The 72,089-nt window shown below is 39.3% G+C and overlaps 1 protein-coding gene across 11 annotated transcripts; it reads left to right on the top strand.

Annotated features, from left to right (window-relative positions):
• The first annotated feature begins 12,936 nt into the window (after positions 1-12,936).
• On the top strand, positions 12,937-64,342 carry CTXN3 (cortexin 3). 11 transcript variants are annotated; one of them, XM_030927824.1, is made up of 6 exons: positions 12,961-13,030; positions 16,530-16,689; positions 23,965-24,456; positions 54,759-55,111; positions 59,064-59,170; positions 63,139-64,342. In XM_030927824.1, exon 6 carries the CDS (start codon positions 63,238-63,240, stop codon positions 63,481-63,483), a length of 246 nt encoding a protein of 81 aa, XP_030783684.1. In that variant the 5' UTR covers positions 12,961-13,030; positions 16,530-16,689; positions 23,965-24,456; positions 54,759-55,111; positions 59,064-59,170; positions 63,139-63,237; the 3' UTR covers positions 63,484-64,342. The 11 variants fall into 11 exon arrangements, with proteins under 11 accessions (XP_030783691.1, XP_030783683.1, XP_030783684.1 ...); XM_030927823.1 differs by lacking the exon at positions 16,530-16,689 and having other exon boundaries at positions 12,938-13,030; XM_030927827.1 differs by lacking the exon at positions 12,961-13,030 and having other exon boundaries at positions 15,244-16,689; positions 55,019-55,111.
• The last annotated feature ends 7,747 nt before the right edge of the window (positions 64,343-72,089 follow it).

The following is a 72,089-nucleotide window of genomic DNA, read 5'->3' as shown; positions in this document are numbered from 1 at the left end:
AATCTGGAGTTGGCATTTGGCAGAGTTTGTGGAGACTTAACTTTAATTAATTGAGTCCTTAGGAATAGAGCTGACAGTTTCCCTTTCACGGATTTTAGAAAGTTGAAATATTTTCCTCCAAGAACTTGATTGTTCTCTAAATCCCCCTTGCCTGTGGAGGAGGCTATCATAAAACAGATGACTTGATTTCTTAGAGAGTCTTTCTCGTCATACAACAAGCACGATGTTATTTGTCCTTGCAGGAAAATGTCGGTCCTAAAAGGTAAGCAAAGGGGTATTCAGTGGTAAAACTGGAAAAAAATAGAAATGTTACAATTGAGCTGTGATCCCTAAACACTCCTCCTCCTCTTCCTCAAAAAACTTCCTGGTGGCTTCCCATCTCACCCCACTGAAATTTAATGCATGATTTAGTCCTGCTGAAGAAATCTCAGCACACACTTGGACAGAACCCGCCTGATCTCAACCTCTCTCCAGAGGTCTGAGCCAACAGCCATCAGCCATCTCTTAATCCATAAAGTAAATGGGGCCTAATGCTGGCAGCAGAGGTCGCAGCAGGAGGCTGGGCTGCACTTGCCCAAGATACAGGCTTGTATGAGCATGCCTGGGGGACAAGTAGATGAGCCTGCCAGGTGCAGTTTCCATGATGACCAGGGCATCTGCTAGGCAAGAAGACGTTCTAAAAGCAGAGTGAGTTATGCTGCATGGATTGCACAAAGTGAGTTCTGAGGAAGCACTGTGTGGATCCATAATTGCCCCCAGAGGTGTTGGGTTGTGTCCAAGGGAGGGAGCTGAAGTGAGATGGCGGATGAAGCTTAAGAGTTCCTGAAGATGAAATGCCAGCGATCCAGGCTTCTGGAGTTGATTTTGATGGATGGCCACTCCTTCAGTGTGGACAGTACTTGCCTTGATGTGACTTTGCTGGGAACTGCCAGCGGCCTTGTCATATGTTAGTGCCCTGGCTAGGTAGGAGCTGCAGGGGCAGCGTTCTGGTGTGTGTCCACAGTGCTGTGCCTCTAGTGAACATTGTCAATGATGGCTGACAATGGGTTACAATTGCGTTTGAAGATCACTGTGACAAGAGACAACTCTACAGTGAGCAGCACTAATAGCTGTAAACACAGAGAAGGACTTCACAAAACATGGGCACGACCTCTCTGAGAATTCCCATTATTAACAAGCTGCATTCCGAAGGGAGAGGTGCTAGAGTTCCTCCTGACCCAATGGAGAATCAGAGAAATCCTGTGCAATGACGTTATTTTATAACTTCTGCTACCCCTGGTTGCTACCCCTACACGCTATAGGAAATCAAACATATGTGTGTTTGGAGGGTGGGTCTCTGCTTTGATTGTTGATGGCAAGCTATGAGATGAGACAGGAAGAGTGCTCACTGAGAACCATTCTGGGTCAGGACATCAAGGGGCCCTGAGGCTGGAAGTTGAAGAGATCCAGTGTGGTTATTGACTTTCCCTCAAAGCCAAGTGAAAGTCAATAGCTACACTGTATCTCTTCAACTTCCTGCTGGGAAAGGAAGTTGGAGTGATTCAGTCAACAGAAAGAGGAAAGGTCAATAACCACTTTGGATCTCTTCTTACTGACAGCCAGGCCAGGCTGTCAGCAGCAGCACTATTCTCTAGATCTGGCCTATCCCCTTGACACTAATGGAGTCATTTTCCAAGGAGAGTGCCCTAATTTAGCCATGGCAGTAAGTGGTGTTTCAGCAGAGGGATGACATTCTAGGCAAAACATGTGTTGGATGCTTGGACACCTCTGACCTAGCCACTTTAGCATCATGAGTAGTCTGGGATGGTGACTGAGTTTGTGTGTAGGGTGGGGAGCTATGTCTCTAGAGAGCTGTATGGCCGACAGCAATCTTAGATGAACAAAATACCACTGCTGTTCACCCCTGAGCGGGGAGCAACTCCTGTCAGGTTAGCACTGGTGGACTGCTGTGGTCTGCTTAGCAGGGAGGGCTACCTTAACACAGCAGTGATAACAGCCACTACCACTGACAAGCATAAACTACTTGACTGATCAGGGAAGATGTCCCACTTTCTCTCCTGAATGGGCTGCTATCAAAACTGACCCCTTTGACAAAGTAAATACCTCTGGGTCTTAGAACTTCTTTTGGGAAGGAAGCCCCCAGGAATGGAAGAAACACTTTCTTCCATGGGTGGATTGATAGCTTCATTTAATTTGAATATTTTAAAAAATAGTGCCTTATTTTGCTTCCCAAGCTGGTAAGGAAGGACAGAACAATTCCATATGACACTGTGCAGATTACTGAGACGCCAGTAAGCGTGTGTTCCTGTTCACTTTCCAATCATCTTTAGTGCTGTCTTTAGTGTCTTGATAGGACTTTGAAAATTTTGAGAAATCAGTAGTTCCTGGTGGTGGCTGTGGTCATGTGAAGATATGGAAGAGCGTGTAAACACAGGATAAACAAGTGAGAGAAAAAAGTTTGAAGCTTGTCTTTATGAATTAATTATAAAGTGCCTGAAGTAGAAGATAGGACTTGGTTTGAAAAATAAATGTCCTGTGGTTTAAATCACTGAGCTGTCTCCATACCATCAGCCTCTAGCAATGATCTCTGAACCCTGTCTTTCTTTTAAGTCCTTGTGAAATAATGAATCCTTCTGGAAGATGACTGGTAGATAAAATATGAAATAAAACATTCACTTCCAGGAAAAATGGAACTAGGCACTGTCAAGTCTCATGAGCTTTGTTCTAAAAGTTTTATTCTTTAGATAATTACAACAGATATCTTCTTAAATTCTGCCACTTATGCAAGACCAAGATTTAGAAATGGGTTGTAGTCTTGCTTTGAGTGTCTGATTGCTAATGCAGATCCATTTAAAAAATGGCTTTATTTTTAACGTACTCTCTTTTGAAACATTGCATAGTCAGGCCTTCCCAAGGTCAAAATAGGTTTTGGTCAGGCAAATTAGATCATGTCCAGCAAGTGTAAGAATAAGCAAAAAAATGCTGTAAAGACTGTTAAGGAAACCATCTTAGTCTACAGATGCTAATCAGTTGGTTGGAAGCTTTGTTCATAGCATCAATGTATCTTTCAATATTATTGCTGCTTACTGGAAAACCAGAGACTTAGAGAATCTCTTAGCCTGACTTTATGATTTTTTTCTGTTGGCAGTTAACTTTGGTTTGTGGCCTGTCTTAGTTCCAGTTATCTGGAAACTGCCTTTGAAATGGAGATTTGTGTGTGGGAGGTTATTGAGGCCCACTCTCAAGAACAACACCGGTAAGGGAGCAAGTGAAGCAAGACTGAGTAGAGGAAGAAGTTGTGTGTGATACAGTTGCAGTTGAGGTTTGAGCTTATCCCACAAGGGGCTCTGGAGCTGTGATGACCTTTCTGTGTTGCCTGCATTAAGGCAAGGAGGCCGGGTCTTGGACTCTTCTATCAACCAGTCATTGGAAGAGGGCTCTCCTAAGGGAGGGTTGTACCTTGGCAAGGCAGCTCCTTTGGCTGAAGGCAACCCCTGGAAAGGGAGACAGCTGTGAGCCCTTAACAGCCCACATTCCTCTCACCTGGTAGAATGAGTTCTGTAGTTCTGACTGGAATGGAGAGAAGTGGAGGGGGCATTACGGTAGTACACTAAAGATCTACAGCAAGTCCCCTTAGTAAAGAAGCCCCTTAATTAAGGTAGACGGTGAAAGTTTGTTACTGTTATCCAATATTGTGTAACATCTCACCTTAAAACACAGTGGCTTAAAACAACTAAAATAATTACTGACCCACTGGTTTCCCTCAGTCAGAAATTCATAAATGGCTTGGCGAGAAGGTTCTGTTTGTACTGCCTTGTGTGAGTGCAGTCAGGTGGTGGCTGAAGCAGCTGGGGACTGGCCAGGCAGCTCTCTCTGCTCATGCAGTCTTGGGGCCTCTCCATTTGGTCTCCTGTGTGGCCTAGTTTGGTCTTTCTCACAGTATGGCAGCCTGGCACGTCTTACATGGAGGCTTAGGGCTCCACTGGTGAGGGTCCCAAGAGAGACTGGAAGCAACTACACAGCATTTTCTAATCTAGCTTCAGAAGTCGTATGGCATTACATCTTCCACATTCTACTTGTGTTGGGGCCACCCAGTTTCAAGGGGAAGGGACATAGATTCCACTTCTTGATGAGAAGTGACAAGATCTATAAGAACATGGGCATTTTTGACAGTACAAAGGCTGTAAAGCTTATATTTTCTGATAGTAACAAATCCCATGAAAAAGAACTAAAAAACAATGGTATAACTAAAATCATTGGCTTCTTTTTAATGATACCATTGTATATATGTGTACCATATATAAGAATACCATGTATAATATATATGTGTACCATATACACACGCATACAAACATACACACACACTCAGTGTTTAAGTTCAGCTCAGACTATTTCATCAATTGTAAGAAACTAGACCTAGTTACCAAACCCAGCATTACTAGCTTCTAATAAGTATGCTATATGAGAGTTTAAGAGACACTAGGTAAACAAAAGTTATTCCTGTTAGAAAAGTCAGTTGAATGAATTCTACACTAGTGTTGGTTCATTCTCAGCCTATATTTTTCATATCATAATGCACAGAGCCAATAGTAAATCCCTTTTTTTGCAGCAGTATTAGGAAAGGAGGCTTTGAACTTCAATTTTAGGCCACAGAAATACTTTCCCTACTCTTACTTACCTGAAGAAATATGGTTACCACCATGGGAATTTTGTACCTTAAGTTCAGTTTCAAAACTGGCAATAATTCAGTAGGCAAATTATGTTAGCTCTGGATTCATTTGGTCAATGCTAATAGGTTTGTCTTTCTGAAGTTTATTTGATGACTCCTAGGAGGAAAACACAACTACCTCTGTGTAATAAAATGTGGGAAACATAAACCAGCCATGATGCCTCAGTGATTTGCTACACTTTTAGCATCCTTGTCATTCAGCCTAATCTCTCTCAATGCCATGCTAAGTGACCAACTTTATCAAACTGGTGGATGAAACTATGAAGGCAAGCACACCATTAGTGTTTGCTTGGATGGAACAAGAAGATTAGTTTTAGATTAGAAATCTATCAAATTATGCTTTCCAAAAAGTCTTCTGGATTGTTTTATTACAATATCTCTTGGTTTAAATAGGAAAGGCTGTTTAGTTTACGATATGTTGCTATGGAGTGTACAATATACAATTTAGATGATAAAAAATGGGACTCCAAATGCTTTTATGATGCAGAACATTTTTTAGCAGTGCTTGGCGATATAATCAATGTTGTTTTCACAACTTAAAGAAGAAAGCATTTGATGGAAAACTGTTGTTACAGAATGACATTGTAATGTACTTTCATCAAAAGTGAACATCTTTAAAAATAACTTTTAAAAGAAGTGATTAAAACCTCAAAGATGTAAAGTTATCTTAAAGTAAATGATGAATATCTGTATATTTTAAGCTATGTGCCAAGTTTGGAGATATTAAAAGCATTTTCATTGTTGAACAAACACTGCATATTTTAATCTCTAAAGAGAAGCTTTTCAACTCTTTATCTCATTGAGGCTAGAGGAACTAGTCAGAAGATAGGTTTGCATATTTATTTGAGCACCTTCAGAACTATTCTCAGTTCAGCCTCCATATGACTGCAAGTTTGGAGCTCTCTGACTAGAGTTGCATTGTTTCTCACAATGCTTAAAACACTGTAACGGGTAAGTCTTGGGAATCTTTTAAATCACTGAATATTATCAGCAGTGCTAATACATGTTTTAGATACTCCCCCTAGTACCCTTAAAGCCAAGATTAGGAGGGAAAATGGAAAAGGACAAAATGAAGGAAGGAGAAAGAAAGAGGAGAGAAAGGGATCTCTACCAGTGATGCCCAGTGATACCCAGGTTCCATTATAAAGTCACACTCAACTGATTCCAGCATCCCTGGTTATCACCAAAGTGTAAGTCCCTCCAAGGACTGTTCTTCCTCCATCCATTACTTGGCTCATGGCTCTTCCGGGGGATCTTATAAGAACACATGATATCTATGGAAAACTTCTAAACCTATATACATAAATCTCTAGACCCAACCTTTTCCCTGAAGTTCAGAACCCCATAGCTGAAAGTTTGCTGGACATCTCCATGAGTGCCACACAGGCAACTCAAATTGAACACATCCAGAAATAAATTCTCCCTGCTGCCCACCTCTTCTTGTCCCTGACATGTTATCTCCAGGATTCCTTGTCTCAACAAATTGACTTTGTCATTGTAACTAGAAATCTGGGAATCATCCTAAAGTATTCCATCTTACCCTACCCCCATCTAATCACCAAGTCCTAATGTTGCCATTTCTTGAACGTATCTCAAGTCTGTCCTCACTGCATTGCTGCAGCCCACATCCGCGATATCTCACACGTGGACTCTGACAACAGCCTCTCCTTGAGCTTCCCGCATCCACTCTTGCTCTGCAATTACTACTGAATGAGTAGCCACCAGGGTGCTCATCTGGAGTAACACTTGAGCCTATCCCTGCTCCCCTAAACCTTCACTAAGACTTTCACTCCTTAGACCTGTGCTGTCCCTAAAGGAGCCATTAGCTCCATGTGGTCACTGGGCACTTGAAATGTGGCCAGCGGAATTGAGATACAGTGTAAGTGTCCATAAAATGTACACCACATTTTGATAATTACATGTTGAAATGATTTTTTTGATATATTGGATTAAATAAGATGTATTCTTACTGTTAATTTCACCTAGTGCTCAATGTAGCTGCTCAAAAATTTAAAATGAACTATACGGGCCGGGCGCGGTGGCTCAAGCCTGTAATCCCAGCACTTTGGGAGGCCGAGACGGGCGGATCACGAGGTCAGGAGATCGAGACCATCCTGGCTAACACGGTGAAACCCCGTCTCTACTAAAAAATACAAAAAACTAGCCGGGCGAGGTGGCGGGCGCCTGTAGTCCCAGCTACTCGGGAGGCTGAGGCAGGAGAATGGCGTAAACCCGGGAGGCGGAGCTTGCAGTGAGCTGAGATCCGGCCACTGCACTCCAGCCCCGGCGACAGAGTGAGACTCCGTCTCAAAAAAAAAAAAAAAAATGAACTATACGTCTTGCATGATCTATCATCAGTGCTAAAGTAGAGTCTCAGCTCCACAGGCTGTGGGCCCCCGGGCACCCCTGTGTGCCGGGGTAAAGGTCCCCATGGTCCCCAGGCTCAGGAAGAACTAAAAGTCTCTATATGTACGTGTCAAATTGACACCAACTGGGAAGTAGCTTAAGAACTCTGTGTGTGTGTGTGTGTGTGTGTGTGTGTGTGTGTGTGTCTATATCCGTGCCTGTAATGTGTGAATTTAAGCTTGGTCACTATCATGCAGGAGATCATTATGAGACTGGTTGGCACGACACTTTTATGCATTTTTATTTTTAATCCTGAAGAAAAAAAAAAAACCCTCAAGGAGCTTGGGTGATGAAGTTAGGGCCATGGGCTGCCAGTTCAGACAACCCAGATCTCTGTCCTCCCAGCTCCACCTTATTTCTGGAGGCACCTTTCCCCAGTTAGCAACAATCTGAGCCCAACATTTCCCCTTTTATATCTGGGGGAGAATTCCTAAGGATTCCTGGGAAATGACCTTGAGTGGTCTCTCAAAAAAAGAAGGCAGGTGGTTCTAGTCTATGTTTTTCAACTCCCATCCTTTGTTCTCCTCTGACTCTCTGAAATTTGTCACTTCTGTCACTTTCCTTTTCAGACAGTGACAGTTCCCTAAAGATTTTTCACTCCACATCCTCTCTTGACCTTTCCCTGAGAGGTTGTTTCTCATTTCGCTGCCAGCTTGCTGTGTGGCCCTTTTTTATTTGCAAGTTTTTAGGGTGAGCACTTTCTTGTGTGAACTCTTTGTACCTCAGGCTGTATTTTACTCTGGGGCTCAGTCTCACTTGTAAAAGAGTAACTTACAGCCAAGATAAGATGAAGTAATAACATCCTAGGTTTTCCTGCAAGCTCTTGAATTCTAGGATTCAAATTTTCCCATTTCAAGTCTTATGCAAATTTGACTTTTCAGGAGCTCTCTTTATGTTTTGTAAGCACTTTCACTGAACCTGAAGAAATATACCTGCTTCCTAGATTATTGCAGAAAGTCAAACTGCAGAGAATATGACTTTTACTTTTCTTCTTAATAGTTTTTTATTGTTGTTGTTGTTACATGAAAGTACAATGTTAATAGAAGGTCAAAATGAAGGGACATTCGTATTTTACCCTTCCTACTTTGAAGGATTACTGACATGAGTGGATGCGAGTCTAAGAAGGAGTCCTTTATTTACTGATAAGTTCTAAAATAAGAAAAAAAAAAAAAAAGAAAGTTTGGAGAATAAATTTTGTTTGACTACACAGATTTGAAGTTTTAATGATAGAGAAAATACTTTACCAAGTTTCAATTTAAAATAAAATAACTAAATTACCATATTGCTGAAATGAGATTGATTTGAACTTCAGTTAAGTCACCTGATCTAGTCCAAAGTAAATGGTAAAACATATATCCAATGTGAAAAATTACCTGGTAATAAAATAGTGGTAAAAATAGGAACAGAGATAAGCAAAATAAATGCCCCTCTCTCTCATTTTTTTCTGTTTTAGAAACTTTTGCACAAACCAAGGAAGTGAAAATGAGTATGAGGAGTTCTGGAAATTAAGATAGCATTCATAGAAGCCTGATTTATTTATAAAGCTTCCATATTTTACATATGTTCTAGTAAGCATACTATCTGTATTTATTTAGCTAGTTATATATTCTGATTCTTACCTCTTTAACAGTGTGTTCTGAGGAGTTATGTCAAAGAATTTTTCCATCATATAATTTTTCATGTTATTTGGGAGAGTAAGGCAATTTGCTGACTTCCATTTTTCACCATTGAATAAGTGGAATCGGATGAATATGATGAGGAGAAAGTGCTCAGGCGAAAGCCAGTTTTAGGTTGGATGAGGATGAGACCCTGAGGCTATTCTAAGAATCAAACACACTTGCCTCAAAGTAAAAGTGAGACAGAAGGCTTCATCCTTTATTTTCCTCTTTTAAAAAGAGTTTAATAAGTGTATTCATTTCCTACTTATGCTGTAATAAATTACGACAAACATAGGGGCTAAAACAACACAAATTTATTCTCACACTCTTCGAAAGATGGGAAATTGGAAATCAGTCTCACTGGGCTAGCCTCAGGGTGCTGGCTGTGTCATTTCCTACTGAAGCCTCTGAAGGGAGAATCCATTTCCTGCCTTTCCCAGCCTCTGATGGCTGCCTGCATTCCTTACTCAATGGCTCATGTTCCCTTTCATCATCTTCAGAACCAGTAGTGTAACATCTTCCATCTTCTCTAACCCCGGCTTTGACTTCTACATCTTCTCTTTCTGACTTCAACTCCTGCAACTCTCCTGTAAGGACCATGGTGATTACTTGGGTCTGCCCAGGTAATTTAGGATAATCTCCCCATCTCAATGTCCTTAATGACATCTGCGAATTCTTTTTGATCTGTGAGGAAATGTATTCACAGGTTCTGGAGGTTAGTATGTGTGCATATCTTTGGGGAAGTATTGTTCTGTATACCATAGTAAGCAAACGCTCTGTAGTTCTTAAAACTTTTCCAGTTGGGCTTTCTTTTCAACAACATATCCACAGGATGCCCTAGAGTTGGCAGACTATTTTCATATATGAGGAAAGAGGCATGAAAAGATAGTGTAACAGTTTAAGCTGGAACTACTGGTACAATTCTACTATTTATACCACTTTGTCTCATAGGGGTCTCTGGTAAAAGTTTATTCATGGAGTTTGGACTTAGGAACTTAGCTTTTAAACTTATCCCACTGTTTGCAAGAGAAAACGAGGACAGAAAGATCTAGATGGTGTGATATAAATTTTAGAAGTGCTTTACTTTTTTGGATTTATTCCCAGCAAAAACATTTTCCATTTATAGTCTGCGTCTTTTTAAAATGACTTGTGAAGGTTTCTAGAGGCTGGTCAATGAATTTCAAATATTCTTATGGATGGACTAGATTAATTTTTACAGCACATCTTTTTCAAAAGCATTAAATCAAGATGCAGATGCTTTTGTCAACTGTTCAGTTCTTACTCAGATGCCACATTCTGTGCCGATCCTCTATATATATAAAAAAGGGGGGGCATTCAACAAAGGAGTTCTTGGGAGTGAGATAAGCACAAATGAATCCTTAAAACTCCAGCAGAGAACGCTGAATGGTACACTAATTCTCAGAGGGCCAAACAGACTGACTGGTTGCAGTCAGGCCACTCACCATCGCAGAATGGCACAAGTGATGACCCCCCATATGCAAGTTTGTTTCAGAAGCCTGGAGTCATCTCAGTGGGTCTCAAGGAGCACTCTCGGCCATCACTGCCCCCAGAGTACCTATGGGCAAATCCGCATATGCAACTTCTTAGATTTTCCATTCAGTCCCGGAGCAGCCCCCATGCTAGAATCTTACTCTGCTGGTGTGGACTTCCACAGAACTTCTGTGCTGCTCTCCCTCCACAGTCTGACTCTGCAGAATTTTCACACAGGCAGCCACTGAAGGTTCCGGAACAAGGGTTGAGACCAGGGCAGCCTCCATCAACAACCTGTCTTTGACATCACTCGTTAAGATGCCAGAGATGTCATTCCCCTCACTGGTGGCTCAGCAAGGTTGTTGTCATAATGAAGTAAGCCCTGAAAAGGCCTCTTGTAAGATTTTAAAATCCTAATAAATATGTCTACATTTCATTTTAACAAAAATCTTTCAAATTAGTCATCCAAATGCCACCAAAGCACAGTCATCTTAAGTCCTAGTTTAAAAGTTCATTTAAGGTAACTAAGAGTTTTTGTGTATGTGTTTGCTTGGTTTTACTCCTCAGCTTATAAAGTGAGTTAGGGATTTGATTTCAAGAAGTCAGGAGAATTTTCTTTGTAGTCAAGTACATATTTTTCTTGATAAACATAAACGTTTTTGGACACATATCTTGAAATTAGTTCACATGTATAGTGATGTTCCATTTTTAGTTAATCTAAGAATTGGATTTTATCTGTTACAATGGGTACCTGCTAATTGCTTGTGAAAGTACAAATATTAAATCAGTGATTTTCATGCTTTTTTTTACTGTTATCATATTAAGAAGTACATTTTATAGTGCATCCTAACACATATACATATTATAGATACATATTTACATACTTTTGAAACCAAAGTTTTATGAAAAATACTTTCCATCCTATAGCTATACTCTAATATTTTCTATTGTATTCTATTTCATTAAGAAAATGCTTGTTATGACCCACTAAATTGATTTCATGACCAATAGTGTGAAAAATACTGTTATTAAGTGATACAAAAACCCATTTTATTTTGAGTCAGGAAAACACAAGTACAATCCAAGTTAATTGCCTGAACATCTTCAATTATAAAGGGATTGAAAGTTCAATCCTTGAATCACGAAGAATATGGTTCAAATTTTTGTGAAACTTAGTATTGGTAGATGTATAATAACTTTTGGAATAATGATATTGGGTAATCCAGCTATCGATAAGAATAATACTTTTATAAGATGCTAAGGCCCTATACTGTCATAATTTCACTGTAACCCATTGTGTTGCTTATAAACACCAGGGGTTAAATTTTAGCACATAGAGAATGACATCAAGGGTGTCAACATAAACTAAATGCAGGTATCCAAGGAAGTAAAATATTAATACTTTTTCTGTCATTTGTGACTCAGAAGAAAAAAAAAGAAGTTACAAGGACTGAAGTTTTTATCTTGGAGTAATATCAAGATTACGTCCAGCTGGTGGTAGCTTCATGACGTTCTAAAGGTAGTTCACTGGGTCACAGGAAAAGACATTACTGAGAAACGTGAAGTTTTGACCAAAGAAAGGTGAATGTACATTTGCAGGTGAGCGGAATGTGATCTAACAAAGGGCCAAATGAACACCTTTCAAAGTGTCAGTCCAGAAAAGATTAAGATGCTTCTTTATTCTGTGATGCAAATTTAAACCAAAACTAATCTGTAGAGTAAGCATAAAAATGAGCTCATCGAATTCCTTTTTTCCCATTGGCTATCACTTTGAGGTAGTGTACCTATATACTTGTTTCAAGTTTTTTCCTCAGTCACTTTGGTGCTTCTGCTTTGGAAGCACCTTAGGCACATCCTTACCATCCTTCATCCGCCCCTTACCTGGCTCAGCAGCTTCTGGAATAAAGTGAGTTTGTAATCTTGCTTAGTGGTTTGTGGCTCATGGGTTTTCCTTAACTGTGTATAAAGCAATCCTGCTGTGAAGACACATTTTTCTTACCTTATTCCTCCAACAGATTTTTACTGAATATAAATAACTTCAATTCATCTTCACTTTTATATCGCCTTAGTTGCTGCTTCTAAATGCATTTTCGCATGGACTGAAGAGTTGGCTAAGTGGGTGACCTTCATATCCTTGTACAGGAGAAAATACAAAATGAGGCCTGGGATTACCATTTTAAATGGAGGAGCTTTGACTGGAAGAAAAATAGCTCCTCAAGCCCCTTGAAGCAGAGCTGATTAGTTACAGAGTGCTAGAGGCAAAGCAACCTCCCTTTGCACTATTTTGCTGAATTTCTTGACTGGTTGTCAGGTTCTAGGCCCTTTATGCAAAGATGAGTGGGTGAAGAATGGGAAGTAACACTTGCAGAGGGTCCAGGGCTTTGCATCTGCACTCACTCAACTGGCACAACCAGTATCTTTTCTTCCTTCATCAAATGATGATTGAGTACTAACTATGTGACATGCTAACACACACACACATATGGTACACAGATGTATTTATACATTTTCTAGTAGGTTTTGGTGTAAACAACAATAGAGCAGAGTAAGACAAAAAAGGACTGTGGTAGGCAGGCAAGATCTCTCAATTGTGGTGACCTCTGACCGGAATCCTAAAGACGTGAAGAGGAAGAGCCTTATCAGTCTCCGCAAAGCCCCCGAGGCAGGGGACTGCTTGGCACCTCCGAGAAACAGGAAAGTTCATGTGGTGGGAGCTGAGTGAGAAATACCAGATGAGGCCACAGAGGTAGGGAGGAGATGGGGTGTTGGGTGGCAACAAATTGCAGGTGACATACTTATATTTAAAATTGTGTGTTACTTATTTAAAATTAAAATTTAACTAAGTGTCTTGTTTTTTGTCTTTTTCAAAAAAAATTCTCGCTCTATCTGCCAACCCTGTTCCTCCCTTCCTTCCGCTCTTCTTTTTTTTTCTGTGTGGCTGTGGTATTCACATGACATAGTCAGGTTCACTTGTTTTGGTTTGCTTTGTTTTGCTTTTTGCCCCTTGTCTTTATTGATATAATTTTATTTTTGAATGTGTAGGATATTATCATGCTTTTAAAAGTCAAAATTCTCTGAGTATATAATTTGCAATACTACTCTTGTATTGTAGCATCACTACCTTTTCTAGCCAATTTCACCATTTTCTAGGTTTGCTATTCTTGTGGGTTTTCTTTCGTTTGATTTTTTGTAATGATAAGAAAACAGATGCGTACTTTCTTATTCTCTCTTATTATGCAAATTTTGCCATTCTAAATATCTCCTGAAAATTATTCCACATCAATTCATAGAGATCTTTCTCAATCTGTTTTTTTTTTTTTCTTTCTTAAAGACAGGGTCTCTGTCACCAAGGTTGGAGTGCAGTGGCATGATCATGGCTCACTGCAGTCTCAAATTCTTGGTCTCAAGCAATCTTTCCACCTCAGCCTCCCAAGTAACTGGGACTACAGGCACATGCCAACCATGCTCAGCTAATTTTTACATTTTATGTAGAGACAAGGACTTGCTATATTTCCCGGGCTGGCTTCAAGCAATCCTCTGCCTCAGCCTCTCAATGTGGTGGGATTATAGGCCTGAGTCACTGTGCCCAGTCCTTTCTCAGTATTTTTGTTAGAGCTGTATATCATCCCATTGTGTGTAGAACAATAATTTATCCAACCAATCTCTTATGCTTGACCATTTAGGAAGTTTTCAATGTTTTATATTTACAAGTAATGCTACAAATAATAACTTTGTGCATACGTATTTTTGTAATGATTGATGGTATTTTCAGAATAAATTCCTAGCAGTGGGATAACTGGGACAATAGTAAATCGGCAAGTAATTTTGTAAATATTACTAACTTTGACTTCAAAGGAGCAATGTCACTTTACATTCCCAGCAGAAACATGGGAAAGTACCTGTTGTTCCTAAGCCTTACCAAGAGGCTGTATTATCAGGCTTTTGAATTTTTGCCAATCTGAGGAGTCAGAAATGGTACTTCAGTGTAGTTTTGATTTGCATTCCACTTATTATGAGATAGAACATTTTTTCATATATTTAAGATAAATTTTAGATTCTTTTATTGTGAATCATCTGTTTGTGTCTTTTGTCTATTTTTTTATAGATTTCTTTTTCTCTCAATTAAAACAATTCATTGTATATGAAGGATTTACCTGAGAGATATGTTGCAAATATTGTCTCACAGTTTGTCATTTGTCTTTTGATTTTATTTACAATGCTTTTGCCATGCAAAAAATTTATTTTCTTATAGTTATATTTATTTGTAATTTCATTTATTGCTTGGATTTTTTTAAACTTTTGCATTAAGTTTCAGGGGTATAAGAGCAGGGTTGTTACATGGGTAAGCTTGTGTCATGGGGGTTTGTGGTACAGATTATTTCATCACCCAGGTGTTAAGCCCAGTACCCATTAGATGTTTTTCCTGATCCTCTCCTTCCTCCCAACCTCCACCCTCCAGAAAACCCCAGTGTCTGTTGTTCCCCTCTAGGTGTCCATGTGTTCTCATCATTTCGCTCCCACTTAGAAGTGAGAACATGCGGTATTTGGTTATTGGTTCCTGCAGTAGTTTGCTAAGGATAATGACCTCCAGCTCCATCTATGTCCCTGCAAAGGACATGATCTCATTCTTTTTTATGGCTGCATAGTATTCAATGGTACATATGTACCAAATTTTCTTTATCCAGTCTACCATTGTTGGGTATTCAGGTTGATCCTATGTCTTTGCTATTGTGAATAGTGCTTATTGCTCAAAATTTCAAGTCCCACTTAGAAAGCCTTTACCTACATGGAGGTTAAAGAGGCAGTTACCCATGCTTTCATCTAGTATTCTATTACTTTATTTTTTACATTTAGACTTGGGTCCATTTGGAGTTTATGCTCATGTATGGTATGAGTAATGAATTTAATTTCATCTTTGCCAAATGGCTATCCAGATGTCCCAACACCATTTTTTTTTTAAAAGACTATCTTTGCCTCAGTGATTTGAGATAATGCCTCATAGGTATTATGAGGTGTTATAACGGGAGGGCATAGCCAAATTGTGTCACTCAACACACACACACACACACACACACACACACACACACACTAGATTTATATAGAAAACAGCCAAACCTTATCACCCAACACACACACACATATACTAGATTTATACAGAAAATAGGTCAATTTCTGTGCTTTCTATTCAATTCCATTGATCTGTCTGTCAATTCATAAGCCTGAATATGTTTTGAAGGTAGAGTTAACAGGTGCTGGTGATGAATTTGATGTGAGGCATGAGGTAAAAAGAGGAGTCAGGTATGACTCTATGATTGTTGACCTAAGTAACTAGAATGTTGGAGTTGCCACTTACAAAGGAGAATTGAGTTTTTGTTGGGAAAGACCAGGAATTCTGGGTTGGCCATATTCAATCTGCAATGACCTTTAAATGTCCTAGTGGAGATGTGAAGGGGCATGTGGCTATAAGCATAGATTTAGGGGAAAGGCAGGAGAAAGACATTTAGAGTCAGTGATGTGGAGGCAGAATTTAAAACCATGAGCCTATTAAGAGTTTTAAATGAAAGCATTATCTCCATTTGGGAGATATACATCCTACAGTTTTGAGGGTTTAAGTCACTTGTCCAAGTAAATTGCAGAGCTGGGCCATGAATCTAGTTCTTATTCTCTGGATTCGTTTTTTATGTCTGATGAAACAAAGTACCCTAGACAGGCTGGCTTAAAGAGCAGAATTTATTTTCTCTCAATTCTGAAGGCCTGGATCAAGACGTCAGCAGGGCTGGTTTCTCCTGAGGCCTCTCTCCTTGGCTTGTAGGCAGCTGTCCTTTCCTCCCTGGTATTCACATGGTCTTCCCTGTGCTACCTGTAAGTGTCTTAATTCCCTTTTCTTAAGGAACATCAGTCCTGTTGGATTCGGGTCTACTCTAATGACCTAATTGTAGCTTAATTAACCCGTAAAGACCTTATTTCCAAGTACAGTCACATGCTGAGGTACTAGGAGTTAGGCCTTCAACATATGAATTCTGGAAGGACAAAATTTGGCATGTAATATTCTGTTTTTGTGACACCAGCTTGCTATGTGTTTGAGACTGTAGTAGTCAGAGTTCTCCAGAGGGACAGAACCAATATATGAGTTGATTAGGGAGAACTGGCCCACATAATTATGAAGGTGAAGTCCCGCAATAGGCCACCTGCAAGCTGGGGAAAGAGAGATGCTGGTAGTAACTCAGTCCAAGCCTCAAAACCAGGGAAGCTGACAGTGCAGTCTGAGGACAAAGGCCCTAGAGCCCCAGGAGGTTGCTGGCACAAGTCTCAAAGTCCAAAGACTGAAGAACTTCAAATCTGACATCCAAGGGCAGGAGGAGAAAAGTGGCTGCCCTGAAAAGGAGACAGAGGAAGCTCTGCAAAGTGAGTATCTCATTTGTCCCACCAGCTTTGTCCTGATGGCACCAGCAACCAGTTGGATGGTGCCTGTCTACGTTGACAGCATTCCACTGACTCACATGTCAGTCTCCTCTGGTAACCCCCTCACAGACACACCCAGAAACAATACTTCACCAGTCATAAAGGCATGCCTCAAGCCAGTCAAGTTGACACTTACTATTTACCATCACACAGAGGAAATGAGAATTTCGAACCTAAAAGATCGTATGTTTCATGAGAGAATTAAAATGATGATTACTTTGGGCTGGGTGCAGTGGTGACTCATGCTAGTAATCCCAGCATTTTGGGAGGCTGAGACAGGTGGATCACTTGAGGCCAGGAGTTTGAGACCAGTCTCACCAACATGGTGAAAATCCGTCTCTACTAAAAGTACAAAAATTAGCTTGGCATGTTGGCGCACACCTGTAATCCCAGCTACTCAAGAGGCTGAGGTAGGAGAATTGCTTGAACCGGGGGGCAGAGGTTGCAGTGAGCCGAGATTGCGCCACTGCACTCCAGCCTAGGTGACAGAGCAAGACTCTGCCTCAAAAAAAAAAAAAAAAGAAAAGAAAGAAAATGATGACACTTTGATGCCTATGGGTTAGCATTTCTCCTTTATTTGAAGGATAGTTATATGGATGGCATAAAAATAAATGATATTTAATAGGAAACCACAATCCTCAGATCTGTATCCAGGAAAGAAAGACTTGTCTTTCCTTGGGAAACATGGGACAGGAAGGGCCCATGGCACAGAAGTTGCAGCAGTGCATTTGAGCCTTGTCTGGGCTGGAGGGAAAAAGGGTGAACATTTTTTTAAAAACAAGTGTCAATGTTTATCTTGGAGAAGTTATTCTTTGACCACTAAGAAGTGTGGCAAGAAATACCTGTCAAGTAAAAAAAAAAAAAAAATCCCAAAACTTTATCAATATGCTTTTGGTTAGAAGTAAGCAACTTCAAGAAAATTTCTCCTTTTAATATAGTCTTTAGTTATATATGAAAATCAAGTCAACTTATAGATTCTTGTAATTAATTCATTACTTATATATTTGTAAGTACATTAAAAATAATTAAACTCTCTGAGCTTCATTCATCACTCTAAGAATGATGCCATTACTTCTCTAAGTCACCTTTACTTGGAAAGATTCTAAAAGTTCTACTTGGCACTATTTTGTAATCTGTTTTTCAATATTTTTGCTACCTGGTTATTATTCACTAAACTACAGTGTATTGATGCAGGAAAACATCTCCATAAATTACTAACTGAAACTCATCGAGATTCTATGGGAAACAAATTACTTTGAGTTTGTCTTCCAAGAATGTATGGCATTTCTTAGCAACTTTTGTCGCTGACTTCTGAGCCAATTTTTCAGAATGAGAATATGTTATCTAACATTTCTGCTTCTCAGAACAAATGATCTGAACTAAGTAAAATTTGCTCCAATAGGCTGGAATACAGGTTGAAGCAGTTTGGATTTCAGCTCTGATGTTTTAATAGATTTTGAAAAGTGTAAGATCGGCGGGGGAACTCTGATGGAACATTTTAGTTGCCTTGGTTGCTTAGCAAGGTGGCACCAGTGTATCTGAATAAGGGCAGCTTAGAAACTGATGTTGGTTGTAGATAATGGACTGAAAAAAGCATAGATAGTGCAAAATGAAACAGACAAAAATCGTAAAAATGTCAATGTTGATTTCATCAGTACCCCATCAGTTAAGTAATGTTAATTTATCCTTGAAAACAAGAAAATCTCACTGGGTGTGGTGGCTCACACTAGTAATCCCAGAACTTTGGGAGGACGAGGTGGGTGGAATGCCTGAGGTCCATGATTCGAAACCAGCCTGGTCAACACAGGGAGCCCTCATCTCTACAAACAAACAAACAAACATAAACAAAAACCAGCCAGGCAGTGTGGCATGAACCTATAGTTCTAGCTACTTGGGAGGCTGAAGTGGGAGGATTGCATGCATCTGGAGCTTGAGGCAGCAGTAAGCTATGATTGCACCTCTGCACTTCAGCCTGGGTGAAGGAGGGAGACCCTATCTCAAAAATAAAAATAAAGAAAATCTATCCAAGTTACAGCAACATGTTGAAAAGAAATTACTCCTAAATAGAATTGCATTGCCTGCTCTGCTCTTAATTGGGGAGACCCTTATCCTTGAGAACCACTGGACTTTGATATGGTTTGGCTGTGTGTCCCCACCCAAATCTCATCTGGAATTGTAATCCGCACATGTCGAGGGAAGAACCTGGTGGTTGGTGATTGAATCATGGGTGTGGTTTCCCCCAAGCTGTTCTTGTGATAGTGAGGGAGTTCTCACAAGATCTGGTTGTTTGATAAGTGTCTGGCATTTCCCCTGTATGTTCTCTCTCTCCTGCCACCATATGAGACATACCTTGCTTCCCTTTCACCTTCTGCCATGATTGTAACTTTCCTGAGGCCTCTCCAGCCATGCAGAATTGTGAGTCAATTAAATCTCTATCCTTCATCTATTACCTAGTCTCAAGTAGTATCTTTATAGCAGTGTGAAAATGGACTACAGCCCTCTTCTCTGCTGTGGCCAAAAGCTTCCTTTCACTAACATTACCTCCAAATTGGCATATCCAGGCAGTTGCAGAGGTACATAGTCAGGACTGAACATTTAAAATGTTTACCTAACACTTCTTTTCTGTGTTGGCATGTCTTCCTTTTCAATAAACAAAAGTAGCCTGGGCCTCTGTAGCCTTCTGAGATTCTTTGTAGATACTGATTATTTTAAAATGCCACCAATAAAACCCAGCAGCCTGTGTTATGGGCTCATTGCTCTATTTATGCATGGCATTCCTCAAACAAAATGGTTCTGGGAGGCGCCTGGATTCCCCTGGCCTTAGTTGCTCTCTCATGAGGCCCTGACTTGTAAGGCCTTGCTCTGCTCCTTGTCCTCATCACTGTGTTTTGAGGGAGAAACCTCTGTCTCCAGATGTTTTTAATTCACCTGATTATGGCTGCTCTTGGTCAGTGAGGATGGTGACTATCACATTTTGAAAACACACAGAAACAAAAACAGAACAAAACCACAGGTTAAATACAATTCACCATGGCTCTGTTGTGATTAGCCCTTCCTCAGTTACCTTGTTTTTAAAACAGGTTAACCTTTCTAACAAGTTGTCTCTTCTTATCCCTATAACTTAGAGCAGGCCAGGTAATTTAAGGAGTTTAGTAGCAGGTGGCATTTCTTCCTTCAGAGTCTTGGAGTCTCAGGCTCTTCCATCTATTTTTAAGAGAAATAAGGCAAGTCTACATTTAGTGGGTGACTGCCACTTGCCAAGTGTTTTAATTTACTTTATCTTCATGACTGACATGTAGTGTAAGTATGAAGATACCTATTTCCAGATGACAAAACTGTGATTTCAATGAAATTTCATGCCTGCAGTTACTGAGCTAGGAGCAGCAGGGTCAGGGCTTTGCTGCAAGTCAGAGCTTCCAGTCTTTTAAAATTATTATCATGCTTTGTGTGAGACTGACCACATGCTAACAAATCATTCCTGGTACTATTTATTTGGCCATTTCTTTCTAACCATACTAAATGGTTAGAAAACAGACATTTTATCTCTCTGCCAAACATGTCATCCTCCAGAGCAATATGCTGTCCTAATTCTTCTTTAGGTAACTTCACGATCATTAGAACTAGGAGGAGGAAAATGAAGGATCCTCAAAACTCCTTAGCAGGGTTACCAGATTTAGCAAGTGACAATATAGGGCACTCAGTAAAATATTTGGGACATAGTTATGCTAAAAATGTATTCATTGTGTATCTGAAATTCAAATTTAATAGAATATTCTGCTTTTTATCTGGCAAATCTATCCCTTAGCAACAATTTTGCTAATATAAAATTTAATTTTTCTTTCCCAAATAGCAGATTATTTTTCTTGTTGGATATTTAGTTTTATTTTCTTTCTTATAATCTCTGTGTAAGATACAAATAGGTGGAGGAATTGGCCAATAGGTGCTTATCAAAAGGGAGAATTTTGTTTGGGTAACTGAGCAATCAGTTCTTTGCACATAGACAATTAACTGTAAATTTCATCCTGATTCTGGAAACCTCTGATGGCAAAACCTTTTAAGTGACTTTATCCAACAATAATTTTTTCTTTTCCCTGGTAAACGGTCTTACATGAAAATAGAGGAAGGCAGGAAGACAGCCTATACCATGTATAAAACTTGAAGCTATACTTTCTATTAAACTTAAAGCTGCTTTTCTTTTTTCAAATCTATTTCAGAAGACAATTTTATTTTATTTTTTAATTAAAAAAATTTTTTTTCTTTCTCCGTTGCCCAGGCTGGAGTGGAGTGGCACAATCACAGCTCACTGCAGCTCAGGCGATCCGCCCCACTCAGCCTCCAAAGTAGCTAGGACAACAGGCACACACCATCACTTTTGTAGAGATGCTGTTTCACCAGGTTGCCGAGGCTGGTCTTGAATTCCTGGGCTCAAGCGGTCTGCCCAACTCAGCCTCCCAAAGTGCTAGGACTACAGGTGTGAGCCACTGTGCCGGGCCCAGGAGACAATTTTTGTAACACGAATATATTATGCACCAAGTCATGTTGGTAATCTGGATTTGTAATGAATTGTTCATTAATTAAAAGAGGCAAAATTGGCCGGGCGTGGTGGTTCAAGTCTGTAATCCCAGCACTTTGGGAGGCCGAGACGGGCGGATCACGAGGTCAGGAGATCAAGACCATCCTGGCTAACCCGGTGAAACCCCGTTTCTACTAAAAAATACAAAAAACTAGCCGGGCGAGGTGGCGAGCGCCTGTAGTCCCAGCTACTCGGGAGGCTGAGGCAGGAGAATGGCGTAAACCTGGGAGGCGGAGCTTGCAGTGAGCTAAGATCCGGCCACTGCACTCCAGCCTGGGCGACAGAGCGAGACGCCGTCTCAAAAAAAAAAAAAAAAAAAAAAAAAAAAAAAAAAAAAAAAAAAAGAGGCAAAATTAATCTAAAACACTTACCAAGAATCTATAGGCATTTGGAGGTAAATACACCAGGGAGTTTCAGACCAATTCATTGTCAAGACTGCCATGATGGGGTCTCAGACATCACCTGTGGTTTTCAAACATAAGGAAACAATTGATCATGGTGAATGCACAATCTCTGAAAGAGGACATTCTTATTTTTAAAGGACAAAAAAGTTCATGAAAAACTTGAAAATCGTTTCTAAATGTGATGTAAAACATGCACCATAAGGAAACATGAAACAAGACAGTAATAGAATAAAAGCCTCTGGTTCTAGTCAACATCTACATATGGGAATCTTTAAAATGCATATGTCACCCCCAGAAAGACAAATTTTTATTATATTCATAACATGCTTCTGCATGCTATTTTAAGCATTTCTCTATCAATTATTACCTAGAAAAGTATAGGAATGTAAAGCTGACAGAAATTTCAAGGTGACCCGATTCAGCTCCTCTCAAAGTACAAAGTAAATTCAAGTTATAGTTTTAATGAAGAGAGTTGATAATCGGGGTGGGGTAATGCAAGAATGAACACTTGTTTGTATCTCTTTTTTTTCTAGCTAATTGCTAGAAATTTCCAATGAAAGAGATTCTACGGCTTTCAAAATCAGCCACTGAAGTATCCCACTGACCTGTCTTTTTTCCCTTAATACTTCATTAAAGTATCCTTGATTACACTGTGAAAACAATGAATATATCGTTCTTTTAAAATAAGTTGTGAGATAGTTTCTCCAGAGAGAGAGACTCTGTCCAGTTTTAACAGAACAATGATAGAGTTGTATTCCCTAGATGTGATGGGGTCTTGGGTGGAATGTTCCTTTTCAGTCCATGCTCAGTTTAAACCATAATTCAGCATTTCTTGCATATCAAAAACAAATGCAGTTCCACAGTACTTTACAATTATGGTAGGTGTTAGCAAAAACTTAGTAAGAATATACAGAAATGAACTGGCGTTGCCCACTGCATTAGTCCATTTTCATGCTGCTGATAATGACATACCCGAGACTGAATAATTTATAAAGAAAAAGAAGTTTAATGGACTCACAGTTCCATGTGGCTGGGGAGGGCTCACAATAATGGTGGAAGGCAAAAGGCACATCTTACTTGGTGGCAGGCAAGAGAGAATGAGAGCCAAGCAAAAGGGGAAACCCCTTCTAAAACCATCATATCTCATGAGACTTACTTACTACCATGCGAACAGTACAGGGGAAACCTGCCTCCATGATTCATTTATCTCCCACCAGGCCCCACCCACAGCATGTGGGAATTATGGTAGCTACAATTCAAGATGAGATTTGTGGTGGTGGCGGGAGGGCATAGCCAAACCATATCACCCAACACACACACACACACACACACACACATACACACACACACACACACTTAATGAAATAAAATTCCTCATTAAATATTTCAGAACTTTGCCAAAATGTTCTCCCTGCCTGCCTCATCTTTCTACTCTTTTTCTTCCCTCCTCCTTGTAGGGGCAAAGGGAAAACCTCCCTTTCACCTTCTGAAAGTTCTCTGAAAATCAATTGACTAACAGGAGAAAAGGCATACAAAATTTATTAATGTGCGCATGTGTGCATGGGAGTCAGATAAAATAGGAAAGCTCAAAGAAAGGGCCAGATGTGTAAAGTTTTATACCATCCTGAGGTTAGAGAAAGAATGGGGGCTTGGATCCTGGAAAGACTGGTTGTGGGAGAAAGATAGAGGATAGTCCTGGCTTGCAAAGGTGCTCTTGTTTTGCAGGTGAAATCTCACAGGTGGCCGCTCTCAGAGATAAGAAGTTTCTGTGAGACCCCCAAAGGTGTCAGACTCAGTCTCCCTCTCCCATGAGCCAATCCTTACTAGATCAGATCAAGGTGTGGGACCACAAGAAAGCCTGGCTATTTATTTCACCAGTGCAGATTTTCCTACAGATGCAAATCTCCTCCACAAAAGGGTTTGCAAAGAGGTATTCCTATGTGCAGGCCCTCTGAATAGCCATTTCAAAATATGCCAAAGAAGTATATTTTGGAGAAAAATATTTTTGGCTTCCTTTACCTTCATTCCTCTCTGTTTTCTGGAGTAATATTGCTCTCACGTTCAGCTAGCATATTCTACTCTGCGAAACCAAAGGCCTATAAACAGTAGACTCCCACTCCCTTGGAAAGCTGCTCTAGCACTGACTAGGATGACCTAGAAAACACCTTGGGGGCCTCACCTCCCACACACTGTGGTTTTCCAAGTATTCATCAAACAAAAAAGTTTTTTTTCTTTGTGTAGCCATCCTCAAGATCGACCCCCAGTGATTCTTGCCTGCTGGTATTCACTGTTTTGTGGAGTCTTCGCCTACAATGAGTCATAGCCAACTTCTGAGACCAAGAGAATATGATAGAAGTGACAGCACATGACATCTGAAAATAGGTCATGGAAGACATTGCAGCTTCCACCTTGGTCTCTTGGATTGCTCACTTTGTGGGGAAGCCATGCTTTGAGGATGCTCAAGCAGCTCTGTGGAGAGGCCCATTTAGAGAGAAACTGAGGCCTCCTGCCAACAGCTGCCACTGCCACCCACATTGCTACCATGTGGCTGAGCTATCTTGAAGCAGATCCTCCAGTTCCGGTTAAGCTTCAGACACTATAATCCTGACTGACATTGGAGAGCAACTCATTAGAGACCCAGAGCCATGACTATCCAGCCAAGCCATTTCTACCTGATTCACAGAAACTGTGAAGGAAAATGATTAGTATTGTTTTAAGCGACCAAGTTTTGGGGTAAGTTGTTATGCAACAATGAATAGTTAATGAATTCTTAATTAAGCAGTGATTCTAATGCTTACAACGTTTTGTGATGTGAATAATGCTTTGATATTTATAGCATTGGATGACTTATTTCTTCGATTATCTTTTCTTAATAAAGCAACATTGAGAAATTTAGATAGCTATTATCTTGAGTTTCTAATGGATTCATATTTTAAAGTATATCAAGTTGAAATCATGAAATCTATAAATTTGAAAGAAAGAACTTTGTATCATATAAAGGGTTGCAACCTGCAGCCTGACAGGCATATCCTCTTGCAGAAACCAAAAGCAGTCACTTTGAGGGAGAGAAAGTGTCACAGAAATGTTATGCTAGGCAGATCAGCTAAATACATATTTAACAGGCTATAGGAGGGGCCAGGAGTATTCATGAGAGGATTGTTCCACATGTATGGTAAACAAACATGTATGTTACATACATTCCATGTTCACTTTGGGGCTGAGACAACATTAAAATGTAGTAAAATTAGGCTGTATACATCAAAAAGTGAAATAGAGGGCACAGATATACCTTGTGAGTGGCCTCTATGGGTTGGCCAGAACCAGTCTGTGGTTGGCGGTCCCTTATCAGAAAGGAATGCTGGTCAGTGGCTGTGTCCAAATTATGAAAGGGGAAAGGAGTTCAGTAGTGGTGTCAGGTGGTTGGTTGAACTTAGAGGAGGAGCGAGTCTTCCATTCTTTGTTTTCTAGGGCTGCTTTCTGTTTAACTTTGAGAGAAAAAAAAAGTCTAATGGTAGTTATCAAGGAAGGGGATGTGTAATGAGGCTTGACCAACCTCCCATCCCTTCATGCCTAGGAAACTTAGTTGTAAGTTTTTCTGGGGTCTCCTTGGCCAATGGGGTTTGTTCAGTTGCTTGGAAAGTTTAGGATTTCATTTTTATTTCACGAGTGTATTCTATCCAATACTGGAAATACTGAAGCATCATATTTAAGAGCATAGAAACTGGAGCCATGAAGCCTAGATTCTACAATCTCCCAGTTATGTGACCTTCGGCACGTTATTAATCTGAGACCTGGTTTTCTCATTTGTAAAATATGCAGAGTAATCACAGGTACCTCACAGGGATTTGAAAGGATGAAGTATGATAATGCATGTTCTTTGTACACTGCATGGCTTGTTGTGAATATTCAATAAATGTCAGCTATTACTGAGCTGCTTTCAGCATTAGAAGTATGTCTGTTCTGATTAAATTTAAAATGGAAATTTGGCAGATAAAAGACAGAAGTTCAAACCCAAATCTTTCCAGCATGTTATTTTTTTGTTAATGATATTAACAGGATTAGAATGACTTTCTATTCATCCAGACAAGCTCACAGACAGCCCACTGACACTGTGAACTTGGATGTTGTGGAATGCTAATCATCCCTAACAATGTCAGTGTCAGAGCAAAGCACCAGCTGGAGGAAATTTAATCAAGGACACATCTTCTGCATTTTTATGTTACATTTTATGTACATTTGATGTAATGATGTAACTGTTTTGTGTGGAAAAATCTTGCAACCATAGAATATTCATGAAGGTGGCTTCTATATTCTCATGCTTTATCTCCTGGTCTTGTTCATTCTTCCATCACACATACACAGTATACTTTAAAAATCATTTATTGGTTGATTTACTGGTGATTGTAAAGCTCAGTTGGTGAGAAATATTACTGATCTTGAATTTACTGAGTAAACAGGAAAAAGAAACTTGTGGAAAATGAGTTGGAGAAGTAGCAAATAAAGAAAAATAAAGAACACTAATAGAAAATGACAAGTAGAAGAGAAAAGGCATAGTAAATGAAAATATGGAAAATGAGGCAAGCCGTATGGAAAATGAGCATTTGTTTGCTGTGAAAAATTAGTGCATAAGTGACTCAAAGATAAGAGCTTATGAGAATTTCTAATGACTATCACCAGCATGTATATTTCATCCTGTCTCCCTTAGCTGATTTCTTTAAGAAGAAGAGGGCTATTGTTAATTAACGACACTAAAAGGAAGTGAAAGTTTAGGTTGTAGTTACCTTAAACATTTGCCATGAATCTCAAATAGTTGCTGTTTACAAGCACTGACTTAATTTCAGTTTGCTGACTCTAATTCCTGGATACTGAAATCTGAAAAGGGCAACTCATTGAGCAATAAGTTGATTATCAGGGTTCCCAGGTAAATAAGGGAGCTCACTGCTTAGAAGACTCTCTGCCATGGATGAGATTCAGCTTTTCCATCTGTACATAGCAGAAATAATATATGTTCTTCCATCATATCTGAGCAGTTAATAAGTCAATGACTGTATCTGGCCAATGAGATAGAAGTGAGCCATTCGTACGTAGTACTTTAAGGCAGCACTTTTCAAATGTATTCCACAACACAATGAGGAGGCCAGGGAAGGGGCAGTGATGAGAGTTGAGACCACCGGACCCCAGACGAGAGATATTCTAACCATACTGACAACAACAGGCTTAGGCGAATTCTTGTGTATAAATTCCTGAGTCCTTAGATACTCCAATAGGCTTCTGTCACTCATGTAGAAGACAGGAAGATTCTACTTTGAAGAGTCTGAACAGCCTAAGAAAAAGACCTAAAGTCACTGACATCACAATTTTCCAGTAAACGGGCTACCCAGATTACATTACAGCGAAGCTTAAAGTCAACCAGCCTCATATATGTAGTTAGAGTTTCTAATCGGGGAAGACCCCAAGATGGAAGATAAAAACCAGAACAGAAAGGAAAAAAACAACTTGGCAAGAAAATAAAAGCTACTGACGAAGAAGAAATCTTCCAACACCTATTATGAATATCCCAAAGAGTTTCGGAAGACACTGCATCCCTGAACCGAGAACAAGACGAGAAAAAGACAGAAAACAGGTCTAAGGAGAATAATAAACTTAGAAAACAGTATAGAAAATCTAATATATAATACTAGAAGTTCAAAAAGAGCAAGAACACAGAAAATTGAAGATAGGAAATCATCAAGAAGACAATTGAAGGCATTTTCCCAAGAGTAAAGGTCATGAGTTTCCAGATTGAAAGGGTCCACAGGAGGCCTCGACAATGAATGGAAATAGGCCTATCTATGGCACATCATTGTGAAATTTCAAAACTGGGTACAAAGGGGAGATTCTCAAAGCTTCCAGATGGAAAATCAAGTCACATACAAAGCACTAAAAATCAAATGAACCCTGCAAGCTAGTGGAATTGAGAATTCCTTTAAAGTTCAGGAATAATATTATTTCCTATGTAGAATTCAATATAGAGGTAAAAGATCAACCAAATGGGAGGATAGAACACAGATACTGTTATCAAACATGTAAGGCATTCTTTTCCAGAGCACTATTGGAAGATGTGATCCACTGAAACTGAGAGAACAAATCAAGAAGGAGAAAAACATGGAACACAGGAACCAGGAAGTCAAACACACAGAAGAGAGGAAAAAGAAAACCCCTAGGACTGATAACAAGCAGGAATTTCAATAAGACTGCTCTGCTGCAACCTAAAGGGCAGACTGTGCACAGTGTTAGCTGGAAATTTTGCAGCCAAGGACAGCGCAGGGTCCTTTCTCTCTTGCCAGCCTTCGCCTCATAGTGAAGAGACAGGTATAGAAGTCAAAGAAACCACTGCATTTATTGATGAGATCCATATAATGATGTATGACTGAGAATGAATGATGAGATATTTAAAGTATGGTTTCTACATTTCTATTTCTCTATCTTGTATTACTGAGGTTTGGGTATGCCTTCTGGCAATGAGTTGGTCACTACTTTTTTTAAGAGGTCACAATAATTATGCATCATGGAAATGGACACTCTCAGCAGAATATCTGGAAGGCTGGGGTCCCCCACACCAGATGGAGTAGTGGGCAAGAGCAGGGTCCTTGTTATGTAGAGACAAGGTCTGCTCAGTTTTCCTTAGTGGGCAAAATAGGCTTCTTATGATATAAGACAAGATCTGTTGCTCAGTTTTCCTTGAAGAAATCCCTTGCTCCTGTATAACAGAACTGTGCTAAAGAACACAGAACTTTTGTTTTCACAATGGAGCAACTAAGCGATTTCTGTATGAATTTGTGATTCTCAGTTTGATCCCTGGAGGTTGCCTGATGGAGCCATTCCTCACATGGGCTACTCTAAGAGCATGCCCCTACATATATAAATCTTCTTAAGACCTAGAATTTAGCAATTTTGTCATAAAAATATGCAGTTATTAGATTGTTTTAGATTTTTAAAAATATAAATTAATGCGACTTAGTTTAACTAAGGACAGTTGTTTAGAATATGTAAGTATCTGGAATGATATTAGTATTGATTAATGTCTTTGAGAATATCATAGACAAGATATTGTTATTTCTTCCTGTGCTAGCATGTCAGGAGGACAAGTGGTTGCCCCATCAGGGGCACTGACTCTCAGTCAGTGGAACATGCCTCCATGCCATCCCAAGTGAGTGTCTTGTCTTCTCAGTCAATATTCATAATACATGCTCTCAAGACAATTTCAACCTTACTGCCAAATTTAATCCTTTCAATTTATTAAAGTATTCTGTTCTTAGTTTTGGTATTGGGATTAGATGAACAAAATCATGATAAGTAATGGAAATTTATGCAATGAAAATAATTTCCTTTACTTATGTTTATAAAAGTTACTAATGAAGTTCAAAGGCAATGTTTGCTTTATTAGAAAATTGTTTCATATTTATTTTCAGAGGACTGAGAAGGATCAGAAATATTTCAGTTGCATTTTATCTGAATTGATTGCTTTTGTAGAGAACTTGCATTTTCCCTATGACAGAGTAATTCTCGTTTTATTTTTATGTCCCAAATCCTAATATGAGATTTAAAAGACACATTTCTTAGCTGATATCTTTTGTGGTTTATCTTGAAGAAAACATTTGTCATGGATGATTCTGTATCATCTATTTGGTTTGTCTAGAAAACATATCCCCTAATCCTTTATTTACTTGAAAATAAACAATGTGGACAAGACTATTATGATGCTATCGGCTATCAGACAGGAGCTTTACAAGCATGTGAATTGAAATATATATCTCACTTTGGTTTTAAAGGTGTTAAGAGTTATTAATGCAGCCTGCTTTACATTCACTCAACAAAATTCCTCCTTTATGTGCAACTCAGTAATTTTAACATCATTTTGTATTCCCAGAGTTTCTGAATATTAGTTTTGAGTCTTACATTGTAAATGAAATTTTAAAAAGTCACATGGTTAGTTATGTCATGAGTAGTCATAAACCTGAGGTGTGCAAAGTAAGCACAACTTAAAAAATTTTTCACTTCTGAACTTGGAATAAAACGGCTTCTGTTTCCATTCTGCCTAATAGAAAATTACCTATTTACTTCTAAGTAATCTGTGTTACTTATAGAGGTATCCTCAGTCTGTTTTGGGTAAAATCTCAGTGAAACCTAGGGTTTTTCTTTGTCTCTTTCTTCTCCTTCTCCCCCAGGGTTAAGCAGTGTTCAGTGGTGGGACTGAGAGGAGCAGATACACTCAGAACCCATCCGGAAAGGCATGGGAACGTTTCTCTGAGTGGGGTGTGTGTCTGTGTGAGTGGGGTGTGTGTCTGTGTGTCTGTGTGAGTGGACTGTGTGTCTGTGTGAGTGAAGTGTGTGTCTGTGTGTCTGTGTGAGTGGACTGTGTGTCTGTGTGAGTGAAGTGTGTGTCTGTGTGTCTGTGTGAGTGGGGTGTGTGTCTGTGTGAGTGGGATGTGTGTCTGTGTGAGTGGACTGTGTGTCTGTGTGTCTGTGTGAGTGGCGTGTGTGTCTGTGTGATTGGGCTGTGTGTCTGTGTGTGTGTCTGTGTGAGTGGGGTGTGTGTCTGTGTGAGTGGGGTGTGTGTCTGTGTGTCTGTGTGTGTGAGACGTGTGTCTGTGTGAGTGGGCTGTGTGGCTGTGTGTGTGTATGTGTGAGTGGGCTGTGTTGTGTGAGTGGGATGTGTGTCTGTGTGTCTGTATGTGTGAGTGGGCTGTGTGTCTGTGTGAGTGGGCTGTGTGTCTGTGTGTGTGTCTGTGTGAGTGGGGTGTGTGTCTGTGTCTGTGTGTCTGTGTGAGTGGGGTGTGTGTCTGTGTGTGTGTGTCTGTGTGAGTGGGGTGTGTGTCTGTGTGTGTGTCTGTGTGAGTGGGGTGTGTGTCTGTGTGAGTGGGGTGTGTGTCTGTGTGTGTGTCTGTGTGAGTGGGGTGTGTGTCTCTGTGTGTCTGTGTGAGTGGGCTGTGTGTCTGTGTGAGTGGGTGTGTGTGTGTGTGTGTGTCTGTGTGAGTGGGGTGTGTGTCTGTGTGTGTGTCTGTGTGAGTGGGGTGTGTGTCTGTGTGTGTCTGTGTGAGTGGGGTGTGTGTCTGTGTGTGTGTCTGTGTAAGTGGGGTGTGTGTCTGTGTGTCTGTGTGAGTGGGGTGTGTGTCTGTGTGTGTCTGTGTGAGTGGGGTGTGTCTGTGTGTCTGTGTGAGTGGGGTGTGGTGTTTGTGTGTGTGTCTGTGTGAGTGGGGTGTGTCTGTGTGTGTGTCTGTGTGAGTGGGGTGTGTGTCTGTGTGTTTGTGTGAGTGGGGTGTGTGTGTGAGTGGGGTTGTGTGTGTCTGTGTGAGTGGGGTGTGCGTCTGTGTGTGTGTCTGTGTGAGTGGGGTGTGTGTCTGTGTGTGTGTCTGTGTGAGTGGGCTGTGTGTCTGTGTGAGTGGGGGTGTGTGTCTGTGTGTGTGTCTGTGTGAGTGGGGTGTGTGTCTGTGTGTGTGTCTGTGTGAGTGGGGTGTGTGTCTGTGTGTGTCTGTGTGAGTGGGCTGTGTGTCTGTGTGTGTGTCTGTGTAAGTGGGGTGTGTGTGTGTCTGTGTGAGTGGGGTTGTGTTGTGTCGTAGGTGTGAGTGGCTGGTGTATGTGTGAGGGGTGTGTGTCTGTGTGTTGTGTCTGTGTGAGTGGGGTGTGTGTCTGTTGTGTGTGTCTGTGTGAGTGGGGTGTGTGTCTCTGTGTGAGTCTGTGTGAGTGGGGTGTGTGTCTGCTGTGTGATGTCTGTGTGAGTGGGGTGTGTGTCTGTGTGTGTCTGTGTGAGTGGGTGTGTGTGTCTGGTGTGTGTCTGTGTGAGTGGGGTGTGTGTCTGTGTGTGTCTGTGTGAGTGGGGTGTGTGTCTGTGTGTGTGTCTGTGTGAGTGGGGTGTGTGTCTGTGTGGTCTGTGTGTGGGGTGTGTGTCTGTGTGTGTGTCTGTGTGAGTGGGGTGTGTGTCTGTGTGTGTCTGTGTGAGTGGGGTGTGTGTCTGTGTGTGTGTCTGTGTAAGTGGGGTGTGTGTCTGTGTGTCTGTGTGAGTGGGGTGTGTGTCTGTGTGTCTGTATGTGTGAGTGGGCTGTGTGTCTGTGTGAGTGGGCTGTGTGTCGTGTGTGTGTGTGAGTGGGGTGTGTGTCTGTGTGTGTGTCTGTGTGAGTGGGGTGTGTGTCTCTGTGTGAGTCTGTGTGAGTGGGGTGTGTGTCTGTGTGTGTGTCTGTGTAAGTGGGGTGTGTGTCTGTGTGTGTGTCTGTGTGAGTGGGGTGTGTGTCTGTGTGTGTCTGTGTGAGTGGGGTGTGTGTCTGTGTGTGTGTCTGTGTGAGTGGGGTGTGTGTCTGTGTGTGTGTCTGTGTGAGTGGGGTGTGTGTCTGTGTGTCTGTATGTGTGAGTGGGCTGTGTGTCTGTGTGAGTGGGATGTGTGTCTGTGTGTGTGTGTCTGTGTGAGTGGGGTGTGTGTGTGTCTGTGTGAGTGGGGTGTGTGTCTGTGTATCTGTGTGTGTGAGATGTGTGTCTGTGTGAATAGGGTGTCTGTGTGTGTGAGATGTGTGTCTGTGTGAGTGGGGTGTGTGTCTGTGTGTCTGTGTGTGAGGTGTGTGTCTGTGTGTGTGAGGTGTGTTTTTGTGTGTGTGTGTGAGTGTCTGCATGTCTGTCTGTGTGTGCATACCCAGGCAGCAAAGCATCGCTGCTTACTGCGTGACTCTGGTGTTAGCAGTGTCCCCTGGGACTGGATTTTAAAGAATGAGTTGATGAAATGCTATATTTGGAATACAAATTGTAAATCTAACAAAAAAACTCAAGAAGTCAGGTGGCTGAGAAGATTTCAAGTTCCTGATTACTCTTTAGTAAGGAAATTTTGGGTGAGTTATGTAGGGAAGCTGAATGTCCTTATCAATTTCAAGATAAGATGGTTTGGATAATCAGGCCATATATATTTGCATATCAATACACATTGTATCTCTGTTATTTGAACTTACGTTGTTTTTCTTTGTATCTCTAAATATGTTAGAAATTTTGTAAGATTATATATGTGTGTGCATATATCACACACCCACAAAAGCCACTAATAATATCTATTCTAACATTTGAACTCTTATCAAAGACATTTAGGTGAACTATGTTTTTGGAATACAATTTGTCTAGAAAAAATTTTTGTGAGATTTCTACAAATACTATTTTCACATCCTAATCACAGGCATGAAATCCATAACTGAAGTGTTATACTCTTCCCACTTCTCATGCATGTCTGAACACCTGCACCCACTCCTGTCAGAGTACATGGCATTGCTTTGGGCCCTCGTCTGCCCCTGGTAGCCCACCTCTCTTCAGGCTTACCTCAGGTCATTGAGTATTAATGCACACATACACGAGTACATCTTTGTGATTTTCTGTACTTTAGTGTGAGTGCCGATGAAGAAAGAGAAACAGAAGGACAAGAAAACCCTGAATAACTCCACCACATTGCCAGTGTGCAGTCAGCTGCAGTGGAAAATTCCCCGAGGAGCTATCGCCTCATCTTCTAGTCTAAGCCCAGAGTTCCAGTGTCAAGAGGTGACACACTCTACCCCGTGGTCCAACACCTTAGGTTCTGAGGGTTCCTTCTCAGATCTCACACAAGGGAGAAAGGGAACACTATTAACACTTTTCTGCCCTCATGGGCCTTTTAAAGATCAAAATCAGGGAGACAGCCGGCCTGCAAGGGTGCCTCATGGTGACAGAGAATCTCCCCTTCCCATCCTGTTGGAATCTAAACACTTCAGAAATAACATAAGTCGTCTTCCAAATGACAATTTTGCCTTCCTAATCTGAAAATAGAAATCCTTAGTGCTCTATGTAAAAGAGACTTTTTCTAGCCCCATCTTAAAAAACTAAAAGTTGATTTGTTACTAAAAGAATGTGTATTTTGGAGTTTAACGATCCTTTCAATCTTGTGAACCTAATCACTTCAATCTTGATAGCACATCGAGAGTAATAATACAAACTAGTTAACAGGGCTTCTGTAAGAAGTAACTGACAGACTATATATAAGGAGACTGGGCCCCTTTACCCCTAGGAAAATGTGAGCTAAGCCTGAACAAAGGATGCCCCTATCCCACTGCCACTGCCCCCTCAGTCTGGTGACAGACCTAGGAATGAAAGTGGATATGTTAAAGCTTTCACTTTCTCTTTTCGATATCCATGAGCTTGTCTGTTGATCCACAAATGCATCCACTGACAGAGAACAAGCCTGAACGGATAAAAGTATCCTAAGAACGGTTGGGCGCGGTGGCTCATGCCCGTAATCTCAGCACTTTGGGAGGCTGAGGAGGGCGGATGACGAGGTCAGGCATCAAGACCATCCTGGCTAACACGGTGAAACCCTGTCTCTACTAAAAATACAAAAAATTAGCCGGGCATGGTGGCAGGCGCCTGTAGTCCCAGCTACTTGGGAGGCTGAGGCAGAAGAATTGCTTGAATCCGGGAGGCAGAGGTTGCAGTGAGCGGAGATCGCCTACTGCACTCCAACCCTGGAGACAGAGCGAGACTGCATCTCCGGAAAAAAAAAAGTACTTACTTCGGCAGCACATATACTAAATAAATAAATAAACAAATAAATAAATAAATAAATAAAGTCTCCTAAGATTTAGGCACAAAGTGAAAATTTGTTTCAGGGCAGATTTCAGCATTGCATCATTGTGCAGAAAGGCTCAATGTTCTTAGTTGCTCTGCAGCCAATAAATTGTTTTGTATCCTTACTTAGAGAGAGATACAAAATGGTTTTGTATCCTTTGTATTAGAGAGAGAGACTTTTAAGTCCTTCAGTTTTAGTACCTTCAGCTATAAAGTGATTACTAAAATAATTGCCTTCTAAATGAATCTGCAAAATAAATGAAGACATTGTACACCATAAGTATTGAATTCCAGTAGAAACAGCTACTCTAATCAGAAAAGTCAGTGACTATAATTAAAAATGTGAGGAACCATCCCTTTAAAATATTGTGGATATAGATATGAAATATACTTATGGTAATGATATCACTTTTTCTGAAGACATTTCTAAATCTTTCCTTAAAGCTTAGATCTACATAAATACATGTTTATGCCACTGGCAAAAAAAAAAAAGAGCAATTCTTATTACTTGCATCCAGGGAAAACTAAATACATTTATGAATTAGGATTCATTTAAATGTCTATTTTTACTGCTAATCATTTGTTTTTTTAATGAAAAATATTTTGCCTTCATTACAATTTTGAATGCTCAGAGGAATTAAATACAATGATCAAAGTTCAGTTAATACTCTGAAATATTTATACCTGAAATAAAGGCAAATGGCTTTGCTTACCCTGAAAATTGCTCTTTTAACCAGAGGAATATAGATTAAACACTGATTTTTGAATTTGCTAACTACTTTTGCTTAATATGGCCATTGCCCATTGTTTTGTCTTCAGCTGCAGCACATATTTAAGAAACATTTGCTTATGCATTTATTAAAGACCACATGCAGAAACGTGTACTAAGACTAGTTGTAATATGAGCCAATTGAAATGTACTTTTGCAGCTAGTGACATATTAATGGTAAACTGTTGATACAAGAAAAAATTTTAAATTTAAGTTTTCATATTGGAAATATAAGTGGGTAAAAATTCACAAATTGACTAATTATGCTCACAAATCCATGTATATGGATCAAGCATATGTCCAACTTGAGGAAATTCAGACATATAGTATTATTATGTAAAGGTAGACCAGAGATTTCTCATGTATAATTATTATGTGGAGGCCCTTGATAATCATAACCTTAAAATTTTGCTGCATATATTATTTGCCATAAACATTTTTCATTTACAATCTGTACAGATAGTCATTACTATCAAGACTATTATATACAGGTTGCATATCCCTTATCTAAAATGTGTGGGACCAGAATTTGGGATGTTTTTCAGATTTTGGAATATTTGCATATACATAATGAGATGTCTTCGGAATGGGACCAAAGTCTAAAGATGAAATTCGTTTATGTTTTATATACATTTTATACACAGTCTGAAGTTTATTTTATTTTTCCCTTGGGAACACTGAATAAGCTGTGTGTTGTGCACCTGCCTTTTGACTGTGACCTGTCACATGAGGACAGGTGTAAAATTTTCATGGTGCCATGTCTGTGCTCAAAAACTTTTGAATTTTGGAGCCATTTAGATTCTGGATTTTCAGGTTAGCAATGCTCAACCTATATTGAGTATTTCTCTGAGCTGGGCTGTTTAGGTTTGGGGAGGAGAAGAATACCTAGGTGGTTATATATGATAGCCTTGATGAAGCGTCAAAGTTGAAAAATTTCTCCCTCTTTGACCTGAAATTTCAGCTCTGATATAAATTCATTTCTCACATTCTGATTTTCTTTAATATAATCTTGATTAAAGTACAGAATTTCAGAGAAAGCAATATGTTGTCACTAATATCCGTTAACATCATCGTATTTATCACAACTCTTTCTTAGCAGTTGAGAGAAGAATCCCGGGGAATAGGATGTAAGTTGGTAAGTGTTGATGCAGGGAAATACAAAAGGCTCTTTCAGAAGTTAGCATGTGAGTTGACAATACAAAGGCTCAGCCCTGAAGACAATATCTAAGGACAACTCTGAGACACGAAATAAGTTCAATTCAGTCCCTGCTCTACACCGAATTTCAATCTAATACATAAAAGTTGTTGACATGTTATACATTTAACAGTTAAGTTGAATTAATAAGTATTCATGTTATATCATTAAAGGGGATACACTCTACTCTGGTAGATATCTATAGTATATATCTGGTATCTAGAGAGAGAGAGAGAGAGAGAGAGAGAGAGAGAGAGAGAGAGAGAGAGATAGGTAGAGTACGTGGTAGATACCTGTAGTAAGTACACTAACAATAATAAGAATACGTACTTAGAGCAGACAGATTTGAAGAGAAATCCCCACATTTTTTCACGGCTAGTGAGTAACTCTTTAGGGTAGATGTGTTGTTGGAGGAGCTGTTTACAGAGAGAAAATAGAAGGGTTTGGCTTAGGGAAGGGGAAAGGAGAGCTCACTTTGTTGAGAGGGCAGGAATTGAGCCCATATTGTGCCAAGCAAAAAGCCACAGGTGCAAAACTGCTCTTGAATGACATCAACCATACTACATTTATATTTCACTCCAATTTGTAGACTAGAGGAGCATTCCAGGACCAAGCTTTTTCATTGATCGGCTTTTTATGAATCATCTCCATTTCTTGCCTTTCCTACAGCATATTTCCTCTATGCTTTTGTTAATCACCAGTGCAAAGGGAGGAAAAAACTCTACACAGTTTTTACAAACTCCTCCGTCTGAAATGACCTAAGCATTGTTCTGATACATTTTGGGGAATGTGGGATGCTACTCAAAATTTATTCCAACCTGGAGATTTTAAGATTTTTTCCTGCTGGGACATAAGTAGTATAGAGTCTATATCTCTTTGGTGTTGCCCAGGTTTTGGAGACGTTGAGACTTGTGGCTAAGCACTTACTGGGTTAATAAATTCTAGTTCCTATGATGTGATTTTTTTAAAGTGTGTAAATCTGAAGGTGAAATAATCTGGTTTTATACCTTGGAACTCTACTAGGGATCTCATTATCCATTTAGAAACGATGTGTCCATGGTGATGAGGGTAGTAGCAAGTAGGAAACTTTCCGAACTGGCAGTGAGCCCATATCTCTCCTGGGCACCAGAGAAACTCAGTACAAGTTATCAGTCGAGTTCAGTGTGATTAAAGTAGTCCAACTGGGGCCCAGCAGTACCCTGCAACTCTGAAGGAATCTCTTTTTCCAAGGGTTTTCCTAGGTTCAGAAAGATGTAGCTTTATTTGAATTACTCTGAAAAAGTTTAACACTAGGGCTAGCATCAAAATCCACAAACAAGCATGAGATCTTTTCTTTCTGTTTGGATTTATTTTCTCTCTCTTTTCCATGCAGAATGATAATAGGAGAAGCAGTTAGTTCCATTAACAATCATGGCTTATATCCTGTCTTTTCAGCTCTGATGCTAATCACAGCAAAGCAGCAGCCTCTTGAAGCACTGCTGAGCAATCCATGTTCAACTGTGACCCGAATTTTAAAAGTAAAAAATAAAGGCAATGTTTCCAAATAGCTTATCAAGAAATGTTTTTACAAGTAGAATAGTACAACTCTTAAGGGTTGTATAGTGTACAACCCTTATATAGTGTATGTACAGTATAGCAACTCTTAAGGGTATGACATTTCAATTATTTATTTCCCTATTCTTTCTCCTTCCTTGTATTGGTTTACAAGTTCCTGTGACCCCTTAGCATTCTTATAACTTACTGATATTTGAAGCATCTGATTATCACTCATTTAGATGAGGAACATATGATTGATGTCCTCAAAGAATATATAGAGTCATCATCTGTTTTTCTATGGCCTGTAAACTGTCGATGGTTTTACATTTTTAAATGTTGGAGGAAAGAAGTCAAAAGAAGAATAATATTTTATGACACAGGAAAATTAAATGAAATACAAATTTCAGTGTCCAGAAATGAATTTTTATAGGAACGCAGTCATACTCACTTGTTCATGCCTAATCTATGGCTGTTTTCATACTGCAACAGAGTTAAGTGGTAAGTACCAAGACCAACTGGCCTGCGAAGTGCTTTATGGGAAAAATTTGCTGGCTCTTGAATCAGAATATAAAACGGTAAAAGTTTAAATGTCGATGTGAAGAGAGTATTGCCCTAATTAACTGCAGTTACATTTTCCACAATCAATTGTTAGTGCTTAATATTTTGAAGACATCTCATACTTGTGGAGTTCTTTTCCATTAATAGTATTTAATTATAACAACTAATGCAAGCTAAGGTGACTCCACAATTACAGTGAGTCAGAAGGAAATGGCTTTTCCCACAGTGAATGAGGCTTAAGAAGAAAATGGAATTCATAGAAGAGGAAAAGATTGCTTTATACTTAAAATCTTCCACTTAGTTTCAATCAACATATATACATTGCTAATAGAATTAGAGCATTTTCTACAGTCCCTGGTGGGGGCTTGGCAGATTTCTGGCTGAATAACAGTCTGTGTCTCGGCTTTCAAATATAAAATAATGATGAGGAGGGAGGAAATGCTTCCCAAGATTCCTCCACATAACAGACTCCCAGATTCTCAGTGTCTTCCCCTTTGCCTGCTTAGTCATTTTGGGTTCTTATCTTTGAGGCTGAGGAGACTTTCAATGCTTAATCCCAATGCATGCCGTTTTTATTCATGAGATCCGATCATCATTTCGTAGGAGTACAGAATTTATTTTATTTTATTATTTATTTATTTATTTTGAGACAGAGTCTCACTCTGTTGCCCAAGCTAGGGGGCAGTGCCTCACTGCAGCATCTGTCTCTCGGGTTCCAGTGATTCTTCTGCCTCAGCCTCTTAACTAGCTGGGACTACAGGTGCCCGCCATCACGCCTAGCTAATTTTTGTATTTTCAATAGAGACAGGGTTTCATCATGTTGGCCAGGCTAGTCTCAAACTCCTGACCCCAAGTGGTCCACCCACCTCAGCCTCCCAAAGAGCTGGGATTAGAGGCGTGAGCCATTGAGCCCGGCTCTGGAGTACAGAATTTTGGATGGATATTTTCCATGATCTACTTCTCTGTAAAGTTTCTGAATGTCCTGTCTACTGGCTAATGTCTCAAAAAAGAGAAAAAAGAGGGAAGAAAGCACTTGCTTTTAAGAATGATGATCCTGATTCTTCACTTTTCCAGCTAACTCAGTACAGACTTGCCCAAATGTAAGGTATAGGGAGAGGTACCAGCAGGGAAAACGAGTCCTCGATTAGAATAGAAAAATCATCTCATTCCAAATGAATTCTGTAGTGCTCACAATCCAGTGGTATCACATAGGTCCAAATATTTATGCAAGGCCTGCTACATGCCCTAATCCATTCTGGACTTCTGGGGGAGTGTAAGTCTTCTCATTGATATTAAACTAGGGATCTAGGACATACGTAAAATGTTGCTCATTAAACGAAATTGTGCCTCTGTGAAGAATCTAAACTTGGGCAATTCTGCTGACATACAGTTGACAATAATTTAATAATGACTTGTTTATTATTGCACAATGATAGCTGTTAACTCAGGAATTGAAATGAGGAACTTTCTGTTCATAACAAAAAATAATAGAGGATAAACAAGTGGTCTCTAGAATCAAGCTGCCTCCATCTGAATCTTCTGTTGATAATTTTCTACCTGTGTGATATTGGGAAAGTTATATAGTCAGTCTTTATCTAAGCTTCCTTAGCTGCAGAGTTATAAAAATCAGTATCTAATATATTTATAAGGACTAAATAAATCATAGCATCTAAAGCACCTTAAGGATGTTTGGCATATAAATGAAAATCCAATAAAAAATAACAACAATATACATGCATGATCTAGAAGATAGCTCAATATTTGCGCAGTGTTCCAGTTCCAATTTGAGCATAGGGAATAGTTTTTAACATTATATTTGTGTTTAAATTTACTGGAGTTATGATGAAATGAAAAAACTATAATTTATCATGGGAAGATGTGTGCAATCTGCACAATCCAAAGAAAAAAGATAAAAGTAATATTTATCGTTACATAATAGTCTATATGATAGCCTAGATCTGTGCACTAGAAACTGTTTCAAGCTCTTTTATATAAATTTAACGTACTTAATCTCTACAACTCTGGGGATAGGTAAGTACTATTATTATCCTCATTTTACATATACAAGAGTACAGGTAAGATGAGAAGAACAATGCAATGGTTCGAATTGCTTTATGTCTTACGTTGCTGCTAACTGTGAACTCTCGGGCTACCATTAGAATCTCATTCTTTTGTATGTCTGTAATCTAGTTGTTTAATTTTTTAAGCAAAATTTCTGCTATGAGTTATTTATATTAAGATTTTGCTGATTGTATATTCCAGGGAGGGTCATTCTGAGACACGGCCATGCTGATTGAGGAATAGACCTCAGTGGATGAGTGGTTTCTGGAGGTCATTAAGAGATATGTCAGCAAACTGGACAAGCCAGCACAAATGACAATTGCTAACAATAGAAGTACTTTTGAAATTACATTACGGTTGAATATGACCAAATCCAAAGTGGTAGAGACTCTTGAATACATAGGTACTTAATCAATCATTTGAGATGAAATCCTAGTAGCAAAAACTCACCTAGCAAAGCATCACAAGAAACTCCACTGGAAACACTGATGAAGGCTTCACAGTTTCTAATTACACCCTGAAATGACTCTTTATTTAGGTCCTCACAAAATATGCTTATGCTTGCAATGCATCAGATTTGTTTTCATTATATAAATAGCAGTCTTTGAAAGGAAAATAGCCAGTGCTATCACCAGCCACTATATTTGAATTGTACGAATTACTCAAATCATGGTGGATGTCAACTAGTTCTCTTTGTGTTTATGAAAACATGCTTGTAGAATTGAAGTTTTCTTTCACACTATTTATCAGTAAGAAGAAAGCTCAAGCATTTTAGAGTAACGGTATAATTCCCTATGACTGGCCAACAGACAACACTGAGCTATTTTGATACTCAAATGATTGTAGAAAATATTTCTGGATATTTGATATTTTCAATTTAAATGGTAGGATTGTGTATAAAAATTGATATTGTGCTTCAATCCACGGCAGATGTGATTCTCTCTTCTACCTCCCACCCCGACCCCTACCCTGCAGCGGGTACTGAGCAAACATTAGAGCTGAGTAGAAGTTCCTGCAAAATGAAAATATGCCTCGCCCATTCACACCATGTTTCAGAGCCTTCACCCCTCAGGTTTCAACAACTGACTTCTAACTCTGCGGGTGCTACCCCCATTTCCTTCTGTCTTTGACAGAAGTAGACTGTAAGGCAATATGGCAAGATATTTTACTAAAAAGTGTCCATGGGAACTCCAGAAATCAGTCGCATCTTCCAGATGAAAATTCCCTCCTGATATTCCTCTTGACACCCTGGTGGATCTATTCTTTGCTGACAAGGTGGGGTTCTTAAAAGGCTTGCACTTGCTCCCATTATCCTGAAGGACAGGCTGAGTATTTTGGAAAGCTCAGCCATGCTCAGGAAGAGAGTGATAGTATTTTCCTCTGGACATTTTATAGATGGAATCATACAATTTTTGGTCTATTTAGGGTGTTCTTATTTTAACAACTGGAGAAAGTGAGACCCATGAGCTGACTCACTTAGGGTAACTTTGCCTCATGGCCAGTGTAAGAATGCTGATCTCTAGGATCCTTGCACCACTTTGCATCCCATAGGTCACAACCAAAGGGCCCAGGAGTCTTCAAGCAACTCTCAATCCTCTTTTCTCAGTAGGAGATTGCAGTGCCTTGAACGATTTACGTCCAAAATTGTATGAATTTTTTTTTTTTTGCAAATTGCAGTGTGTTTGCATTCTAGTTGTAATGCAGCTCGAGACTCAAAAATATTCTTCCTGAAATAAAGGAACTCAATATCCTTAAAGTACCAAAGCATTGATTGCCTTATTTGTTGATGCCTCCTGCAGTGCAACATAACTGAGAGGGAGTGTGGAGCTGTCTTTTGGTTCCACACTAATTAGAGTACAGTTTTGAGATATGATTTTATAATGGAAAACATAAACATGGAAAATATTGACAAAAATTTCTTCTTTAAATCAAGTGGTAATGATTTTTAGACTTTTAAGTGAGACAGTTTATCCTAACCTCCAACCAGTCTCTGACCCAGTGCTATGCTGCGTTTGGAGCCACCAGTAATGCAACGTTTTAACTCAAGAGAAAATTCAACTGTGTAAGGGGTGGGAGTGGATAGCAAGGGCCTGAGGGGTCTCAACTGTCACTTGTTGAGTTAGTGCTCTTGCCACACGGTGGCCAATTCGAGACTCATGTTAGCCTGAAAACTCTTTAAATCCATGCAAGAATGTGAACAGGCTAGTTTTTTTGGAGAACACTGATCTTAGGTGTGGGGTTTTGGGTTAGTTTATTTGTCTATTTTTTTTTGTGAGGAGCTTTCTCTGTCTGCTCTCAGGAAGGCACCAGGCTTGTGTTGTCCTCAGAGAAGAACGAAGAAGCAGAAACATTAAGCAATGTTTACACGTTGTGGGGTCCCCAGTAGTCTAACAGTCACACCTCATTAGAAATGTTGCTGCTTTTTAAAAGTCTTCGTTCTACATGCGTCCAACAAAGGGGTTAGTGGAGATCAGGGTGGCTAGAAGAAAGATTTCAGAGGCACTATCCAGTCAGAAGAAAGCAATGAAACAATAAAAGATGGCACATGAGAAACAGAAAAGACAAACAGAAACAGTCTCTGATTAGCAATCTATTCTTGAATATTGAAGTAGGTCAGAAGTATGAAAAAGAGCCACCTAAATACGTTTTCTCTAAGGATCTCAGACCCAAAGAACTGGTTGCCTGATTATGGAGATCAAGCTCTCTCCCTACCACCCACCTTTCATGCTCACCCAGGCCACACTTACTCTTCATCTGCTGGAATGCTTCTGCAGACCAGAGAGACAATTCTCAGACTCCAAATCTGATGCAGTCTCTTTCAAGGTCCACATCCACCGTCTCCACTCGCGGAGAAAAGAATGTCATTGTTCTTCTAGAGGTCCCTATCAAACTTTGAGTTACGTTGAGACCTACCATGGTTCTTTCATTTTATATTTGTTTTCCATGACGCAGTCTCCGGAGGTCCGGAGGACATGCAGCCCTCGTTCTTTCTTTTAGACACTGCAGAAGAGCGAGAAGTGGGCAAAAATGTTTTCAATGTGATCTTTGTGTTCCTGAGTAAATAATTTAACCTCCTCACATCTTGTCTATGTGGCTATAAAATTACCATGATAATATTTGTGTCCTGGGATGGTATGGTTCCTGTGAGGTACTGGCTGTAATAACTGATCCATTAGGGATGGAGCCAGGACACGGGAGTACATCTGGAAGTGTCAGACTGTGCCCTTGCCCATTAGGAAAGATCTAGAGTTCTGGAGTGGCATGAGAAGAGCAACATGCTAAACAGACAACTGTATTGTGGTGAGCTAGAAAGGAGACAAAACGTAATCCGAAACAGGACCCAGTAGACCAGAGGCTAATGAAACCAGGTAAACTAAGGCACCACAAGGCAACATAAGGCTAGAAGCAAAGAGAAGGCAAGGAGGCTGAAGCAGGAGGTTCAAGCAAGTACAGGTGGAAATGGAGCAAAGACTGGAAGATAGTGTTGGTGTAGGATGCAGCTCATGCATGCTGAGATGGGGGATAGTTATGCTAAAGAAAGGTTATCTTGGGGACATAATCTATGAAGAGTCATTCTGTAAATGGTAACACTCTAGTTAAATATAATTGTAGACTATGTCATTGCTTGACAGTATTCCATCTTCCTTCCTAGGGAAAGACTGTACTTCTTAGCCTTTTAAATCCAGATGTGGTCATGAGATTTGCTTTGTCCAGTGAAATTTGAGCCACTGGTAGAGTCCTTAAGAGCCAGCACATGCTTTACCATGCCATCTTTTCTCTCTACCTCCTTATCTGGTAGAATCCAGCCTCTCTGTCTGGGTCTTGGAATAAAGATGATGGTGACATAGGAGAGGAGTCCCTGAATGACCTTTCATGAACATGTAACAGGAAATAAACTTATGTGGCTAGGTGTGGTGGCTCACACCTGTAATCCCAGCACTTTGGGAAGCCAAGGCAGGCAGATCACCTGAGGTTGGGAGTTTGAGACAAGACTGGCCAACATGGTAAAATCCTGTCTCTACCAAAAACACAAAAATTAGCTGAATGTGGTGGCACACACCTGTAATCCCAGCTACTGGGGAGCCTTAGGCACGAGAATTGCTTGAACCCTGCAGGTGGAGGTTGCAGTGAGCCAAGATTGCACTCCAGCCTGGGTGACAGAGCGAGACTCTGTCTCAAAAAATAAACTTTTGTTATTTTTTGCCACTGAAAAATATTTTTAAAAATCATAGCATTATCTAGCATATCTTGTCTGATACAAATGAAGATTGCTCATTGGAAACTACTAATTAGTGATTAAGCCACTTCAGACTTATTTTACTATGACAGGCAAAGTATAGCAATGGTGTTGCAAGAGAAAACAACTGGAAAAAAAATCCAATTGCTTTGATTGTTTACAGTGATTTGTAACAGAGAGTGAGGTCTGTGGATAGATGTGTTACCTCTCCTAAAATCACAATCAGTCAAGTGAAAAATAAATTAATAGAAAACTCAGCTTTCTTTATGCTCATGTATCTTACAGCCTAACTGGGAATCAAAAGAATTACACACACACACACACACACACACACACACACATTTCACTGGATAAAAACCTGTAAAAGGTCAAATTCTTTTCTAAATTCATTTTTTATTGAGGTAAAATATATAAAACTTACCACTCTTACTATTTTTAGGTATATTGTTCAGTGGTAAAAATTCATTTATATTCTTTTTTCTTCCTTCTTCTCTCCCCTCTCTCCTTCTTGGCCTCTGGTAACCACCAATCTACTTTCTATCTTGATGAGATACATGTTTTTAGCTCCCACATATGAGTGAGAACATAAGATATATGTCTTCTTGTGCTTGGTTTAGTTCACTTAGCATAATGGTTTCTAGTTCCATTCAAGTTGCTGCAAATGATAGGATTTCCATCTTTTTTTATGGTTGAATAATATCCCATAGTGTATACATACAGTATTTTCTTTATCAGTTCATCTGTTGATGGGCACTTAGGTTGACACCATATTTTGGCTATTTTGAATAGTACTGCAATAAACATCAGAATGCAAATATCTCTTTGATATATTGGTTTCCTTTCTTTTAAATATATATCCAGCAGGGGAATTGCTGAATTGTACAATAGTTCTATTTTTAGTTTGTTGAGGAACCTCCATATAGTTCTCCAACGTGGCTGTACTAATTTACAGTCCCATGAACAGTGTATGAGGGTTCCCCTTTCTCCACATCCTAGCCAGCATCTGTTATTGCCAGACTCAAACAAGACAAGGATGCCCACTTTTTGCTGCTATTATTCAATGTAAGAATGAAAGTCTTAGCCAGAACAATTAAGCAGGAGAGAAATACACGGCATCCAAACTGAAAAGGGAGAAGTAAAATTAGCGTTGTTTACAGAAAACATGATCTTATACTTAGAAAAACCTAAAGACTCCACCAAAAGAACTGTTAGAATTGATAAACAAATCCAATAAAGTTGCAGGATACAAAATCAACACACAAAACTCAGTAGCATTTATACATGCCAATAGCATATCATTTGAAAAGGAAATGAAGAAAACGACCCCATTTACAATAGCTACAAAAATTATAAAATACCTAGGAATCAACCTAACCAAAGAAGTAAAAGATCTATAATGGGAAAACTATAAACCTCTGAAGAAAGAAATGGAAGAGAGGACACCCGAAAAAAATGGAAAGGTATTGCATTCTCATGGATTGGAATAATTAATATTGTCAAAATGACAATACTACCTGAAGCAATTTATAGATTAAATTCCATCCCTATCAAAATAACAATGACATTCTTTGCAGAAATAGTAAAAAAAAATTCTAAAACTTATATGGAACCAGAAAAGACCCAAATAACCAAAATAATCCTGAGTAAAAAGAACAAGGTATCACATTACCTGACTTAAAAATTTACTACAAAGCTATAGTAACTCAGAGAGCATGGTACTGGCATAAAAAGAGATGCATAGACCAATGAAACAGAATTGAGAACCTAGATATAAATTCATACATTTACAACCAACTCATCTTCTGCAAAGGTGCCAAGAACACACAATAGAGAAAGGATAGTCTTTTTAATATATGGTGCCGTTAAGACTGGGTAATTGTATGCATAAGAATGAAACTCGACCTCTACCTCTCACCACACACAAAAATCAAATCAAAGTGGATTAAAGACATGAAAAAAAATTGAGGAAATTCTTAAGACATTTTTTTGCATAAGGTCCCAAAAGCACAGGCAATCAAAGGAAAAGTAGACAACTGGGATTACACCAAGCTAAAAAGCTTCTGCACAGCAAAGGATACAATCAACGAAAGGAAGAGACAACCCACAGCAAAAGAGAAAATATTTGCAAACTACCCATCAAACAAGGGATTAATAACCAGAATATTTAAGAAGCTCAAACAACTCATTTACAGAGAAAAACAGTCTGATTTAAAAATAGGCAAAAATTTAAACAGATATTTCTTTTTTCTTTTCTTTTCTTTTTCTTTTTTTTTTTTTTTGAGACGGAGTCTCGCTCTGTCTCCCAGGCTGAAGTGCAGTGGCGCGATTTCGGCTACTGCAAGCTCCGCCTCCCGGGTTCCCGCCATTCTCCTGCCTCAGCCTCCCGAGTAGCTGGGACTACAGGCGCCCGCCACCGCGCCCAGCTAATTTTTTGTATTTTTAGTAGAGACGGGGTTTCACCGTGGTCTCGATCTCCTGACCTTGTGATCAGCCTGCCTCGGCCTCCCAAAGTGCTGGGATTACAGGCGTGAGCCACCGCGCCCGGCTTAAACAGATATTTCTTAAAAGAAGATACACAAATCACTAATAGGTATATGAAAAAATGCTCCGCATCACTTATCAGAGGGTCCAATTCTTGCCATTATAAGAGTTCAGTGTCTAAGAATACCAAAGGTACAAGGTTGATGAGTTTTGTTATTGTGATTGTGGTATTAATATTAATATTAATATTAATATTATTTTACTGTTGCTTTTCCAATGTTAGACATCAGAAAGACATAAAAACAGAAGTTGACTGAAATTGCAAAAGTACGTTCTACTCTTTGTTGTATTTACTTTCCTGAGCCACATAGTCTTTGAATGGACAATACTTGAAGGGAAACATCTTGGAGAAATTTATTGTTTTGGGAGTGATAGGACTACAGAATAAGGACGGTTAAAAAAGAGAAGCAAGAAACTATACCAGACAGAGAGACAAGTTGTAGATTCCATCCCTGGAGGGAAACCAAAACAGAGCCCTAGAAGCCAGAGAGAGAGCTCATCTCAGGGCATAGAGGACAATTCTCGAAGGCAGGGCCAGGGAAAAGGTGACTATTTAATGATGAATGGCCCAGTCTGCATCCTGCCTTGGCGTAGGAGAGTAGGCATGTACAGGCAACCATGGAGAGATTTTTCTTCATCCTTTTCCCATTTGCAAACAGCTTTTCTTGGATTACACGTTAGTAATCAATAGTTCACTGAATATTATATTGGCATTTGATCCAATCCCCTAACCATATTTATAATATGCAGCATGAATCTCAGAGCTATTGGCAATACCTAATGTTCATTTTTCTCAATTGACCCAATATCCACTTTTGAATTAAGAAAAATGTGGAGAACAAAAGCAAGGACCCTTCCTAAAAGCAGTGCTGAAGGACATTCTCATGAGGATGAAAAAAAAAAAAAAAAAAAAAATGGAAGTAAGACTTGGCTAATACCTACTCTGTCTCAGGTTTTTTAAAAGTGTTATTCTTGAGCATTTCAAATGAAGATTGAAGATGCTTTTTTCACAAGCTCTTTGAAAATTGTTTCTGAATTGTATCCAGTTCGTATTAATTTAACATCCAGCATTTTCACCTTTGTGTTAGTAAAAAACACTGAACATATTGAAGTATGTGCTATTGCATTTGTCTATGTACAATTACTGCAAAAATAAATTAATAAGGGACACAGTTTTTTTTTAGATTAAATATGGGTAGTGTTTCAGCCAAACAATCATTCTAAAAGGATTTTATTCTTCAAAATTTGAAAACAAGTACATCCAGCCTTTTATTAGATTATCAATGAAAAAATTGCATGACTTTTTACATAAATACATAATTACAGAATATCACATAATAAACATGATATTCTGCTACAGCTAATGACATATAATCTACTACATAGCTTTCTTCAAACATTTCTGAAATGTAATGGGGTATAAATATATACACACGTAAATAAATGAAAAAATAAATAATTAAATAGAAGTTAGCTATATAACTGAATAAATAGCTAACACATATAAAAACAGATCATGTCTGCCTGCTATGGAAAAACAAGGGCAGTAGTTTAGATTTTATTGCACTGCATGTGATTACAATAAATTATATTTTAAGTGTACATAGTATGTTCGAGGAGAACTAAGAAAGATTAGCTTTACTTATATGCAAAGCAGACTATAACCCTAGAGGGAAGACTCTAAATGTTCTAGAAGCCCCCTGTCCTCGAAGAATCATCCATTCATTTGGTGTTGGTACCTAAGATGCTATTATATGAGATTTGTTGCCTTGGTTAAAGGTGAGGTTTTATTTTTTAACGGTTTGCCCACACTATATTGACAATTTTTGCAAAGTGAAATTGCACATAGTTAGTCAATATGTGCATGGTTAAACAATCAAATTGCATAAAAGGGTTTATAATGAAAAGCAGCAAACCTGTGCACTGCCCTCATCTTGAAGGTCTAAACCCAGGGCGAAGGAATTTTAACAGTTGCTCTTTTTAATTCTCTTGTTTGTTGTTTTCTTAATAATAGATGCTGACATCATTCCTGCTTTTTTATCAGCGCTGACATTCTCTATGATGTTCTTACTGTCATAACTGGTAATTGAGCTCAATCTTACCACCACCTGTCCCAGCAGTTATATCAGGATTCCTGACCCACTGGCTGCCTCCACAGCCTTGGAATGTGATGCGTCGTTCATTTGTCCATGGGGCTTCCACCTCTCCCTCATTTAGCTTCATTTCTCCTTCCTGACCATAGTCTTTCCAGCTGGGCAGTCACTCTCCTTTTCAGCTGGAGCTGTCTCGGCATGTTTTCTAAGCTCTGTCTCCATTCAACGTTCCTCCATTCGCTTTCCCTCTCCCAGAAATAGACCAAGCTTCTCTCTGCCTCTTGTTCTATTCTGTTGTCTTCCTCCTATGGGCTTTATTCCAGTCATTCTTTGCTACCACTTTAATGGAAGGAAACAAGGAGAGGGAGAAAGGAAGGGAAGAAGAGATGTATGTATTTTGAATGGGAATTCCAGGCAGAGGTTCTTAATGCAGGGCATATACATTTTTCTAACGGCGGGTTCATGGATGTAATCAGTTTTTCACAGAAGTCTGTGATATTCGAAAGGCTCTCTCCCCACACAGTTAAACTGCTTATTATGGCCAAATAATCAAAAAGGGGAAACAATCATTTAACTTTATAATTTTTCAAAGTGTGGACTTCATATGCCCTACATCATTAATCATGTAGGTTTCTTATTCCACATACAGGTTCTTGGCCTTACTGAGTTAAATTACCCAGGCCTACCTGCCCTCCCCTCCCCATCTCCTGGCTAAAAATGCATGTTTAACAAGCTCATAAGATAATTTAATATTATGTATAACAGAAATACAGGAGATTTATAATATTTACATACTTATTATACATAAATATGAAATATATATTATTTGTAGGCAAAATTATAGATGATAGGCCTCCTATCAAAGTTTGGAAGAGATAGATAAAACCTTAATATCTGCCTACTTTAATCATATACGACATAACTGAAACTCTTGATGGTTCCCACTGAAATTTTGAAATATCTGTAAGGTTAAATATTTTTGCAAGCCGCATCTAAGTGCATCATCTATAAGATGTAGCATCGAGGGGGCTGAAATTTGCATTCAATGCCCATCTATCACAACTTCTGTTTGTTACCACTTCCTCAAACTCCTGTCCACCATTCTACAAGTATAAATATCAGAAATGGAAATTGAGTTTTCATGATCTTTTTTAAACAAGCATTTTTTAACTGCTTCCTATGATTTTTTTCTCCTTTGGGTGTTTTCAAAATTGATTTATCAGTAGAAAGATTTTCAGTTCCAGAATTTTGTTAGGTATTAAGGTCGGGCTAACAGGTCAGTTATTCCCACGTACCTTCTATTTCATTTTCTCGATTATCCTAATGTTCCAAGCTGCTCAGTCTTCAAATTGTCCATGCAATAGTTTCCTTTCTAAAATGTAGCTGTTGAACAGAGAAAGAACAGTTCCAAAATGACAGCATAAAAATAGAGAGGAATGATTTGTATAAAACTCTAATTGTCACTTTGTATGACATTTTAAAGGCATTAAATATTTCAGACCCATTAAGAAAATTGTTATTATTGTACAAGTCACTTTAAAAGAATAAATTTACCCACCAGGCTGTTAAAGCCAAAGTATTTCCTTTGAACAGTGAATAATCCGTAGTGACGTCCTTATACTTTTATACTGTAATTAGAATTAATAACTTAAATGTTGCAAATATTGCTTCTAAATAGAACTACTGCTGTGTATTTTGTGAAGTTGCTCCTTCTTAGGGTTGGAGATCAGCTTTTGTGGCAGCATGATTCATTTCCTGGCTATATGCTTTATTGTTCTGACTTACCCAGGAAAGGATGAACAAAATTTTGTAGGGCAATCTATAATCCTCACAGGTATTAAATTCTGTCAGTGTTTTTTTCTTGCGCATACATTTCCACTCCGTTGTGGCAATTCTCATCTTCATTTTGAGGCTTCTCTATTCTAGATGTATCAGCTACTAATTGAGCATTTAGCGCTACACAGATATGATGTATACAGAAATGCATTCAAGAAAAGATCAAACCAGGAGGCTGCCTATCTGCAGTTGGACTTTAAACTGCTTGCTTTTAATAACTCTTAAATATAGATCCCAATGTATAGGCTTGGTGTGAATATCATTAAACCTTTCCCACTGTTCCCTTAAGCTTTGAATGTTCACTGATCTGTGAAGATAGCAAACGGATAAATAAACTTAGACCTGGCAAATCAGAGAGATTTTAGAAATAGAGCTAATCTTGACTTTTTTTTTAATGCAAAGATTTATGTTGCCTGGTATATTTATTTTTTTAAAAGAAGAAGACAGAAATTAAAATAACACACATAAACTGACTAGCATTATTTTTTAATGAATTAACAAGTGGTGGGGTTATTAACGTGTATCCTAGCCTGCTTGTCTTTCCACCTTCATTTCCCATTTGCTGGTAGTTGCATGAATTTTATTTGGCCTGAACCCCAGAGTACAAAAGAGAGGCAATGAAGAGAGAAGGCACCAAGGGAGAGGGACCCTAAGGGCTGAGAAAATTGTTCCCACCACTCACTTTAATCCATGTATTGTTTTTCTGAACCTTCCTTTCGGTGAGTGTTCAGCTATGTTCAGTGTTGCCAAAAAGCAAGGAAGATGAACCCTAAAAGGACTCTTTGGCTTGAGGCAACCAGAAGCCACTGGTGACCTTGTGAAATCAGGTCCTGTAGAAAGGTAAGGATACAGTTCAGATGTCTGCTGGGTGAGTCGTGAAGGGGGACGCTGGGAAGGTTAGGAACTGGAATTTAGTGGAAGTGGGCCAGTCTGTTAAGAAGCTCAGCAACCATCGCTAGAAGTGGAGCTCCTCAGGGCCCTGTTTACCAAGGAACCTCCTAGAGTTGTTCAGTGCACAACCTGAACAAACAGAAGCCGGGACCTAGTATTCGTATTGTTTATTCTTTGCAACACCTAACACAGAACGTATCTGACATTGAGAGCTAATGAATGGTCCCTGGATAAGTGAAAGAAAGAACATACATAAAGGAGGGAAGAAAAGAGTTTTACAAAGAGTCTATTGATAAGAACCATGTTTATATTTTGAAGGTTATATAGCGTTTTTGTTCAATTTTATTTTGAGAATTAGGCAGAGTTAGAAACAGTAATAATAATAATACAACCTTGTACTAGCATGAAGACTGATGGCTTATAGAGTCTTTTTTTCATATTCATTATCTATTTCTTCATGGAAAAGTGCATCATAGGACAATTAGGAAATAATTGTAAATTCAAGAACATTGAAGGTGAGGCTTGAAATAAAAATGTAGAAGTTCTTAAAGTAGATTTCTAACTAATGTTAACTCATGACGTTGTGTAACTAAAGAGAAAGACTAAATTACACCCAGGAGTGGCCCTGGATCAGAATGGGTAAGCAGAAGTACAGCATATATAGCCATTTATACATCATAAAATCATCCTGTTTCACCACAATTCCGTGTGTATCTGAGCTGTGTACAGCTCGGTGTAGTATTCTAGGCTTCCTATTTAAAGTTGCATCAGAGAGCAGAAATTTTAAGAATTCCGAGAAGAGATATATAGATTATTAAAGACGAAAGAAATAGGATCTACTATAAAATGTTCAAATGGAACTTTGGTAAACCCTTATTCATTGGTTTAGAATTCATGATGATTCACATAATATAGCTGCATAAGGGGAAGGGCTGATTTTAATCATTTCAATTGTAATTATCTTTAAGAAGAGAGATTTAAATTTGGCTCCAAGCATAACACCAGATCTTCATCAAATACTCTTTGGTTTATCTAGTTCGGCCTCCCTGAAGGGAAAGGGCATTCTAACAAAATTTTGGAGTGGTTAGTGCCTGACTTTTTGCAGCAAGGACAGAATGAAAAGAAATGCACCAACCCATTCAGACTAAGTAAGCAGTGGAGGAGTTCGTTTAAATAGCGGTTGTCAGAGGAAGTTATGGAATCTACTTCCCTGGAGAGTTTTTAAAATAGGCAAGGCACTCATCTTTCTGGGATGATTTCAGCCTGCCGAGTAGCTAAAGGACAGCCACAGACCCTCTCAGGTTCCCTTCTACCTCTACAAGTCTGTAGGCTAAAACAATATCCGAGAAGGCCTCTTTGGCAGGGCAAGCTACAGTCACCCAGGCTCATGTCTATCTATGATATTTTCTCACCCCATGGAATGATAAGTATAGGAAGAAGGGTGGGGTCGGAAAGATTCCTCAACCACACTCTGTTGGCATTGCCAAGACAGGCATTCCCTCTGCCAGCATTGACTGAATGCAAGAGGGATGCCAGTGAGTACAGGATGATCATGCTCGGTTGGATTTCATGTGTCCCATTGTCTTACGGTGTGTGGTATGTGTGTGTCTGAAAATAGGATAAGTAAAATGAACTGGAAAGAAAATTCAGTTAAAAATTAGGAAAACAAATGGGGAAAGAACCTGCATATTCTCTTGAGGTTAGACTGTAACATCAAGCATTCGATCCTAACATTTAGCATTTGATTTGAAAGGTTCCTTTTGGGTCCGAGGCCTACCCTATCCAGGATTGTGGTCTGTTGTGAGCAGATGGGGTTTCCCTCTTAGAAAATGAGCTTGGTTCCAGTTTCCTAGAGCCTTTGGGTAATGGCCGGTTGCTCACAAGAGCTGAGGAGACAGCGTAGCTGACAGGCACAGTCAGAGGCAGCTTTAAATATCACGCACCCTATCATTGGGTGGGTGGGAGTGTTGTCGCTCACTGTGCTTCCACTTCAACAAAGAAAGTGGTGAGTTGCCAGAAAACAAGGATGCTCCGTCTTAAGCATTATGCTGAATTCTTTTTAGAGAAGTGGTTCTTTAATGAAGAATTTTAGCCAAAAATATTTTCCAAATTTATTTAGAAAATTTATTTATCCAAGGAAAGTAATTTAAGCATTGTAGCAGGTAACTAGAATCTGTAGAATGAGAACAACTTTCTCTAACAAAAATCAATCTTCTTTATTCATCAAGTGGTCTCAGGTGCCCTGTGTGGGGTGGGGGCTTTGCCAATGCCACAGTTATGCAGGCTGCTCAGAGAAACACTGGACCTGGCAACCTACTGCCCAGCTAATTTATAACCAGGTGACAGGTGGTGAAACTATGATTTTGTTCTTTTTAAATGGTTCTTTCCTTCCCATAAGTGCTGCTTTTTGGAAAGGTCACTTTCGTTTTCTTTAGGAAAATGAGCCTTTTCTTTCTCTCCCAAATGCTAAGTTGCTGCCCTTCCCCAGAAGTCTTCCTATTAATTGAGTTGGCCTGAAGGTCATCAACTATAATCAATATGAAGGGTTGCTGCGAGGTGCTAATTTACACTCCCAAAGAGGAATAGTGTCAACAATCAATAAAGAGGACAGAGCACTGGTAGATTTATGGCTTTGATTTTGAAAAGGTATGGGAATGCCCAGTGATGTTTTCCTCCCCCCCGGTACTCCTTTTGAATGTTAATGCTTTCTTGAAGATGATTTCAGACACACTGCTAGGATACTGCCTCTACTCACTGAAGCAGAATCCTCTGAAGAGTTGCTGAGGCAGAACTGAAATCATGGCTCACCTCAAAGAAGCAGCAGTATTGGCCGTTAACGATGCCTCATACAGAAAGACGGTGCTCCTTTAACTCGGGGTTTTAATGGGAAGTTTCTAAGCCTGAAACAACAGCTTTAGACCTGGGGTGTGCCATCAACTGCCTTGCAGCTACCACTGTCTACTGCTTTCACACAGCGTGGTCGGGAAGAATGGAAACTAAAGAGGCTCGTAACTACCTGTAACTGTTCCACCAGGACATGGATCAAGTGTTTGTTCAGCCAGAGCCAGGTACTTGACCCAACCTGTATCTTTGATGGGCTAATTAAATGCTTTTCTCTAACTTTACAATGGATGCATGAGCAATCATCGCATACATGCCTTTCGGATCATAGTTCTGAATTTAGATCTAGGTGTTAGATAAGTCTAATTAAACAGTTGCTGGATAAAGTTGAGAAGAGAGGGGGTAAAATGTAATGATGCCTTTATTTTTAAAGCATGGTTAAGTTTATAATGTTATTGATACTGGATGAAGAAGTAGTAAAACAGGCATTTTTTTCTTTCCTAAGCTGCAGTAATTTATTTCTGAAAGCTGTTTGCCCGTTATCATATATTTTTTTCAGTCACCTAAAACGTCCAACCTTCCAAAATGTAACAAGGATGTTCTGATTTGTTTACAAAGGATCACAATTCAACCACTCTTATTGATAGCGTTGACTGTCCTTGGCTGATAAGCTGTGTGCAGCACTAGCCTTTTGAGGTATCAGCAAGTAGCTGTTTTCACTAGGAAACACACAAAGAAAGACAAAGAAAACCAGGTGGAGCAATAGGGCTTATGATTTGAAGCTAAAAGTTCCAGTTTGCTAAGGGTGCCTTCTGATACCACTGGTTCCTGACTGAGCACCCTCATGGTATTTTCTGATGTTCTCAGCTAGGCAGCAGCCTTGCCCTGCAGTCCCTTAAAAATTCCTCAAGCAGATATTAGGAGGAAGATGAAGATGGAGAAGAAGTAAAGCTGAGATTGGGGCTGAGGCTGAAGAGAAAGGTCTCCTGTTGACCCAGAGCTTACAAGCAGCAGCGAGTTGAGAATAACAGGGTCCACTCCCAGCCCAAGCAGACGTGTCTGCAGGCTGACTTTGCAGGAACAAGCAGAGAACAGACTTCCCAGTGCAGCAGTGGGGGCTGGCAACAGTTCTGAAACTGCCTGTTGACATTTGTAGCTGAAGACATCCTCATGTTTATAAAATCATTGTTCGTAGGCTTTCCCCTAGTAGACTTGAGTCTATGTTTTGAGAGTATAAAATAATATTTACCCTTAGTTCTCCTGTGAATTTTGAAGCATCAGGGCTATTGAATTGGAACAGGAAGACTGTTCTTGGAAAAAAAAAAAAAAAAAAAAAACCATATAGACATTGCCGTGTGTTTATATGAGCCAAAAACAAGGGGAGTGGGAGGATTTAAAATCTATGAAACACCTAGAAAGAGCCAGGAAATCTTTACCTGAAGTTCTTTGCTGGTAAACAAGAGGGCCATGAATTATTTGAATTTATATGAAATATTTTGTATCTTTGTGTGTATATCCTGAATTTACTGTTCACTAGAATAACACACAGAATTTCTAAAAGATTTGTAGGGGAATAATATTTGCTTATGTGGTGATTCCATTGCTTAGATAATGAGGTGGCTTATGCAGATGGCTCACAATTGTGGTGGGGATGGATAACAGGATCATTTGAGAGATTTACACATCTAGGGTGGGTGAGTGGGTTGGAGAATGAAATGTACTTTGAGAGACTACAGTTATACAAACAGGAATGCAGCCCAGGCTTCCTTTAGTGCTAAAAGTAGAGAGGGATTCTATTTAGGCTCAGTATCAGGATGTGTATTACTTGAATCATTCAAAGCCGTGTTAACATTTCCACAGTTAACTTCAGAACTATTGCAGAATAATGCAGCATTTTGAGTAAGTTTGTCTCTGCCAGTCACTGCAAATTCAGTCCTGCCTAGCTAGGCAATTCCATTCCTGTTAAAGTCTACAGATTGGTCTCGCTACTCTGCCAGATAAATATAAATAAGGTTCATAGTATATCTTTGCAGGATAAAGTGTCCTGTCCGTCACATGTGAATGGAAACTGGACAAGCCCATGAGTGTCCTTGCTCAATGGATGGGCTGTTTTGACACCTACTTTTGAAACCACGTCAAGTCACGTAACTAGGTTTCTGACCCAGAAGTTTTAAAAATTAGGTACCTCAATTATGTGGTTTAGGAGTACTTAAAATACAGACAGCATTGCTTCATTGTGCCTTACAGGCCATTAACACCTGAGGGACAACACCTTCAGTTCATTCCAACATGCCAGTGAAAAACTTGGGATCTAACATCCTTTGGCGGTGGGGTGGTGGGGGTGGGGGGCGCTACCTTTTTGGTAACTGATTTTTATAATTCTTGGCAGTTTATTTATAATTTTCATACCTTAGTGTGCTTGATCACATAATAGAAATGAAAAATATGTATCATTTTGCACAAAAATGGTGTAAAGAGAAAACACTCTTTCATCCCCACCTATTTATCAAACCCCCACTATGTGCCAGGCAGGACTACACAGGTACTGTAACTATTAATATGATCATTGCACCCTACTGCAAAAGGGTGGGCTCTTGAGTTGATGACATGTAGAATCAAGTCCCTGTGTGTGGCTCCACAGAACAAGGTGTCCAATGCACTTAAGTAATTCTGTTTCTGTCACTAAAAAAGAAAGAAAGAAAGAAAAGAGACATGTCATTGCTTTAAGATAATTTTCTTAAGAGAAAGTATTTTTTCCTTACTGTGAAATTGTATAATGAGATGCAAATGAAATAAAATGTCCAAGGGATCCAAGTCTGAGAAGGGTACATGTTGACATTAATAGTTTTCGTGTAAGACATTTGGATTCAGGATATTTTAAATGGCTGCCCTTCCCCACCAAAAAGTAGATTAGGTAAGAAAAAATTGACTTCTTAAATAAAAGGGTAACTGTTTATCTCTGGCTGATTTTTATAGTTCAGATCCACCCATCAACACGGAGGTCGAGGAAAATTTAAAGAGCCAAATAACTATGGCTCTTCAAATTACAAGATCTGTGGTTTTAATGTGTCATTGTGACTTGAACTAGCTGTGATTCTTTAAAACAAGACTTACTTCAAATGTGATGGTCCAGCACCTCAGTCCGGCTGGATGACTTGTGCTTTTGTTTTTCCTCTCTGCATCAGTTAGCTAGTGCCTTGGATTTTGAATTCAGTTCCCTGGACTCTAAGGGGTTGAAGATTTGATTTAACCTATATTTTAAAAGGCAATGATCCCAGAACAGCAAATAATTCCTAAAGGAGCTTATTGTACAAGGTGGAGATAAACGCCGTCGAGACTTGCACTGTAATCAGTGCTGCCACAGAGTACTGGTGATGTCTCTGGAAATGGAGTAGAAAACACCCCATCCTTAGTGAAGGCAGACAAAGAAGGCCCCACTGAGAAGTGGGTATTTGGTGTGAACCCTAAGGGAGGGAGAGATGGAAAGAAGAAGAGGAAAGATGCTTGCCTCATTATGCTTGCCTCCTCTCTTTCTCTCCACAGATGGAAAGAAGGAGAGGAGGCAAGTATTATGAGGTAGGAAACCTGGAGGCATTCAGGGCACAGCAGGTATTGGATCAAGTTGAAAAATAGACAAAATGAGGACATTCTCCACAGGTGTCCAACACTCAGTTACATGGAAGTTTATTCTGATCAACACATTGGCCATTTTACTGAGAACTAAATGTGATTTGGTGTTGGCTCCTTCCTAAACTTATAAAAATAAAACTCCGATCTTAAAAATTCCATTGTCAGCGTAGGTCCTAATTTGTGGTCCAGAAAACATCTGGGCATCAGGCCCACAAGGGGATTAATGGGCTGTGGACACTCAGGTGCAAAGGTTTTCTGAGGGAAGAAGTGGTGAGATCTGGGCTTAGAAAGATGAATCAAGATGCAGTGTGTAGGAAGTATGGGCAAGGGAAGAGGAAAGCCACTTTGAAAATTTACTCAAACTAAAGTGAGCGGCTGAGAGTGCGAATGACCGTCGCTGCAATGACTGTGTCTGCTGGACTTCATAAGTAATTACGGTTGTCTTCTGTTTTTGTCAATATCACAAGGGAGCTTGACTCGAGCAAAGGAATGTATTATATGACTTTTGAAAAGGGTATCTTTTAATTAAGGTTTTCTTTAATTTTTCAGTATTAAAATTAGACTTTATTTCCTGAGCACCCACAAATGGACCTGACAAAGGGAAGACACAGATGTACTGTGTGATGGGGAACGTCTGTCAGGATTAAAATATGGCCGTGAGTAACTGTGGTCCTTCTTTATACTTAAAATAGCTGCCATGTGTTATTATGAAGATTTCTGAAGGTAGTGTCAAAATCCTTTGAAATAATAGACTTATGCAGATTTCCCTGGTCATCTAAAAGACAGATGTCATTATTCAGTTAAAAGCAACCTTGCACATTTTCTAAGAATCATTTTTACCAAAAAGGGACATTTTACTGCAAGACACTCATTTAAAAAATTTACATGTCTTGAGATATTTTTGTATTGTGGTAGCAAAATGATTACAATTATTTCTTTTTCTCCACCTTATAATAGCTGATGCGTCCTTCAACTTATACATGGTGTTGGAGCTTTCTATATGGAAAAATTATTGATTAGCTAATTGCAGGTTTAAAATCAAGCAGACTCTTCCAGGGGTTTCAATCAGTCCTGGGAGAAATTGTGAAATAGTCAGCACTGGTTTCCGGATCTCTTTATCCCTTTAGCAACCATCTCCTGATTGTCTCTACCCACCATTCCTCATCCTTCCCCCAAGACTCTCCAGTGGGCCCCCTGCTCACACCACCATGCCTGTCTTCCTGTCCTGTCCAGGAATCCCTCATTCCCAACAAAGTCTTCCTTCAATCGCCTTTCTACTTACCACATTTCCCCCTCCTTCAGGCGGGAACAGTCCTCATAAATTCCTGCTAGCACATTAATGTGCCACTTTCCTAGGTAAAATATTGCAATTTAATAGGAGACGTTGACACTTTGACCAAAAGCAGTTATTTTTATAGGAACGTAGGCACCACAGTGTGCTGGGGGATGAGAGGTTTACAACTCTCAATGTGCTACAGAGTTTAAAAAATTCTTTGACCTCTATTTGCTCATAATTTGGTATATTAGGAAAGGTTTGGTGATGAAGACATTGGAGAATACACATAGTTATAGTTTAGGAGGCTTCTCAATGCAAAGAGGGCTAACCCTTCCTTTGTACCTTTCCTTTTAATCAGTAGAGGATGGTAAAACTTCAAAATAAAACTGATTTTAAAAATCATTCTAATACTTGGCAACCTCATGCAGAATCTGAGTCCCAGAGTCATTCCCAGGGTGGTTGAAGAGGCAGATCTGGCAGATAATCTGAATCAGGATGAATAAGTTATTTGCTGGAGTTTCTGGAATGGTTGCCTATCACTGCAGCCCCCAAATGAATGGTTTGCTCGCTCTAAATCCTGAGTTGTGGGTGAAGCCTAGAAAGTATGAGAGTTGATCCAGGAGAGAAGGATCTGGCATTTGCCCTGTATGGAAGAGAAGGCTGGGGAAGACTGCTCCTGGGCTCACAATGTTGCTCATCAAGTGGAGACCCCCCGGTGGGAAGGGAGGGACTGAGCAAAGTATCCCCGTACTAGTCAGCCTGCTTGTGCTGAGGAGGTCATTCTCAAGGACTCAAAAGGTTCTCTATCTAGTTGTTACCTGACTTTTTGGATTTCACAGATCCAGAAATCCTTATGTCAATTTATACCGTTAATGGTCTTTTTTCTTCTTATATTTCCTTTTTGGATGATGTGGTGTTTTCCTAAAGAACTTTCTGAAAATGGCGGGGCGTAGTGGCTCATGCCTGTAATCCCAGCACTTTGGGAGGCTGAGGCAGGCAGATCACCTGAGGTTGGGAGTTCAAGACCAGCGTGACCAGCATGGAAAAATCCCGGCCTACTAAAAATACAAAATTAGCCGAGCATGGTGGCACATGCCTGTAATCCCAGCTACTCAGGAGGCTGAGGCAGGAGAATCACTTGAACCTGGGAGGCGGAGGTTGCGGTGAGCCGAGATCGCACCATTGCACTCCAGCTTGGGCAACAAGAGCAAAACTCCATCTCAAAAAAAAAAAAAAAAAAAAAGAACTTCCTGTCTCAGCTCTGTTGAGAATGGACAAAGAACAGGACTCTGACCTCATTTGGGCTGGAGGGAAAAAGGACATGGAATGAGATTTTGATAATCCAGCAAGAGAGCAGGGATCACAGTGAGAGGATCCTCAGTAGGATATGAAAAAGCAGAAGGAGCACATCAGGGATGGCCTCAGCATCTGCTCCTCTGTCATCAGTGGGCTTTTCTTTGGCCCAGTCCTTGGAGAATTTTATGTTTCATATGATTAAGTATAGTTTGAATCTTTTTGGTGGACACAGGGGGCCCTGTCTGATATGCTGAGGAGACCTGCATTGGAGCCTCTGGCCTCCCTTTCTGCCCCTCCTTTCCTGGCCCACAAGGAATTAATACCCAAGGCTGGGAGGGTGCTTAGAAACAAGCAAACCAAAACAAAAGCCAGTGCATTAGCATACTGTAAATTCCTAAAGAGCTTATTTATTAAAAATGCAGTCAAATTTTTATCCCAATCTTACTTCAAAACAAACATGAATTATAAATGAGTTTTGCAACTGTTCTAGCCTTTAAAAAAATTCAAAGTGATAGAGCTGCAAAAATGATGCATTACCCAACTGGTAACTCCTTCCTCCCACATCCTGGCTGAGATCCCCCTTATAAACTGTTTTTTAAACTGTGATTTTATAAACTTTGAAGTGTCAATATAATGCAGACTGTTATACTATGATTACTAATGCTGTACTTGAAGGCAATGATTATAAGTTAACTGAAGAAACATTGTATTGATACTTTAGGTCACGTATTCTATTTTTATTTGGTTGTTTATTTATTTTGTGTTTGTGTTAATTTCCGTAACTAGTTACTGTGCTGTGTAATTTTTATTATAAATGAATTCAAAATAAATGTTATTTAATTTTCTCTACAGTAGTGTCTAATGTATATACTTTTGTTTACAATGTGATTTAAGTGGATTTACTTCAGTATCTGAAGCTTTTAATGACCTCTGTGTATACTTGTCATGTATATACTTGTATATTTCTATGGTAATATTTACTTGTATATTTATACAGTAATATCTATATATCTAAGTTTTTCCACCAGTAAAATTAAAATAGTGTTAGCTTGTCCTTTTCCTTCTCTTCCTTTGTACCAAATAGTCTTAAATGGTAGGAAACCACTGTAAGGAAAACTAGCCTTTTGAAAATATGCATCGATCAATTCCTTTCTCTTGGCTTACTTCTCTAGGTGATTCCAAAGGTCAAGTATTGAACCTGGTCTTTGTTTTCTGAGGAAAAAAGAAAAAGCAACAGTAACTTGATGGTTTGGGAGTCTGAGATACCTCCGTTCTCCCTCGGCTCAGGCAGTAGAAAGGAAAGGAGAAGCAGCATAGCTCCCTTAGTTGTAACTTAGGTGAAGCAACACTTAGCTTTGTTTTTCTTTTTTTGTATACTTTTCAAAGGGTTTTCACAGCTCTTCATCCTGATTACAGCACCATGAAAGATGCAGGCATTTCTACTTGCATTTTTACAGCTTAGTGACCTCTCCAAGGTCCCACACTTATTTTGCAGTAGAGTGGAGCCCAGAGCCCAGAACCTGACGCTCCTGGAGAAGGTTTCTATTTTAAGCACCTTTTCTAACCTCAGTTTCCTTGCACTGGGGCTACAGAGATCCCTGCTTTCATGAAGCTCACAGTAAAGTGGCTAACGTATGTCAGTTTAGCCACGGTGCTGGCTGAGGCTCGCTCAATTGTGCTATCATAAGAATAACGTGAGAGTAATATTAGTGGAGCAGAGCTGAAGGAGATTTGGCAGGGGAGGCTGGGTTCGGATGTCAAGTTGACAGCACACCCTGAGGTCAATATTACTGTGCACATTTCTTATCTTCTATATTATAGTTGTATTCCCTGCCTATCCCGCCTGGCCCCAGGTGGCTCTTCTGAGAACAATCTGGTAATTTCATGCAAGAGTAAAATATCTTTCCCCATAATTATACAGAATTGAGTATCTCTGGTGAAAAAGAAAGCTGATTTACAGATTTCTTTTTCTCTCTAAAAAATAGGACTGTGAACCTAAAAAATAAGGCTGCTATTTTATAGGTATTCCCTTCCCTTCCTTTTTCCCTGCAGATAACTCAGCCTCTCCAGAGTGCAGCCACCATGACCACTGCAGATTGATAATGGAAGAAAAGGAAACCAGGATATCCTGTGCTCTGGCTTCCCTGGACCATGGATGGAGGACAGCCCATCCCTTCATCCCTAGTGCCCCTTGGGAACATATCAGCAGATTCTAGCATGTCCCTGGAGCAGAAAACGACATTTGTTTTTGTGATTTTGTTGTTTATCTTCTTGGGCATTCTCATTGTCCGGTGCTTCCGGATTCTTTTGGATCCATATCGAAGCATGCCAACCTCTACCTGGGCTGATGGACTTGAAGGCCTGGAGAAAGGACAGTTCGACCATGCCCTTGCTTAGAAGGGATGGCGTGGGATCTCCTCCTGAGGAGATGAAGTGCTCTGTGTCTTGGCGAGGATTCCCTTTATGTAGTGTTCTCAACAAATCAAATTTAAACAATATTTGGTCCCAGGACCATAATCCATTATTCCATAAATATGCAGTTGGATTAAAGGCATTTGAGGATGTTGGAAATGGACATTTATATAACTAACCCAACATAAGAAGGTTTAAATTTTTATGTTTGCTCAATGAATGAATACTCTTAAACTTGTGTGATTGTGAAACCAAGAGCGTCAATACTGACATAGATTTGCCATCAAACAAACACCACCTGATCTGACTAAAGTATAAAAGACTAGAAAGGATCTCATATGAATCTGGTGACAAGATCAGGAAGAGATTTCCTTGCTCTAATTATGTTTATATTTGTTTTATTTCATGCGCATCTATCTGGGTCCTGAGCAGAATGAGGAAGATTGCGCTGAATGGACCCAAAGTAGTTCCTTGTTTTCTCCTAAAGCAGGGAGCATTGGGAAGCAATGGTAAAGCTTAAGAGATGGTTCTGTCCTTGGTAAATGTGAGTGAGAATTGCGTTTTGTTTTTCAAGTAAAGTTTAATTCAAAGGCTATAGAGTTTTAAAAACTATTTACCAAGCCAACTACATTATATGTATTCATATTAATAACATGTGTAGAGGTAGCTATACATTACTTGAATTTACTCTTTACACAAATGATTTAAATAATAGGCTGCAAGTGCAGCTTCAAGTTTTTTTTTTAATGAAAAGTTAATTGTTTAGAGGAGAAGACTTTTATAGTCTTCAGAGGAATGTGTATTTATGATTGTATGTAGTCACCAAATAAAACTTTTCAAGAAACAGAAATGCTTCCTCTCTTATTTCACCAGAACTAATGCACTGAGGGTGCTACCTGGTACTGAGTGCCGAGGCTTAACATTTTTCCAAGAGAGGAGAAAAGCGCTAACAGCATGAAAGGTCATCTAATTCATCCCTCTCCCATTTCAAGAAGAGCGCCTATAAATTGTCCTGCACAGATAAAACTGATAGTTTTTAAGACCACCAAAAAGGGAGATGTGAATACCTCTTATTTCAACTTTTATTGGAAGGACAAGCTTGTATCTAAACCAACCCTGCAGATAACTCAGCCTAAACCAACCCTGTTAGGCTGTATTTATAATCTCTGTCTTCCAATTTTCTCCTCAGCTAGTCATTACCTTTTTTAATTAAAAAAAAAAGCACACTTCTTTAACCTATTAATTGTAAGATTTTCTTTTTTTTCCCCAAATGTACTGTGTCGTGTGTGTCCTCATTAATTTTTTTCGTATTTTTGTTAGAGTCTGTTCAAACCCACTCATGTATTTATGGAACTCCTGCTTTGAGCTTGGAATTGCTAGCACCAGAGAGAGAGAAAAAAGACAGGGCCAGTTCTTAATGTTGAATACTTTTCTACTTTGTTGGATGGAGAATACATTTAAAAAGTCATATGACTGAATCATTGTTCAAATGACTAACATGGACCTGATGGTTCCCAAATCATCAGAATCAACTGGGGAGCTTAATATGTGTGCTAATTTGTATTATTTTTTTACATTCTATTTTTATTTTTATTTTTTTAAGAGATGTATTTTTTTTAACATTCTATTTTTATTTTTATTTTTTTAAGAGATGGGATCTTGCTCTTTTGCCTCCTGGAGTACAGTGGCACAATAGCTAATTTTCATTATAAAAGTTATACATCATCATGGCAAAAAATTTATTACATAATATGGAAAAATATAAACAGCACTAGTCAAAATTCTACCAGCTTGGGTCACCCTAACTCCTAACTCCAATTTTTCCTGGGGAATTTATTGACAGTGGACATTATTACAGCGTTTCATCCCTAGGGGTTGATTCTGTAGAGTTGGGTTAGTGAACAAATGCTCCAAGAGATAAAACATGAGGAAATATGAATGTAGCCAAAATAATTAAAGAAATGTCCAGGAGACAATGGCTCAGGTATAATTGTGCATGTTTAAGTGCTTGGCATAAAGTTTAATGCAATGTAAGTTATTATTATGAAATAAAATAGATCTTGACCTATGATGGAGGTAGTTGATGGAGGTAGTTTAGACACGTGCAAAAGAAAGGAAGAGGGAAAACCATAGAAAAGGAAACAGAGGTTTGGGTGTGGGGCTCAAGGCAGGAGTGCAGCCTGACTGGAGTAGAGAGTTGGAGAGGTAGCTGGAGCTCCTACGGGAAGGACAAAGGCAGAGCTAGACCTCAGAGGGTCCTAAACAGAAAAATCAAGGGTGGGAATCACCAGTAGATTCACGAGGAAAAACTGACCTAAGGAGTGGTGTGTCAGTCCCAGCTTCCGTGCCCTTCCTCAGGGCAACACTAGGATCCATTTCTATAATGGGAACACACTGAAATAGCCACCTGCCCCCTAAGAGGCCTTTGAGCACAGGCATTGCCGACAAGTGCCACAGGGCCTCCCAAAGCCTGCCCTTCTTTCGCTCCTCCCTTTATTTCCCACTCTATTTTTGTTTTCCCTTCTTAGATTACTGCTCCTTGTTCAACCTCCCCTCACTGGCTCTCCTGCCTCCTCCCTTGTCCAGAGCAAGAGTACCACCACAAGTGAAAAAAAGCTTTTGGCTATTCACAGTAAATTGATCCCCCCGAAAGAAGTGCTAACTCTCTGTTTTAATTACTCCGGGCTTCTTGGAGTGAACAACTTATTCTCAAAAGGTCACATAAGCCCTCTCTTTCCTGGCTTTCTGGCTAAAGGAGTTACAGTGCAGCACTTTGCCTATCTCACAAGATATTTATAATGAGTGCAGCTGGCCTTTATGAAGTATATCTGCATCCCAGGATGGGGGAAAGAAACCCTGGACTTTCCCAAGATCACTCTCTAGAATAGACCTGCCTTTTGATTCAGAAAAATGCGCAACCTCATTCTTAGCCGGAGCTCGAAATCACAACCCTGTGTTTTATTCCCCCAGGGATCCCAAGCTCTAGATCAACATTTCTCCCTTCAAGAGACCTTTTAAAATATTTTAAACACTGCGTAAAGCAAGTTTAACTTGGGTGCGAAGGAGCCTAACTTGACTGTGCTGTTAAATTAATAAACATTAATAAACATTTCAAGACAGGCAATTCTTTTGCTATTTTTAAGGGTTAAGGCTGAGGCAAAATAAACAATTTTAGGAGGCAAAATTTAGAGAGAGCAGATGTTTATGTATGCAAAAAATATGTATTCAAGTTCCTTTTATACTGGATTCATTGCACAGTGTTTTACTGAAACACTGAAGCTTTTTTTAATGTGAACATATTGATAAATTTGGTACAATGAGAAATTTCACTTGTTCACCGTAAATTACTTTTTTAAAAAAACCTTATAGTTTCAAGATGTCAACTTTCAGAATTGACATGTAAAATATATTGAAACACGGCTATTTTCAATAAATAGTCTAAGCCCAAAAACATTGAATAAAACCTAAGATATGATTTGTGAGATGTTTGTCGACCAAGAAAAATTATGTAAGATGGGTGTCTCAGTTATTGATTAATCAAAAAGTTGTAGAGTTGAGCCATGATCTCCAGAAAGTACCCAAATGACTATACGTGTGTATGCGATCCAGGATCCAACTGGCCTACTCCAGAAGAGATATTTTTTGTTTTGTTTTGAGATGGAAAAGGAGAACCCTCTAAACTTCGTTTGTACTTCCCATTTCTAACAAGAATTAATGAATTATTTTCAGAGAGGGGTGTGCTCTGAGGACATGAGGCCTCCCCATATGGCATCTTGCTCTGGTCAGGTGAACCAAGTCCAATACTTTAGCCAGTCTTTAGTCCTTTCCAAGGTCATGTTTTTGTAATAAAGTTCCCAGCTGCATTTAGTACAGTGGAAATTTTGCCTTCAGTTTCCTGCTATAAACTATACTCATGTCTTTTTCTAAAGCACCTCAAGATCATCTTAGATCCCTCCATCCCACAGCCTTTCTCAATATCCTGATTGATGTTTCTCTACTCTCTGTGCTTCAGAGTAAGAGAAATTCCCTTTAAACTATCTTTTCAAAGAGATTTCCACCCTTATTCTCTTCTAGGCCCTATGACCAGTCCTAGAGCACCAAACTTATGTCAGCTTTTAAGAAAGAGGCTCTTTCTGGGTTCTTTGGAGTTTGAAAAGCTGGAAAGAGACATTGCTGTCATCTATTTCAACCTCCTCGTTTTACATACAAAGAAACAGAGAAGCAGAGAGGTCATATGGTATGACCATGGCCACTTCTCTACCCACTGGTTGTAGCTGTAGCAACTTACATATGTGGTGTGCAAATGGGTTCAAACAGAAGGGCCAGTTGATAAAACCATAAATAAAAATATCCATTTGTTGATTGACATGAAAGTTATAATAATCTTAAATAGTCTCTTTTGGCAGGGATGAGGGAAGACATATTTTGTTTCTGAAAAAAGTCGTATGGATGTTGTATTTTCTTTTGCAATATTCTGAAGCTTCAGTTTAAGTGTCCAGGCAACGAGAAGTATTTCCAGTTAGATTGTAGAGAATGCCTTAACAAAGATTCTGTTTCTCAAAACACAGGATAATCAATCTAGGAAAAAGAATCAAAGTTAGTTTCTTTTTTTGTTTTTCTTTTTTTAAAATTTCCAAGTAGATTATTGAGCTGTTTTTCTTAGCTGAAGAAGCTTGACAAGGGATATTACAACATAAGTTTATAAAGGCTCTGGATACTGCTCTGTCTATGGCTTATCAAAGAGTTATCTGGATCCTCTTGGGGCATAGATGTGACTTCAGAAAATATACAATTAAGTATTTCAAGTTTGAAAGTACACTTTATCCTTTTCTGTTCTGCCTTTTTTCCTAGTTACTTCACTTCTTTTTCTCCCTCTACTTTCTGATAATTGGAGTGCTGGAAGAAGTTTGATATAACCACTACATTCAGTGATTCTCTGGTATATTAATATTTTCCTCATAGTCAACAACAAGTGGCTGCCTGGTTTCTTCCTTAACATGTCTAAGGTCTTAAAGTGACCATCCCGTTTTTAGCTTGTTCTGTTGTTTATAAAATATCTCTTTATCAATCCCAAATTTGTCTTTCTGAAATTTTTGCCAGTTGAATCTTGTTTTGTCTTCTGGAGTGACAGAGATTTCTAATACTCGTTAACATGCCAACTCTCAAAATATAGTTATTGTTGAAAGTCACACTCCATGGATCATTGCTGTTTCTGCATGTCTTTCCAGCAGAGGCACTGACAACGTTTTGTTCTTTTCAAAGAGATTTGTTTAGAGATAGTATCTCCCTTTTCCTAAAATTGGCTGGGCAGGTTTGCTTGCAGTCCATTATGAAAGATTGGGTTTTCCTAAGCTCAGAGTTCCCCTCCTGTAATGCAGCCCATTGTGTGCGCAATCACCATCTGGCTTTTTTTTGTGTTGCCCTGTGGGGACTGGAGCTTAAGGAATTGGCACAGGAAAATGCTGATACTCAGTGTTGTGATTGCTGTAAATGATAAACTGTCCTTTGTCTCTGACCCAGAGGTCTTGTGTCTTCTGCCAGCATTCATGAAACTGTGGCAAACTAGTTATCCAGCAAGTAGGGTAAAATCTCAGATCCTTCATTGTTCTTGACGGTTATCAGGATAAACAATTCCAGCTCATTCAACCACCCTATATAATTTTCACATGCTTTGAATTATCTCTTATTCTTATCAAAAATCTGGATGCTCTTCAGTTTGACCATCTCCTTGGTACCTAGAAAGGAAAATAATAGTTCATAGGTAGTCTGACTAAAATGAGGGGAATCACATTATCACTTTGTTTTGAAAACCGCATGACTTTTTATACCTGACTCCCTCATTATCATATTCCTTGCAGTCTCCATCTTTGTATCACCTGTAAATTGGCCCAGCAACCCTTCTATTTATTTATTTACATTAATGATAAAATTTTGAACATATCTGAGCCAGGAGAGAGAGAGTCCTGGGCCTTGCCACAGAGATCTCAGGGCACATAAGAAGTCAGTTGGCAGCAGTAATTGTAAGCAACTGCTCCCGTGGAAAGCTCCATGGAGGTGTTCCATGGAGATGTTCAAGAAGGGCGAACCTATGATGCATGACAACTTATACCAGTCATGCATCAAAGCTTCAAAAGGAAACCACCAAAGTGATATTTGTGTAGCTTCCAGAGCTCAGCTAAAATGTCGTGGATTCAAATGGGCAAGAGGAAGTCAACACTGAGTGGCAACAAGGGACTCTGAACATGTTGTCTAGGTCTTAAAATTCACTAGCACCGAAAAGACTTTTGACTACACCTCCACGTCTCTGCTCAGCACTGTAACTGGTTATATATAATCATGCCTTATTTGCCTGAGGAAAACTTTTCCTGGAAGGGATTATCTGTTATTTATTCACCAGCTAGAGATAGCACAGGGTAGTGAAAGAGTGCATGCCTGGGACTCTGGCAACCTGGGTTCATTACTGTTTCCATAAGGAGTTAGCTTAGAGGTTTTTGAAAATCACTTCATTTTGGCCAGGTGTGGTGGCTCATGCCTGTAATCCCAGCACTTTGGGAAGCTGAGGTGGGCAGATACCCGAGGTCAGAAGTTCGAGACCAGTCTAGCCAAAATGGTGAGACCTGTCTCCACTGAAAACACAAAAATTAGCTGGGCATGGTGGTGGATCCCTGTAATCCCAGATACTCAGGAGGCTGAGGCAGGAGAAATGCTTGAACACAGGAGGCAGAGGTTGCAATGAGCCAAGATAGCACCACTGTCCCCCAGCCTGGAGTCTGAGGTGGATAGACTCCATCTCGAACAAACAAACAAACAAACAAACAAACAAAACATTTAATTTCTCTGGGCCTTATGTTTTTTTTCATTTGTAAATTAATTTTGGGCTAATCTCTAAATTCTGTTTTACTTCCTAATAAACATTTATAGCTAGAATTTTGGGGACAATTTGCTGAATACCAATATGAAAGAGACTTGAAGAACTTGGATAGTAAGCCCCGGGTCACATGGTCCATGTGAAGCAAAGTAGGAATTTGAATTCAGTTTGCCATGAATGCCTTCCTATCTACAAAATAGAACCAGGCTTCAAGAAAATAGAAAAAACTACAGGAATAAGGAAAATTCTAGAAATAGAAATAAGGTTTTCCAGGAAACACTAAATTACATTAACATTCTGCTGAAGTTGTTCTTGTTATTATTGGCATTTTAATGAAACCTCCAGGAAAAGAGAATTTATTAGCTAAAAAGTAGCTTTTGACAGGGCTGTGCGGTTGTTCAGTATACAGTTTTGTTTTGTTTTGGGTAGATACTTATCCTGCTTGCATTCAGCCTCCAACCCTCACAATTTCTGTGACCTTGGGAAAATTAATATTTTTATACCTCATTTCCTCATCTGTAAAATGGGCATGGTATGAATAGCATCAGCTCCATATAGTTTTTTACAAGAACTAAATGGGAAGGTGAGAATAGTATCTAATAAGTTTGCAATAAATGTTGGCTCAATAAATATTACATTACACGAGATATTTTTTACATGGGTAGCTTGCTGAAATCCTAAATTATTTAAATATGTGCCAGAGCACAAAACTCTGGAATTAAGTATTAGACTAATAAGGGCAAACTTTATAAAATTTTTCTTTATGATTGTTTCATTTATTTTTCCAAATTCAGAATATAACAAAGAAAATGTTTGGTTAGAGTGAAGATTAATTTGAGCTCTGTGCTTAAAATAAAAGCTTTATCTTTGGAACTAGCACAGACCTCTAGGCATTGAGAGACCAAGTTTCTCTTTTTCATTCCCAGAAGTGCTCTTTCATCATACATATTTTTTTTCTTTATATGAGCCAACTTTCAAAATATTTGGAAGAAGAAAAGATTCATTCTCAGGTTTCTCATCATTGCTTTGCTGGTGACCTTGGGGAAGTCAATTAAATTATTTCATGTTTTTCATAGCATGGAAATAATAAGTGAGACTATTCAGCACATAAATAAATGATTTGGGAGTGCTTAAAATCCTGCAAAAATATTAAATACCAAAATATGACTATTTGAAAATAATGAATTTATGTTTGTGTTTCAAAAACAAAATAATCACATATTTTATTGATAAAGGAAGGTACATTGCACATATGACAAATGCTATTTCCTAGTCCTCAATGAACATATTCAACGCTGAAACATGGAGGATTTATTGTAGATGTTCTATAGCAGTGTAATCCCTGCCCCTTGCCAGCCTGCCTCCCCCTCTAAGATAAGTAGAGGCTTTTACAGCTATTTTTAGTTCAAAATTAGATTTAAATAGGGAAAACATTAATCTTGTGATTACCATCCTCACAGAATTCCAAGCCTGAGCTTTCACAGAGGTCACACTGTTCCTTAGAGTGATATGTAACTGAAGTTTCAAAGAATACTCAGCTAGTGAGTCCAGGAATGAAACTATGTGTTTATTTAAATATCTCACCAAGGAGGGCAAAATATGAGAATGATATGTCCTCTAACATTTACAAAGAAATCTTTGGCAATAAATTCCAATGACTCTTTGGAATTGGATAGCTCTACTCAGTATGTTGGACAGATTTACAGGATATCATGTTATGGGG

Source organism: Rhinopithecus roxellana, chromosome 3, assembly GCF_007565055.1.
Source record: "Rhinopithecus roxellana isolate Shanxi Qingling chromosome 3, ASM756505v1, whole genome shotgun sequence".
Taxonomy (NCBI): Eukaryota; Metazoa; Chordata; class Mammalia; order Primates; family Cercopithecidae; genus Rhinopithecus; species Rhinopithecus roxellana.
The sequence above is the reverse complement of the archived record's forward strand: the minus strand, read 5'-3'. Positions and strand labels throughout refer to the sequence as shown.

Coding starts and splice junctions, on each gene's coding strand:
- CTXN3 (XM_030927831.1), top strand. CDS start 63,238: ATGGATGGAGGACAGCCCATCCCTTCATCCCTAGTGCCCCTTGGGAAC.